Genomic DNA, 57,057 nt, shown 5'->3' on the forward strand with positions numbered 1-57,057 from the left:
AATGTGTCGTTGTACGAGATACTGTGTTTGACTGACAACGTGTCACTGTACGATAATGTGTTTGACAACGTGTCACTGTACAAGATGTGTTTGACTGACGCCGTGTCGCTGTACAAGATAATGTGTTTGATTAACGAGTTGCCGCCGTACAAGATGTGATTGACTGACGCTGTGTCGCTGTACAAGATATTGTGTTTGACTGACCATGTGTCACTGTACAAGATATTGTGTTTGACTGACAACATGTCACTGTACAAGATAATGTGTTTGATTAACGAGTTGCCGCTGTACAAGATGTGTTTGACTGACCATGTGTCACTGTACAAGATATTGTGTTTGACTTACAACGTGTCAGTGTACAAGATATTGTGTTTGACTGAGTCGCTGTACACGATTATGTGTTTGACTGAGTCGCTGTACACGATTATGTGTTTGACTATTGAGGTGTCGCTGTACATGAAAATATATAACATATTCATTCTATACCTGATATTGATAAACATTCTTATATAAACACACCAGCCTCTTCCGCTGCCGTGAAGTTACTGAAAGATTGCTAAAGGCGGAGTTCAACCTCACTCACTCACTCACTCACTCATTCACTCACTCACTCGCTCGTAAACAGGACGGAGTTTCCAACCTTATATCCAGATACTAATTGGGTTTTACTTCCGGTCATTGGTTATTTAAAAAACGCCAGATCATTTACCGACATTAGCGACCATTACGACAGTCACGCCGCGGATATGATCTACGTTAACATTCCATGTGCCCCTGCGACAAGACCAGGTGTCAAACGTCCGACTGGTATCTCCGCTCGGTGCACATTATCTTCATAATACGGCAGTAAATTGACGTGCTCCCTTTGAAGCTTCAATTGTCATTTCCTATAACAATAACCAGTGACATTTGTTTCTAACAACCACCACGAGATCAATATGATCTAAGCTTATCTAGGAAATGATATTTGTAGACGGCGGTACTAATGACAGCCTTTATCTGTTTGAAAAGTCTCCCGGATGACAGGATAGGCTGAATGAATACGTTTATTTTACGTGCGCTTCAGACATTGTGCACGTCTATGTAACCAGTTCGCATTGTCAATCACAGGATTGTCTGCAGTTTACATGAATGAGTAAGTGAGTTTGGTTTTAGGCCGCTTTAGCAAAATTCCAGCAACATCACAGCTGGGAACACCATAAATTGGCTTCACGCCATATGGGGAATCGAACCCGGGTCTTCGGCGTGACGAGTGAACGCTTTAACCACCAGACTACACCACCACCCTACTTGAGTGCGGATGTATACTGTATATATTAATAGTTATTGTAAAAGTGTTTGAAGCAGCAATCCAGTGGATGTTGATTCCACAATGATTCCACGATGCTGTCGTCCGAAGATACAGAAGCGTGCCCACGTGATGGGCGGTATGACAACAGAGCTTGCTGCCCTTTGATGTATATCAGTGAGTGAATTTGGTTTTTGAACAATATAACTTGGAGTGAGTGAGTGAGTTGAGTTTAACGCCGCTTTTAACAGTATTCCAGTTATATCACGGCGTGTCAGCTTAATGTGGGAGGAAAGCCCGAAGTGATGCAGGTCTCAGACGTTTACCACTTCGGTGAAACCCACGAGCACGGGTATGGTGCTGACAAACCTAAAAACATAATCGGGGCGAACCGGGATTCGAACCCACAATCATAGGTTTCTGGCGTGCCCAAGGGACGCAACTCTGCACAGCGAATCGCGGCGCCTTAGACGACTTGGCCACCCGTGCCCCCCTTTCTTGCAGGAAAGCCCGAAGTGATGCAGGTCTCAGACGTTTACAACTTTGGTGAAACCTACGAGCACGGGTATGGTGCTGACAGACTTAGAAACAATCAGGGTCAATCTAGGCACCGTTAATTACAATTTGGAGAAAGTTAGAAAGTTAAAGTTTTGACGCACGGCCATTTGTATGAGAGGTAAATCTCGAATTGCCCTGTCAATATATGGGTACCCGACAGTAAGCGTCGTATTTTTCCGCAGCTTCGGTGTCTCTTTCAACGAGCGAGTGGGGTATATATAACACTTCTATGACTTTCAGCGAATCAGTGTAAGTGCAGGATTAACAACATTTACAACTCCTCTGCTTTGATTGTGTTGCCATGGCGACGTGGATTGCGGAGGGGGATGTAATCATTGTGTGTGTGCTCCCAAGGGAGTAGAGTTCCCCGGACAACGCACGGTCAGGGTACATGCGTCTGGATCGGATTTCGACCAGATATGATCTGCTATTGAACCTGACACAACGCCAAAACCGACTCATGTATTTGCTTGTCCGTCTTTGACCTGCATTTTCAATAACCATATATGTTCATGACCGTTGTCTATGGAAGGGCTTTGGGACTGTCTAAAGCTAGACAGACTTAATATCGTCTAAGATATCAACGCCTTGTCCCACAACTACGGAAGCCTTTTAGGGCCATTTGTTTTTTTTCTTGAAATTTCAAGATACTTAGTTGAAATTTTGATATACTAAGTTGAAATTACAAGATACATACTAAGTTGAGACTTCAAGATAATGATCTTAATATATTTGATTTCAACTTATTATCTTGAAATTTCAACTTATGTGTTGAAATTTCAAGATCATTATATTGAAATTTCAACATATGTATCATGAAATTTCAACATAGCATCTTGAAATTGCAACTAAGTTTCTTGAAATTTCAAGATATTAAGTTGAAATTTCAAGTTATAATCTTCGGATTTCAACTTATTATCTTGAAATTTCAAGTTAGTATCTTGAAATTTCAACATAAACAAATGTCCCTAAAAGGCTTCCGTACACAACGCATGGACCGCACATTGTGAGGAGACCAAATGATGGTTATGAATACCAAGTTGTTCCATCGCATCTCATTGCCAACACGACCTCATGTGTACAGTTGTGTTTACTGTGGAACTCTAACAGTAACCACTGATCCCGTAAAGCGATACTAACAAGTTTCCTCGTCATGATTAAACCCGGCTATACAAGCAACTTAGAAGAGACAGGGGACAGTGAATGGGTTGTTGGGGCGGAGGGTAATCCACCCTGCCTCCATCAACACGGGGCGAGGATGTAACGGGTGGAAGGTGCTACCCTTTCATTGTGGATGTGCCTCTCGGTGCGTCTTTGTCTGTCTAAATATTATGGTAGAAACTCTGTATGTTAGGTCGCTGGTCTGTGTGTAATTACACGGGGGTTTGTGTAGTGTGAGGTGATAGAACATGACGGTCACAATGCATGTGGGTAAGAGAGGGCACCTTGCTGGCCTACATGTGTCAGGGAGTTACGGGTGGGGTGAGGGTATATGGGTGGGACGGGGAGTTAGTTGTATCAAGTTGACATGAGATGGTTAGGGGTAGGGTTAGGGAGGGCACCTTGTTGGCCTACATGTGTCAGGGAGTTACGGGTGGGGTGAGGGTATATGGGTGGGACGGGGAGTTAGTTGTATCAAGTTGACATGAGAGGGTTAGGGGTAGGGTAAGGGAGGTATAACGGTGGGAGAGATGATGGTGGTGAGAGATTGAAAGTGGATAAGAGAAAGTGGCGCAAACATAAGTACGACTCCAGACTCCAGAGAGAGAGAGCGAGATTGGGTGAGAGATTGAGAGTGGGTAAGAGAGAGTGACGCAGTGAGAGAGTGACGCAAACACAAGTACGACTCCAGACTCCAGACTCCAGAGAGAGAGAGAGAGAGAGAGAGAGAGAGAGAGAGAGAGAGAGAGAGAGAGAGAGAGAGAGATTGGGTGAGAGATTGAGAGTGGGTAAGAGAGAGTGACGCAGTGAGAGAGTGACGCAAACACAAGTACGACTCCAGACTCCAGACTCCAGAGAGAGAGAGAGAGAGAGAGAGAGAGAGAGAGAGAGAGAGAGAGAGATTGGGTGAGAGATTGAGAGTGGGTAAGAGAGAGTGACGCAGTGAGAGAGTGACGCAAACACAAGTACGACTCCAGACATCACGAGTATAAAGCGAATCTTACACAAGCGAGACGCACTGCCAGCATTGCCCTGTATGATCTGTCGCCGATATACGTTTCGGTTTCTTTTGAAGTTCTTTTTTATTTCCAACCCACTTTGACATCAAAAGCCCAAGTCAGATCAACAATTCGACGTTTACATTTTTAAGTGACCATGATTTATGTTGAATCAATACAATATGTGGTTAAGTTGTCTCGCTTTCTCTGTGCAGCTAGTCTTTGACGACAGTCTCGACACGCTGGTTAGGGTATTAGGTCAACCAGTAATGATTGGGTCTGTACCAAGACTGATGTAGACAGTAGACAGCCTCGACATTACATGGGGGATACGCTACCCTGTCGCCCCGTCTGTATGTACACAGACACAAACCCGCTCCCTACATTGAGGTCTCTTATGAATATTCATTCAGGTGTTTGGAGATGTGTTTATTGATTCGTGAATTAAGAACTCCCCCCTTCCTTTGGCGCAGGGTTATGCATGTTTGTTTTGTGCAGACAACAAATGCCTCATTGTTGTTGAATGGAGGATATAGTCGACTATGGGTATTTCTCAGTAAATTGCTTCAACGGCGATGCTTTGTTTGTTGTTTAACGCCGCACTCAGTAATAGTCCAGCTATATGACAGCGGTCTGTAAATAATCGTGTCTGGACCTGGCAATCCAGTGGTTGACATCATGAGCATCGATCTACGCAATTTGGATTCGATGACATGCATCAGCCAAGTCACCGATGATGATGATGATGATGATGATGATGATGATGATGATGATGATGATGATACTTTGGGTCCAACAATTTGTTTCAGATGATGATGATGATGATGATGACGACATTTTGGTCTAACAATCATATGTAAAGCTCTTAATACACCGTATGAAGTGTAGCGACGAAGACCTTCATGCACGAATAGAGTTTCTTCATAGATTTTTAACCAACCAAAGAAAATACATCTTTGTTTTTGAAAAATAGTCATGATAATGTGAATATTTTTCAATTGGTCATATATATATATCTCTTCGAAAATTGGTCCACTGTTAAACTCGATATATTTTTTATAAAGTAAGTGCATGGACAAATATCTGTCTGCGAGTTGATACTATCGTTAATACCTCTTGTTGGGGCAATACATAATACAACAAATCATAGTTTAAATACCATATACCCCACATGGAAATCTTGTCGCGACATTGGACGGCGCTGTCTCAACCTCCCCCTTGCCAATGTTGATAGAAGCGCTGACCAGTACACGAGTCCTTTCTGACAGACAATCCGGTATGGGTTACCTCCCCTTATACACAAGACGTGAAGTGATTCTTCTAAACATTCTTTAAGTTTATAATAATAGTCCTGTTGGGCACATTACTTCAAGACATTCGTTTATTTAAAAAGATGAAGTGAATTTTTTTTGTTGGGCACCAAAAACGCCCTTTTACAAAGACATCCTGTGAATAACTTATATTTCCATACTCCAAGGCCGAGCCTGTTATTGCAATGCATAAATAAACGTGTACGTTATATCGTTTCATGCTGCAGATAATTCATATTTATATTAAATTCAATATAGTGTATGTTACGGAAGATATGTACATATGAGTGTTTTATAATAAATGTCTGACTAGACAGAGAAAACATCCATTGACAAAAACTTGCATATTATAACTACATGTAGTCGTCGATATAATGCGCTGAGCTGTTCAAAGTCCAGTCCTATAAATATTAAACAGATAAATATACTGACATAATGTCATATTCTGTTTAAGAGCAGAGGCATCCTGCAACTGTTATGTCACCCTTTGCGCTCCACTTTGTGGAACCATACATATACTAGCGGAAAAAAGTAACTGTGCTTCAAATAAAGTGGTGCAAATGTAATGTTATTGAAAGTAACAACATAATATTTGGTCATACGTCTTTTTAATGTTTTCTTATAACAAATTCATCGACAACACCAATACTTGGTAACAGTAGACTAAGCGACACGTCCTTAAAAAGTGGTGAGGTGAGGTGAGGTGAAATGGGGTTTAACGCCGCGTCCAAGATTACTGCACCTACATAGCGATGTGCATGTACATATGTGTGTGGCTGTTTGCACTAGTCTGGATTGATGCCGATTTATAGTACTAGCCCACTGAGATACCCCACAGTATGCTGACTCTTGAGCCGACCAGTCCTTGTTTCAGACACTTAATGCTGAGCGCCTGACAAGGTAACAACAAGTACCATCTGCACGTTAACGTCTTTTGGTATGACGCGGCCGGGGATGGAACCCCGGACCTTCCGCTCTCCGGGCGGACGCTCTACCACTAGACCACGGAGGCAGTCTCTTAAAAGAGTGCCACGTGAAACAACAAACCAAAAACCATTTGCAAAGGGCGATGTCGAGTCAGGATCGGCAGAACACACTTATTATTAGATTTTTCATCCCAGCTCCCTCACTACCAAACACCTAGCTCGCATCATTTATTATCTACAGACTGCGTTCCGTTCTTCCTTTACGTTTTGGATCCGGGGTAGAATAGGTCTTCGGCAACCCATGCCTGCCGTAAAAGGCGACTATGCTTGTCGTAAGAGGCGACTAACGGGATTGGGTGGTCAGGCTCGCTGACTTGGTTGATGCATGTCATCGATCCCAATTGCGTGGATCGATGCTCAGGATATCAATCACTGGATTGTCTGGTCCAGACTCGATTATTTACAGACCGCCGTCATATAGCAGGAATAATGCTGAGTGCGGCGTTAAACAACAAACAAACAAAACAAAACTTCATGGAGGCTGCCATTCACAATATGTATTAAAATTGTCTTGCGATTATTACGCTAAACAACGACGAAGCTGATAAGTTGCTTGGTACTGCACATTTGTCTGACGATTGTAGTGGTTCTTCCACTTATAGGTAATAGCACATGACATGCATTTCAGTCAAAACCAGTGTACAGCAAAAAACCGTTTCCGATAAACTACAAAATGACAACAGTCTTTGACAAAAAATGACTTGATTGTCTGGTCCAGACTCGATTATTTACAGACCGCCGTCATATAGCAGGAATAATGCTGAGTGCGGCGTTAAACAACCAACCAAACCTTTACGTTTTGAAATACACTATGTACAAGTTCTACCAAACGTTCATCCTTCATATGAACACATCAGTCGACAGTCAATCGTGGTTCATACAGAACACTTAATTCAAAGCCCTGTCGAGGTTTTTACAATGCTTCAGTGTCATTTTCAAGGCTTTCTAAGTTTGGTTATTAGCCTCAGTCTGTCAATATATTTTTTTAAATCCAGCAAATTGTATATTAGTCGTAAAACCATACTATATACTAGTCGTAAGACCTAAAAAGCAGTATGAACATCACAAATCTTTCAAACAAGATTGATTTTCACAGCCAACAAATAAAAATATTAAATCTGTCCTGAATTCCTAGATGTTTGGCAAAGTGTCAAATCTATTTGTGTGATAAATTACACTTAAACATCCTTGGTACATAACTATTGGTTTTGTGTGTTTTAATACTTTTATTAAAAAGATTATGTCATTTTGTACAAATTCAAGGCTTTTCAAGCTATTTTAGTGATTTTCAAGGCTTTTCAAGGTTGACACTAAGAATCTAGGTTTTTCAAGAGGGACATTATAATTCAAGGCCTATTCAAGCCTGAATGAACCTTGTCAATATACACAGATGGCTTGAACACTTTATTAAAAAATAACATCTTCCCAGTTTTTGAAAATTTAGTTGAAAATCTCACGATTAATTACTTGTGGCCTAACAGGAACTCTGTAGCAGGCTTATGCACAGAAGGTAATACATATAGGGCCTTGCTCCCAATGTTTGTGTTTGGCATCTGGTGTTCCAAGTTATTTCAGCAATCCTAATGCTTCTGACAGTGTTGCTTTATGGCACAGTCAGCAATATTATAGCAGTATCACATCAACCAGTCTGGGTCAGGCTAATCAGTGGTCAAGGTCCAAGCATATTGTCAAGGTACATTGACATCCAATCTGCCAAGTTACACATTGTAACTGTGCCATGCTTATTTCAGTCAGAAAAGAGACCTTCTCCCTACAGCGTCCAACACAAGTTCACTTTGTCTTGATGCACTTGGTACACAGCTATTATTCAAATCAGATGAATGGCAAATTGCAATTATTTTTCACTATTTGTAGATCAAGCAACACAACTACAAGATACTTTTAATATACTGTTTGTCAATCCGCCTGGCGAGTCCAGTTAGAATTGGCCCTCAGCTTGAGGTATGAGGATCTTCAAGGATGATTTGATCGGACTCATCCGCCTAGTTGATGATGAGTCAGTTGGTTCCAGACAGTATGGGACATTTTTCATATTACTGATTAATTACAGGCCGCCATCATATGGCTGGAATATAGCTTAGTGCAGCATTAAACAACAAACAAACAAGCTGCCATGAGACCAATCATGAAAGTACTTCAATGATCATTGTGAAGTAATTGGACTTGTTTGCAACAAATGTTTAAGCAGAGGGTGTTCACAATCTTTGGACATATTTGATGTAGTTTGGAGAGTGAGAGTTTGATTTTACGCCGCTTTTAGCAATATACCAGCAATATCAGGGCAGGGGACACCAGAAATGGGCTTCACACATTGTACCCATGTCGGGAATCAAACCCCGGGTCTTCGGCGTGACGAGTGAACGCTTTAACCACTTGGCTACCTGGCCGCCCCTGTAGTTTGGTAAAACGGTAGGAAGTTCATGTCCATATGACAACTTTTGTTACAATTTGAATTATGCTTTTTTCCATTCTTGTGCTCACAGGCAAAACACAGAAGAGTATATATATTTATACATTATTTATTGATGACGTGTATCTGGTACATCTACAACATTTTCTAAGGGCAGTTTCCCCTAGATGATGTCAGACTTTTGAATTAATTCAGCTTCATGTTTGATAACAGGACGCAGGTCTATAGGAGAATGAATGTCACACTATTTTCATCTCTACCCTTCCAAAGTAGGGTTCAACATGATTTGCCTAATATAATAAAACCATTTTTAATAATAATATTAATAATAATACACATTGGTAACATGTAATAATAATGACATGAATATAACTGTATGTACCTTGATCACGTGGCTAGTTAAAAATCAGAATTATTTAGATTTTGTACATTGCAAAGAAACAACATAACCAACCAAACAAACGCATAACAAAGGACCTGTAATTAAGAAATACAGCCCGATGCATTCACAGTTCACAAATTGCATCGCTTGAAGCTCTGCACAGTTTAGTACTCAACAAAGCCGATTACTTACATATGTTTCAATTCTATAGATACATGCACAATATACATAGCCTACGATCTCCGTGACGACAGACTCCGGTAGGAACCTACAGTGGTGTCACTATGCAGTCGGTAGCCGCTTTACACCATGGAAACTGAATGCTAGACATTTGCCTCTAACTTTTACAGCTGCTTGCTTCCCCTGAACAGGCAGGAGGAGACAGGTATTCTAATTGCACAGAGTGACTATGACGTACATACGTATGCCCATATGCTAAATGGTTCATGGCACTACTCGACGTGGTAACTTCGCTCGCACTCGGCAGACACTCAGTGATCGACTGTTCCAACCATACAATACGAGGCAGTCCAATTAACAAGAACACACACGAATAGATTAACATCTAACTTCAATACTACCCAGTATTTGTCTAGAACCCTGACGTGTGGAAATATGCTTGAATGAAATCGGAAACAACTATGACCATCATCACGATGTAACAATAAATACTAATGGTTTCCAAGAGAGTGAATCAGGTCAGGAAAGAGTATCTTTAGGCAGCTCACATGGAGAGCCAAGGCTCCAAACAAATAGTAAAAAAAAAAGGAAAATTTGCAAACATCTGTATTTCATAAAGGAATGTGAATATGTTATGTATACAAGGGATTAAAATTTCATATCATTACACCAGTTGAGTTCTGATTCAGCTTATGACTTATGCTAGCAAGCCAGTAATCACATGATTCTAACGCTGATGCCTCCCTGTCGCAAGGATGGGTGGCGATACAGCCAAATGACACAAGTGCAGGCAGGTGGGAGCGTATATTACACTGCTCGACTCATGAGTGAATGGTGTGGTCCAGGGACTAGGCCAGACTGTCAGACAGGCAGTGATGAGGGCTGACTGACTGGCTGTCTACATGCTGTAGCCGAACGGCATTCCTGTTGGCATTGGTCCTGCACCGTATGCGCCACCGTAGCCAGGCTGGGGAGGAACAACACCAGGGGGGACAACTCCAGGGCCGGCTGTCAACATCAACTGAGGTTCAGCTGGAAGAGGATAAAAGCAGCATTGTAGACAGAACCTAGTTTTGTTGTCAGTAGGATCTTGTTTAATTGTGGAATGAATGTTACTTAACAGCGATCGGCAATATTCCTGCCATGTCATATCAGCGATAGAAAGTAACATTTTTAGTCCACTCGTCCTTATAATGATAACATATAGCTAACCCTTAAAAATGGCAAATTTCTACTAGCCCTTGTGATACCTGAACTATTGGGAAGTTGGCAAGGACTACAAGAATAGTGCCAATTTCTAATGCTGCATATCCAGACAGGAAACCTAATCGCTAAGACCATCTTAACTCCACACTTTAACAAACGTAAAATATTCTTAGCCCTTTTTTTACTTCGTAGTAAAGAGAGTGACAAGGGAGATAACTCACAGAACACAATGGGCCTCTCTTCAGCCTTCTGTTCCTCCTCACTCCTCACAGCCTCTGACTGCTCCAACTTGTCCACCTGAAACACAGAACACAGATGTCACCCACACACATCACAAGGCCTGCATGTCACACACACTCGGACACACACAGGTTATCATTCGGGAGCAGTTCAACAGCGTCATGTCGGATAAAAATCTTAATTCGTGTGTGTGGTGTGGTGTGGTGTGGTGTGGTATGGTGTGGTGTGTGTAGTTAACATGTCTGCAAATTTTCAATCAAAATCAACATTTTCTGGGGTTCTTCAGTTCTAAGTCAATAAAGAACACTTATGATGATATTTTTTACTAAAAAAAACCCCAAAATAAAAAAAACAATCCCTATTGTTGGAATAAGATTTCATACGAAAGGATGTCATTTGAAAAAACTTTATTGAATTGATCTACAGCTTGTGCTAACATGCAGTAGTACTATGATATGTATGTTTCCTGAAACCTCTTTGAGGATGTCATCCTTTAAAATGAAGTGTGTGGTGGGTTGTATCGCAAAACACAAGAATAAAGTTCTTCATCCGACATCAAACTTTAAAACTGCTCCAACATATATCCCACAATAAGGCTTCTTCCATCTCTGCCCTACATACACGAAGAAGATAGCCCTGACATAGTATCTCCAACTGTTGTGCCTGGGTAGAATTTAACATGGCAAGTCTCAACTTAGAAGTGAAAACACACAAACTATGAACTTCTAGTACCTCAAACAAGACCAATAAACCTACAAACAAAAAAGGCTTGTGGGTTTGGGGCTACTGCTATTTCTATCCAGTGCTGATTTCAATCACTGATGAAGTCGGGGGTGGATTTTATATAGGAGTGGGGCAGTCCATGCTCATATTGGTCTGGGCTCACATAGGGCTAGGCTAGGGTTAAAACGAATGTGGGTGGAGAGAACCTGCTGACTGGAAGGTACTCATATTTTGTCTCATCACACATTCCAACATTAAACTGTTTGTTACAGCATCAGATAGGACTTTTTATGATTATTACTTGTGAAAAATAATACAAAGAAAGCTTATTCAAACTGACCTCATATTTTGTATGTAACCGAAAACAAAAACAATGCTTTGTTTCATCTCAAATATGAACACTCTGTTCCAAATGTCTTGGTGAATTAATACAAATGTTTTTTTTAAAGATGTATTAGGAGTACACACAGCAAAAAGTGTCCATCAATTCCTAAATTTGTATGGCAACCAAACTTCAAATGTGTTGCATAAAAACCACTGCACAGACTTTGAAAAGTGGTGAAGCAAGAATTGGTGTAAGTATATGTTAGGATGACATAGAGCCAAGTAGATAAGCTATGCACTTTTGTTTAATATTCTTTTTCGTTTCTTGGGGTAGGGAGGGTTAGGCTACTTCACAAAAACTTTCAGATTGTAAAAACTATATAACAAAAAGCACTTTCTGCGCAATGACTGAATTCAGTCAAAATATTCTTTATCAAATTAACTATATATTGATAAGGTTCGAAAATAAACCCAGTGCAAAAGAGCTACACTAGAAGATTGAAAGGAGTTCAAAACTACTTAAGGCAAAACCTAGACTGACCACATATTATTTGAACTGTATTGTTGATCAGTGAAAAGAAAAATCCCTTTCAACACCCCATGCAAAACTGTCACCATCGTTCTCATAACTCAAGCTGTGTGCATTTCAGTTGTGGCAACAAAGGAGGATAAATGCACATTTAAGGTTAACTCAAATTCAACTAAAAAAAGCACAATCATTCCAATCGGCTAAAAAAATGCCACATATAGGGACAGTGAAAATGCATGGGGTGTGTCTGGGATCCCTACTACCACCAGCAGAAGAGGACTTGGGAACACCCTAATATTCTTCGCCCTTAGACTGAAAAAGATGTGACTTCCTTCACAAGAATTAAATACAATGTTCAGCCCGTCCAAAATAGGTGACAAGATAAAACTGCACTAGACAGCAGAGCCTTGAGCTGAAACAACTTCTTACCTTCACAACTAGACTGTTGACCTGAAAGCAGGGAGCAACTTCAACATGGGAAACAGGGGGACTTATGCTTGATGGCACCTAGCTTATTTGACATTCATTCTCATCTCTTTCAGATAAAATATGGAAAAACAAAATGCAATCCAATCTCAACTTGCTTTGGTCATGTTTTTCATATTTGCAAGTCCAAATAATTATTAAAGCTGAAATTTTTTCTCATGTAAAAAAACCCAAGAATATATCAATCATTTTGCAAACAATGTCTTGTGGATCTGGAACTAATTCAGAGTGAAATTGTCTAGATAAATGAGCATTGTTGTTTTGTGTAGAAAAACACAAGTTCCCCACAAAATGCCAAGAAGATGTTTCTGGATAAACACAGTCTAACCAGATCTCAGGGTACTCATACAGTGGGACAAAATTGAATCACATGTGATAAAAAACAATGGCCTAAACAAATATGTAATTTCAGAGGGTAAAACTAAAAACCAAAGAGTTCAGATTTGAAGAAAATAAGCATAGAAGTATGCAGTGTAGTTGAGATTGCATTGCTAGAATCCTATACTGTGTAGAAGTCGGTGTGCAGACCCACCTTGCCAATGTATTCTCTCATGACCTGGATCATGTATGGCATGGCGAAGTCCATGATGTTGTGTCGCCATGCAAGCTCCAGGATAACATCAGGCCGCAGAAGGTCATAGCACTGGAACAGACATGCAGCAAAGCACTCGTTGTTTTGACTCTCCAGAAACCAGGCGATCAGGTCCTCTGCGATATCCACTTGTCTTGACTCTCCTGCATACATCATAGCATCCTGAAACAAGGGAACAGTTTGGTCACCAAGTCACATCTATGCCTGTCAATAATGTAAGGGAAATATCTGAAGATTGTAGTCTGTCAGTAATCAAGTCTTGATACACAAGCTTATGGTTTGCAACTATCCATAAGCAGGGAACAATGGCAAACCAGTAACAAGAGAAAGTTGGTCTTGATGACAACCCTCTATTTGTACTGGTCATTGCTTAAACTGACTTTCATTCAGTTGCCCTTATAACATTGGGTACCAGTAAGCAATGTAACCTGGCTTTCACGTTGGCATGTGAGCACTGACACAAACTTGTCTGAAGCTGAGCCTGGTTTACAGTCAAGCCATATCTTAACCACTGGACTATTCTTCCTCAAATTTATTCAAACTGTCAGTGTCTAGGACTTCATAGCCCTTATGGCAACCCCGCACCAGTAAAATTGAGGAAGGCATGATTACATGTACAAACAAAAATGAACGTCTAGTCATGAAGAGTGTTGTATTTATATCTCTAGTCAGCACTATTCAAGCTACACAAATCGTTCTGTAAATAAATAAATCTGGACCAGGCACACCAGTGAATAGCAACAAATGCAAAGATCCATGCTGTCTGTGTACGAAGACGAACTATCAGCAAGTACAAACAAGCTGCGGACCTGATTGTAGTCAGACAAGCATGGGGTGCTTGCCACCCATGGCCTTGGAATCCTCATCGAACTGTTTCAATCAGCAAGTGAGCGAGGCTACCGTGGCTTCCATAAACTTAAAGTCTGATATCTTACCTTGAACAGTTTATCCTTTTTGCAAAGATCAACAGACTGCTTCCACCTGTTGTTGCCTTTGTACAAATAGGCTGCTATTCTCCTGAATTCAATCAACTCATGCTTCTCTAGACGCTGGGCCAGCGAGATGTTGTCAAAGTTTTCATACGCATCAATAGATGCCCGAAGTCCCTGGTAGTCCTCCTCCTCAATAAACAGGTTGTTGAGTGCCTCGTTAATGGCCTTGTTGTTATTTTTCTGAACAGACCGCAGGTAAGGCTTGACGAGCGGGATCTGGTTAGCCTTGGCGAAGAAGTTGACTGACCGTGTGTGGTCAAGTCTGGGTGTTAGAACCAGGAGCAGGTCATTAAGCAACATTGGTTTATAGTCCAGGTAGAACTGAATAGCTTTGTAATACAGCTCTATGTTTGCAACTTTGGTGACAATATCCTTGAACTGACTTTCTCTCCAGGCTTCTGTAGGATGGGCCATCATTGTTAGGATTGCATTGTCAAACTCTTCATACTTGTCATACAGGAACACCAACTCGGACCACAAATGAGCCTGCTCAGCTGCTCGCAAAACCTGTAATCAACATCACATGAATAAAGCATACTTCTAAATAAATTATAAATTACACTCTCCAGGCACATGGTCTACCATTAGAGCACGGAGGCGGTCCCGTACAATGGAGAGTGAGTGAGTGAGTGAGTATGGTTTTACGCCGCTTTTAGCAATATTCCAGCAACATCACGGCGGGGGACACCAGAAATGGGCTTCACACATTGTACCCATGTCGGGAATCGAACCTGGGTCTTCGGCGTGACGAGCTAACGCTTTAACCACTAGGCTACCCGACCGCCCCCGTACAATGGAGAAGTCCCATGTTTCAATGTTACAGCCAGAACAATTGAACTGACCTCTTTGACTCAAACCAAATGATAAAACTATTGTGACACTTAGTTTGAAAACCCTGAGAACATGGATGATACTGTTTCCAATGCAATCGTATGGATTGAAAGTGCCAGATTAATGAAACAAGGATTTAGAGTAATGTTTCTTCAAACAAACTTTAGATACATCCAACAAAATCATCCCAATAATATGGTTTGTCGACTAACAGGGTCATGATTTCTTATCACTCAAGTAACACTATTGTTCATTCGATATTATTTTTATATATGCACATACTGTATATGCCAACTTACTTCTATATAGCTAAAGTCAAATACATCTTTCAATATTTGTATATCATACAGCTTCATACTTTTCCACAGACTTCTCTATATGTTAACTGTATTTGTCAAGTAGTCATATCTAAGTATCCTCACCTTTGGAATGTTGACCCTGGACCAGAAGAGCTCTAGATGTTCTCTCATCTTCTCAGGCTTATACTTGGAATACAATATTGCTAACTCTGTGAACATACCCATGTGTGCTCTCTCCAAACCTGCAAACATAAACACTTCCTCTTAGAATAACATAGAAAATCAGCAGTGTGCATGTTGAGATTTGTTTCTATTTCAGGCTATTATTTCTTTCAAATTATATATAACATAGGCAGGCTAATTGTGCATATCAAGAGGATGGACAAGCATGAGCATGTGAATCTTGTTTAAGCCTTGGGATATGTTATTTCACTTATATCACAACTGGCTGAAAATAACAGACTGGCCAGACAGTCTACCAGTTCACTGCATGAGCTACGACCCAGAGATAGGGGTACCATGAACACAATGGAACTACCCTGGTAACCCAATCCTGATGTTACTTGGTAGTTACAACACATAAATTGTACTGAGGACCTATTCTGCAGAACAATCCCAAGGTTTCAAGCCAACGGATATGTTAAGGCCAATGATTTTGTTAGTCTGTGGTTCAACGCAGTACACAGCAATATTCCAGCTATATGATGGTGACTTGTAAATAACCAAGTCTGGGACAGACAATTCAGTGATTGATATAGAGCAACTGACAATTTCGATTCATATGGTTGCCTCTTGTCTGACTTATTCTAATGTGGAATCCCCACAGGGTTCAAGGTCAATGAAGGGCAAGGACTTACCTAAAGCTGCCTCTAAGAGGGAAATAAGTTCTTCAAAGTATCCTCTGTCTTGGTAATAGTTGATAAGTTCTTCTAATTCATCTGCATGTACAACTATGTGCAGTCCACACATCTGAGCTAACCTAAACTCCTCATTGTCTACACAAGCAAAGCACACCTGGAAAACAAGACACATAAACAGTTTATGGATATATTGCTGCTAAACATGCTAGTACGAATTAACCATTCAGTTAGAACTGTCAATGTCAAAAATCAGTGATTCAACATCCACAGATTGATTACAATTTGATGGGGTGAAAGAAAGTCAAAATATTTAGGGGCTCTTTAGTCTTGTGTAAATCCACTTGCCAAAAATATATTACCTCAATTTTAAAGATACCAGCTTTAGTATTTGAACCAAAGGACACACACACACACACACACACAAATATCAAATTTAACTTGACAAGGGTCCTTTGACATTCATTAATAATTTCATTTCTTAATTTTGAACACTGACTTTGGCGTTTGGGGCATCTGTAATACTTTAACCCATTTTGGGAAAATTAGTTCGCAACAAGAGTGTTAACCAACCTCCTTCCATGTTTTCGTGCTGTTGGCTTTCCTAGCCCCGTCAACAGCTCCTTGGTATTCTCCCAAGTGGACGAGAGTGATGGCCAGTCGGGCATAGTTGGACACATTGTTGTATAATAATTTAGCAGCTTCGTACATCTTGTCATCAAAGCATCGGTCTGCAACCTAATTAGAGAAAAGGGATTCAATGCAAATTCTTTCTCCTAGCACATCCAAAATGAGTTGGAAGCAAGGAAATTTTACTACTATGACCAAAGGTCATTTTGGAAGAAAACCTGGGATTCCAAGCCCATTACAAGCAGCAGTCTGTGCCAAAATTTTGAGTCTTCTAGCCCAAACTTGTATTTTGGTATTATCTCCAGTACATAATAGTCTTAGTATATGGACTAGTCCTAGTTGATCTTACTTAAAGAGGTTTTACTAAACAGGTGCAGATCCTGGGTTTGGGATGCAATTACGTACAATTGAGACTCCTTACTGGGCCCTTTTATAATGTATTTTGATACTATTTTCTTACCTGAGTGACATTAGCATGGTTGGGTCCAGAGATGAACTCTTCCATGTCTGCAAACCTGTTGGTCTTGGCGAAAGCATATACTAGCTCTGTTTCTACGTATGTTTCTCTGGCCTTCTTGCGGGCCATTTGAAGGAATTTAACCAGGTCCTCCCAGTTGTCTGAAAAGATCAAAATGTCATAAGCACCGGAAATATCTTGAAAATCCATGAAACAACTTCAACACATCAATGTAGCATAAGCACAAAGACAAAATTCTCAAAATGATTTGAAGGAAAGAGTGAATCGTGTAACTGAGTAAATAGGGTCTAGAGCTTAAACAGCAAACATCACCACATGTCAGCTTAGCGTACGAAGAAAGCGCAAGATGGTTACTTTATTATTATGGTATTATACATTTATAAACTCCAGGTATCCAGATACCAGTAGCTGCTCAAATGCGGTTTTATTTGTTCCACGACCAGTGGATCATGCTCAACCCCCCTTGGAGTATACAACACAAGCTGCCTACGGGTGCCAATTGGCTTTTACATAAACCTCACATATCGAGTACCCATTCCCTGCTGGGTGAACAGAGGCTTATTTGAAGTAGGTCACATGACTTTGGTTAGTAAATAAAAAATCAGAGTGAATCACAGGATCCTGGCACACCCAAGGGACACAACTCCAGAATAGAAAATTATGGAGCCTCAGACAACTTGGCCTCCCAGCTTCCCGAGGTATTAAATGAAAGTAGAGTGTTACTCACTGCTCTGACTGGCCACTTGTACCACCTCCATGTATTGTGAGGGGTCATCAGCCTTGATGAAGGAGTCAATTGCTTCCTTCACCATGCCTTTGTTCAGCTGGGCGCGACCCAGTTGGGTCCACACAGCAGGGTCGTTACATCGCTCAGCAAATTCATATGCCCGGTCAAGGTTGTTCACATTGTCTATCAAGACCTGCAAATCAATATGTAGATTCTTAATTCTCTTGTCAACTTAAACATTTGATGCAGCTATGGCATAACAGATTAACCATATAGAAATATGAAAGAATCAGGTGTTCTTTAACTTCTTTTGAGTAGTATATAAAAAGTCAAAGTTTACACAGTTCAAGTTTGACACTTCACTTCACAGCAATATATCCAATATTTTTTAAATCAAACACTGCCATCTTGTTCCACTATATTATCTCACTACATGGTATATGAAAGTGATTGCATCTGGGGTAAAGCTGCTTTGAATAGTATTTCAGATATATCACAGCATTTCAGCTTGAAGTGGGAGGAAAGCCCGATGTGACACAGGTCTTAGACATTTACCACTTAAGTGAAACAAACAAGCATGGGTTGGTGCTGTCAAACCCAGTAACATCATCAGAGCAAATCTTGTATTCAAACCTACATGCATGGTCTGTCACACCAAAGGGATGCAATTGGACACAGCAAATTGCAGTGCCTCAGACGACCAGGCCACCCATGCTCCCACACAGTAGACACTGAGGTTACTACAAATGTTGGTACGATGAGGAGACAACTTACAGAGATGGCTGATGTGTTGACTTCAAACTTTTTGAAAATGGCGAAAGCTTCTTCATATAACTCATTACTTATGGCGATATTGGCAATGTCTGGTGCATCATAGTTATCAAGACGGTTGATGTACTCCATCACACGAGTACGGTCAGCTTTGATTGCGGTCAGAATCAGCAAATTTTGTAGGTTCCTGAAAAATCAGAGATTACAGTAAGTAATCATTCACGTTTAACATATGGCATCATGTGCTGATTCAGCAAAGTAACTATATCAACTGTCATTTATTATGTATGTACTAGTCTTACAAAGAGTACAATACAAAGGTCAAACTGTCAGTAATTACAAGGGATAGACATAAGAGAAGAGAAGCCTGTGTTTGTAATCACTGTTATCATGTACACCTTACAAACCCTGGTTATGTTGTGAACAAATCAGACACTATCATCTCATTTTTTCATATTTTGTTGAATATGAAGCATATTAACTAACACAGATGTACACATTATTCTGGACCTTTTGTGTGTGTTTCCTTTATTCCGGCAGTATAAATTCGACATATAATCTGCAGCTAAGGTGTATACATCCCCAGAAAGGCAAATATCAGTATAGTGTTAAGTTTTTCAAGCAACATTATAGTCGGACTTCACAAACTACTCATGTGGGTAATCCAAATTTTCCTTCCGTTGTATGACTGAACCATTATCTTTTCAATCTGACTAACCCCAACAAAATACTAAGAGAGCGGTGTTTGAATTTATGGGAGATCCTTAGGTTTGCTCTTGTAGTATTTGAGTCTGGGAATTCTCAAAACTTTGAACTTTTGGCATTAGGGTTATGACAAGGACCTCTTGACTTATAAGCTCAATTTGAACACTGAACAGCCAAACTATTTCTCAACACAAACATGCTAGCACCTACCTGTGGTCACTGAACACTGAGCTCTCCAGCACGATCTTCTCCAGTAGTTCAATGAGTTCATTGGGCAGGTCAGCGGTCATGAAGGCCTTGACAGTGATGGAGATCTCCTCTGGGTCCTGTGTCTCAGACAGTGCAGTCTGCACCACCTGGTCAATGAGTTGGCGCCGGTACTCATTGGTCTCCTGTAGTACCTCAGCCCACAACTCAACATCCTTTCTCCTAACAAGGTATCTTGCCTCACTCTTGAACAGCGAGTTCTCGTTGCACACCTAGAAAATAAACTTCTTGTTAGCACCTACATGTCTAAAGAAGCTTACATCATTGTCAGATTTTGATCAGACTTTATTGAATACTGTCAGCTAACGGTACAAGACAAATTCAATAAGACGAACTTATTAAACTTACATCCTATTCCTATATAAAGAGGTGAATAACAATGTAACAGCAAAGCCTGAACTTGTATATCAAAGACTGACTTGAATTAACCACCTTCCTGAAAATTTCCTGTTTCGACTCAAATACTACCATGAACTTGTATGTCTCAGTTTGAAGCAGTTTGAACAAGTTTATGCATGTGTTGGGTTCTTATGATTAATTCCAAAGATATGAAGGTTTATATAAGGGTGAGCTTTACAGAAGAACCCTGATGATGCAGATATGAAATACGGATGGACAGACAGACCAGATGATGACTTTATTCCCCTGCATAATATGCCGGGGGTATAACAATTACCGAATTTCAAGATTTACAAAGCATGGTTACAGTGTCGTCCCTGATTTGTCTGGAAATCGCGTTCCAACTTAATTAGGTGTGGACTAAGTGGGTATAGCAAGTACAGCAAGCAAGAATAGATACCTTGATGAGTTCCTGATCACACTGTCCCCTCTCGTATGCAACACAGGCCAAGTGAGGATCTCTCTTCTCACAGTACTTTCCTACGACAACACTGTCATAGAACTGGTTCTCTCTGTAAGTAAACACTCTCATTACAATGGATCACCAATGTGTCATCAATGCATGTCTTGAGAATCCCTGGTCAAAATTGCTTCTCTTTAGCATTTTTTAAACAGCTTAACATACATAAGATATGGGGGTGTGCACATCAAATATGCATATCACAATATGACACTGAACATACTTGCACATATTAATCTCTATCAGTTTTCAAACTTATATTTCATACTTTTGCGAAAATGACAACTTGGGCTAACTTTACTTTACCATCATCAAAAAGCATAGCACTAAATCTGACTAAACTATGTAAGCCAGGAGTACACATACCTGAGGAACCTCTCTGGGTTATTATTGCTATCAATGTAGATTTTAGCTAGAGCATTATGTGTTGCAGGCTCGTTCACTCCCTCGTGTACTCTTGTTTCTAGCCATGGCAGCAGCAACTTCAATCTGAAGGAGAACACTGCAGATAAGTAACAAGTCATACCAAACACATTTTTCTTTCATAATCATTAGTTAAGGCTATAAATAAAATAGTCTTGGTTCTCAGGCACCGCGAGCATCATCATAAAGTTTGGCACACTTTCCGTTTTTATTTCCAGGAAAGTACTGTAGTCCAGTATTTTACTCATCAAGGAGTACATTTATGTAGGGAGGCCCTTTCCCAAGCTGATTGTACACAACTGTTTATTTGGTTACATACCATTTTGAAGAAGAGAAGAGAAGAGAAGGAAAAAAAGAAAAAGAAGAAAATAATCACCGTCCACCCCATATTTTCAAAAGCCACTGCCTGAGAACCACTTCTTTTAAATATTTTTTAAGCCACACAGGCACAAAACATCCATCTTAACAATTAAAGTGTTAGAAATGCTGGATAGAAGAAAGGCTGCTTCTCTTTTCTGTAATGTTATAAATAGAGGATTTGAGTCCTCAGATCCACACACAATTGCCAGAAGCTTTTGGGATCTCTGCCTAATGATGGACTCAAAAAGCATCAATATGCACATGTTATTATGAACAAAGATCCATTCCATCGGGGTACGATAACACACAATCAACCAAGTCCTTGAACCTGATCACCCGATCCATTTAGCCACATCATATGACAAGCATGCTCACGGGGACCAATTCTAACTTGGAATCCCATGTGGGTCTTCTTGGTTAAATAATCATGGAATACATTTATTTGATAATAGTTCTGTTCTAAGTGTCATGAGGCAAAAATCGCTCAATCAACAGTTTTAAATTCTATCCTATGGCAAGCCTTACCTGTTTCTGTTTTCCACCTCAGCCACAAGCTCATCAGTGGAGAACTGCCCCTTGACCACCATGATAAGTTGTTTGATGACATCCTCGCCACAGTCTACGTCCAGCAGACCTCCCACCACGACAGGGAGTCGAGCTGGGTTCACCTAGAGAGAGACATCACAGTGATGAAATATTAAATTCATGTTTAAGGAAGGGTAAATGCATCTGAAAATTATACAAGAAAGGAAATAAATTCTTATTTTCCCAGAATGATGCTGATCTGCATACCTTGTTATATTCATGACTAAATCAATAACAGATTGCAATCACACTGAAACCTTATTTACTAAAACATGTGGGCATTGAAACATGAAAAATGAAAATTCTGCTTGTCCCATAATCTGCTTGTTCTTGTTGTTTGTTTAACACCACACTCAGCAATATTCCAGCTACATGACAGTCTGTAAATAATCAAGTCCAGACCAGACAATCCAGTGATTGACATGACCATCGACCTACACATACAGGATAAGATGACATGCATCAACCAAGTCAGTTAGCCTGATCACCTACAACAAGTATTGGCTGTTAAAGACCAATTTTAACCAAGATCTTCTCCAGGTGCTTGCCCTCTAAAGCTACATGGTCTTACATGACATATATACATAGCTAAAGGAGTTAATGACGCTTCACTGTACATGTTCAACATCTGGAAGGTCATAGCTTCCATAATTAATCTGAAGGCATATAAATAATAACACAAAAGTTGGGAGTAAAAGATTCATCACAATACAATACATCCATGCAAACTAAATCTATTTTGCTTTCAATCAAATTAAACACTCAGCAATTGGCCTTGGAATCTACTTCTTTATCACAAAACTGTATGTTGCATGTGTTTCTGCAAGGCTCACCTTCTGTACATAGATTTCAATATACTTCTGTAAGCTGTTTCTGTACAGGTAGAGAACCAGGTCATGTACAAAGTCGAACCTGTCACACACAATGATCAGTGGCAGTTGATCAGTCAGCTTGGCCTCCTGGAAACAACAATGATAGGTCAGTAACAGGCTCTCCTAATTCTGTGTACTAGACAGGTTTTACTTGTTTTATTTCCAGTCATCATTGACAAACACCTAAAACTTATTCCAATGACCCTATGGGATTCTATGTGTCTAGACCCATCATAAATAATCGTCATCCATTATAAATTTAAGCATGCTGAAACATTTCACTGGAACAATGAAGTTCACCATCACTGCAATGACTCTAAAGGTGAAAAATGTTATCATACAGGCTTGGTTCTCATTGGTTTGTCATACCAAGATGTTTTTGAGGTTTCTGAGAGGTTTACTGCTGTAGACCCCCAGTTGAGGTAGCAACATCATCAAGCTTCCTTCACCACGCATTCAGCCTTACCTTAAGGAAGTTTTTGACCCGCTCAGGGTCATAGCAGTTGCTCTCCCTACAAATTCTCTCCACTTCTTTGATTTGCCCGGTCTTGCAGGCAGCCTGGATGTATTTAAAGTGAACATCAGCATCCTGGCTGAAGTTCACGATGGATCCCAGGAAGTAGAAAAGTCCTGCAAACACAAGAAAATAGTTGTTAAATCAATGACACTTACAGTAACAGGTAGTCAACAAGTGGAACAGTAACAGCTTGACAACTAGTAGAACAGTTCCATTAATTCCTTTCTTAGATTAGAGCTACCATTCTGCACATTTCAGATAAAAATATTCAATTATGCAGTGTGTAGGATCTCGAATGAAACATTTTGCCTATGGAAACAAAAGTCTGTCTGAGATGTCATTATTCTAGGAGTCACAGATGTCCTTCAAATAACAATTTGCGGGACACAAGTCTGCAGTTCCAGAATATCAGTTTCCTTCACATTCGAAAACATTCCTTTATACATTCAAAACTGTATCATTTATTCAAAGTCAGTAACATTTCCAGAATTCCAGGATCAAAAGAACTTTGTGAATGACATCAAACTTGGTCCATAACTAGAAAATTAGACAATTCATTGTACCTTTACAGGGGTAGATACTAACATTTTCAGTCCACTAGTCCTTACAATGATAACATATAGCAAAACCCTTAAAAATAGCAAATTTCTACTAGTGCTTATGATACCTTAACTATTTGCCAGTTTGTCAAGGACTACAGGACTAGTGCCAATTTCTAACGCTGTCTTTAGATCAAATACTCTTTTCAAAGTTTTTAAACAACACTGACATATTTCAGTTAGGTTATCTGCTAATGTAAAGTGTAGGATCTCGAATGAAACATTTTGCCTATGGAAGCAAAAGTCTGTCTGAGGTCTCATTCCTCTAGGAGTCACAGATGTCCTTCAAACAACAATTTGCAGGACACAAATCTGCAATTCCAGATAATCAGGTTCCTTCACATTTGTAAACATTCACTGACTTCATGATATTGACCCTGACAACAGTAGTTCAATGACTTTCAGACAACACCTGACTGATCCCTCTGGCTTGTGCAAACCCTGTACACCTCTCAACTCAAAACTGTAGGTGTCATACAGGAATAACAGCTCAACTCTTAAACAATAAACACTTAAGTTCTGAGTATTTAGTTACCAATAACAAGTACAGTACAAGGACTTACCTTCGAAACTTTTGTAAGACTCGAAGACTTCAATAAGACTTTGTGTGCTAAGCTGCTCATGATACTTGGATGCGATCTGGACACAGACCTGCAGGTTCTGCCGGATGTTGGCTGTCAGCATGGCCTTGATACACTCAAGCGAATCCTCCACAGACAGTGAGCCGAAGTAGTTCACCAGCCACTGCAGAACAGTACACGTATTAATACAGGAACACTGCAATCTCATACAATGAAAGTCACTGTTATATTTCCTAATTCTAACACTGACCACCTGATTCAACACTTAACGACAAGCAATAGATACGGACCAATTGTAACCCAAGTCCATTGACATATGACAGTTTGTGAGTAAGGTAACAGTGGATCGATATTGTTTTCCCTAGCAGCATCAAGCATAGTCAATAGAACAAGAACGAACTTCTTAGCAGCTGTTCTTACACTACAAAATAACACGGTATGATTTTCACAAAACGTGTAACAATATTCCAACCATGTTATAAGTAGAAGGCATCAAGAAAGGGCTTTACACATTGTACCAATGTGGGGAATAGAACAAAGTTCTTCAGCATGACAAGCATGATAAACCACATATGTCACCCTCCTAATTGGAATCTAGATGGATACGCAGCTATACAGTAAGTCTTACCTCAGGGTTGAGAAGATGGGTGTGTACAACAGCTCTCTTGATGTCATACAAGTCTGTGTAGTGCTCCAGGGCCTGCAGACAAAACATCAACACTATCATTATACACAAACTGGGGTATGTTTCTGTGAAGACATTATAATGTGATGTATAAAAATCTCACCCGGGTGTCTTTGGATATCAAAACACAAATCGATAAAAGTTTAAAACTCTCATCTCAGCCAAGCGATACCTCCTATGGCACCTCCAATGGATGACATATTTTTATTCGAAATTACTGTATTATTCCATGGAACACTCACCCGCTGCAGGAGACCTGCTTTCTCACAGAGCTGGGCGATGTGTGCTTTGTCGTAGTGTGTGAACATCTGGTTACCTAGGATGGCATCAGCAACCTGCAAAATATGCAAAACAGGACTAACTGTCAGCTCTTAGACCTATCCAGACAAGGCAAAAAGTGAACAGGGTTCATTTATACCCCTAACTTTGATTCCAACAAATTTCTAAGTGAAAAAGGCAATATCTTCTAAGAAAATCCACCTCTACTATTGGCATAGAAACTGCAGCCCCAATTTCAAAAGGATCCATGAAGTAGGTTTTAAGTTATAGGTTGCACAAATGTTGAAACAAAATCTTATCAGTTCAAAACATGAAAAAAATCTTCTTTTTTTCAGAAATACACACATCAAATTAAACTTTGCAATGAACCTCTTCTATTACTATGTAAACTGTTCCCTAAATTTGAAAGAATCCATGCAGTAGTTTTTAAATTATAGGTCACACAAATGTATAAGTAAAACAATTCTAAGTAAAAATAAAAACAAAAAAAACCTATATTTTATCAGAAAATCCAAACAATGAAATCAAACTTTGCACTGTATTAAGGTATAAAAAGTGTTTACCAAGTTTGAAAAGAATCTATGTAGTTGTTTTCAAGTCATAGGTCGAACAAAAAAATGTCCTCGCTCGGAAGGATGGACAGAATTCCTTAGTATAACTCAAGGCACTCAACAGAGGAGATACCAAACTAAAATAAAATGAAGAACAATATCAGCATAAAGAATTAACACTAGCCCTGTGGTTTAAATAAAATTATCAATGGTTAAGGATCTATAGAACTACACCAAAAAATAAGTGTCCTATACATCAAAGAACTAGACTGCAATAGGTTTGCTATAAGTACCTGTGGTGCAGACATTAGGTTCATCTCCAGCAGCCTGGTCTGTAGGGGACCTTCCGATGGCCGGTTGTTCTTGAGGGCGTCAAGCAGGAAGGATGTACATTGCTGGATCAGGTTGAACTCCATGAATACATCCACGATCTGAAACATATAGTGTAATGTTGCAGCACAAGAAAGTGATAAGTTCTCACATGTAGAACCTTCTCTGTATGTTTCCTAAATAATCAGGAATCCACATTTAATTATCATCTGCAGTGAAGAGCGAGTGAGTGAAAATCAAAAATGATTTTGGCATTATTTCAGACATATAGTGAGTTTAGTGATGAAATGTCTTCGGTTTTGAAAAATGTGTCAGAAGTTAACAAGCTCAACATGGAGTTAATGATACGCTGTGACATTATTACATATTTAACCAACCATTAATGGTATTTGCATCATATCAACAAAGCCAGGACCAGTGATATTGTTACACCGATGGAAAGTTCTTAAAGAGTGTCATTTCTGTGTTCTTACTTGATTGAGGTCAGCAAGGGGTTCGTCATCCTGCACCATCATCTGTGCAAACTGCAGGCCCTGCTCGGGGTTGATGCGCATGATGTTACGCAGGAGGAAGATGTAGTCGGGTGTGAAGTTCACCTTCTTCGAGTACAAGATGATCTTCTGGAACTGACCGGTCTCCGCAAAACATTGTATCACCTGGAAGCAACCAACACCATGAACCAAGGTACATCCTGAGTACTTTATACTTAAACATAAATTCACATTAATATTTATGGGTTAAGTGAAAACGACGGCCAGAAGGCAGAAAATAAAGCACCAGGTGTGCCTATATTACTCAGAAAAGGAGGATCACTTGTTTTTATCTACAGTCAATCGCCTGTGTCTCTGGTTATTTGAAATATTGCTTTATTGAACATTTACCGGAAACAAACAACTGAAAGATGTTCTTTTATCATTATTTTGTGTCATGAATGTGATAATGTCCTCACAAACCTTGTTTGGAACATTGGCTCTCAGGTAGACAGACAGGGCAAGTGTTGGGTCAGCCTGCTTCACCAGATCACCAAGCTCCTCGCTGCTCTCAAGCTGGAAACAGAACACTTATTTTACATTGACATCAGACAGGCAGTTGCTCATTATTCAGATCGGACTAGTCGTCATCCAATAATGCCTTTTCCAAGCTACTATGTGCAAATTATTGATATACTTTCCAGGGAGATATTTTAGTAGGTTGGAGATGGTATCTTCCTCACGAGTGAGGGCATGAGGAAGGCTATTTGTTTTCTCATTTTGAGTGAATTTTAGTTAATGGTGCAGTTCATGCTGTATTATGACCTGTAAATAATTTGGACCAGACGAACAAGAGGTTGATAACATGTACAATGATCTACAAGGTCCACAACAAGCAATCTGCCAACATACATTGTTTATATGTTGTTTAAGGCTGCACTCAGCAATATTTCAATATAATAAATGTAATCGAGTCCGGACCGGACACTACAGTGATCAATAATGTGAGTAACAATCCATGCCATCAACCAAGTCACTGAGTCTGACCATCCTATTCTTATGACCAGCATACTCCTGAGGTCCTATTCTAACCCAGAATTCCCACAGGGGCAAATAAATATTAAAAAGCTAAAGCTGTACGCACCTTCTCCTCTTTGAGCCATTTCTCCAGGAGTTGTTTGCGTCCCTGCTGCAGCACAGGTCTACACAGTTCCAGAGACTCGTACTTGTTGAGCTGCCCCTTGTCCAGCAGGATACCGAAGTACTGCAGGAGAGGGGAGGTGGCGCCAGGCTGAGAGGGAACCTGCTGGAAACGCTGGATTGTCTGGGGTGTTCGCAGGATGCCCTAGATAGAAACAAGTACAGTCAGTTTCTGGTAGACAACTTTTGTCAATTACTTTTACCAGAAAAGAGACAGGAAATGAAGACAGGTAAAAATTAACATGCACATTGAAACCCATTTTCTCTGGATTATACAGCTCACAGTAAAACCTTTAAAAAATATATTTAGGGACTACCAAATCAAAATAATAACACATTTGTAAAACCTATCTGTTTAAATAATCTATAGACAAAACAAAGCTTCAATTACCTTGGGTGCACTAGCAGCAACTTTAGCAGCTTCTGAGTACTGTGCATTCTGAAAGAGGTTGTTGAATTTCCTGACAAACAAGTCCTCGGCTCCGGGCAGGTTGCTGCGCGATGACACCTTGAGAGCCAGGTCTGGGTTCTGCAGGGTGGTGTTGATGTACTGCACGATGTTGTCCTCCTCCACACTGACCGACAGCACCTGACACCAAACACATCACAGTTACACAACCATGTGAGACACATCTTAGTGCAATACATAGCGACCAATTCTGCCCCTAATGAAAAAATTCATTTGAGAATGTTTACTGATCTAGACATAATTATGTCGCAGCTTAGCTTAATTGAGTGTGTGTTTATTGTTTAACGACACACTTAGCAATATGCCAGCTTTATGATGGCATCTTTAAATAACTGAGTCAGGACCAGACGATCCAGTGATTGATATTGTGATCAATGATCAACGTGATCGGGGTACGAAAACACTAAGTCAATTTGGTTGCTTCTCACCTAAGCTTTGTCACAAGCTGTATAAAATCACTTAAAGTACACCAAATTGTCCATGAATACAAAGGAGAATGGACCACTACCATGCAGTATGACACCCGATGCTCTCTTTCCTAGGGTATTCGAATGGGCTTAAAGGGAAAGTGTACACGCAAAAATCACTTTCTTTCTTTTTCTAAACAAAACGCAATTTTAGAATGAATTAGTATCTGTGTTTGAAAATATACACTAATTTTTTTTCACAGTGAAAGTAGGAAGCTCACAATAGTGTTAAAATGATATGCCGTTATGAGGCCTTCGTTTTACGAGCGAAATAGGCCTGAGTTATCCCCCTTAGATTATGACGTAATTGGTGCCAATTCAACTGGGTCCCTGTCTATTCTCAACGCAAAAGATATCAAGGACCAGTTTGCGGTGAAACAACATGGTCTACGACACACTCCGGCGCAGTAGTGACTCAGCATAACACAATTCTGGCTGGCATCTGAGATGCTAGAATCACAAAACTGTACCTACACCACGTGAAGCGGCTCTAACAAAGCATGATGACGTCATAATGTTTATCAATTGGCACCAATGACGTCATATTGCAAGGGGCATAAGCCATGGTGTTTTTGTTATGGAAATAGAACACTTGGTAAATGTGAAAAATATAAATCGTTTTAATGCAAAAAATATGTTAATTAAATATGATGTTTTTATATTTTTGTCTATGACACTTCTATGTTAACACTTTTAATGTGGAAAAAGTACAAGAAAAATTGGTTCATTTCCGTGTGAACTTGCCCTTTAACTGTTACTATAGAAAGTAACTAACCTGTCCTTTCCTGTTGACTCCAATGATGCCGCTGGTGGCCTCATGTGGTGCGGTGACGAAGATGGTGTCACTGCTGATGCGGTTCATGTAGATGCAGGTTCCAGTCTCGATATCATACATGTGGATATAGCCATACTTGGTGATGAGGAAAGCCATGCCATGCTTCTGGCTTGTCTGTAAACAAACAAGTACATTTATATCTCAGATTAATTGCAAAATAATACTAATTCATAAATAAATTCTGTCAAAAAAATTATCCAATCAATTCTAATGTAACAGAATAACTGAAACAAGACACTTGTCACTCTTAACTGTCTCTGTGACAGTGAAGTTGTGAGCAAGTTGTTTTTTATGCTGCTTTGAACAGTATTTCAGTTATACACATCCTGTCAGCTTAATGTGGGAAAACCTGAAGTGACACTGAACTAGCCAACAGTGGCTGTAGGTAGCCACTAGCCCTTCAAAATCTTACTATCCCAATTTAGAAGCGTAGTTTTAATATCTGACCTGGCACAGAACTATCAATGATGAATATCAAACATACTTTCTTAAACGGATATCAAATGTTCAAAACATGCAAGTGTTTCACTTGTCAACAGTAAGATGTCATGCTAGTTTTTGCTTGTCAGCTAGTTGTTACCTGCATAGCAACTGGGAAATCATTCTGAGCCTCGACTGGGAAGAAGACATCAACTGCCTTCTTGGGGAATGGCTGGTTTCCTTGAGGTGGTTGACCAACTTCAATCACATGCAACTGAAAGTAAACAAGAACCATTTAAAAAAGATCAAAGATATGCCGTATATTTCACTGACCATTGCACTGAAAATGTCAGATGAACGTTTTGAACAGTGGTTTAGATTTCACGGGGCTTATGTCGATGACCACTGAAAAACCCAAATAACCCTCTAGTTTAAGAACTACAGGTTCTCTTCCTAATACTTCTGAAACCTAGCTCATCAGTTTTAGTCCATTAGTCCTTATAATGATGACACAGCAAAACCCTTAAAAAGGGCAAATTTCTGCTAGTCCTTAGAATACCTTAATAGTAGCTTAGCATGGACTATAGGACTTGTGCTAATTGAAGTCCTTGTGCTAATTTATAACGCTGTGTTACCATGGTTGCAGGTAATGAGTCATGTGACAAAGTATTCACATCAATACCACACTCTGTCAGCAAAATTACAGCATAAAGCAGTTCCATGGATGCCATTTTTAATAATATCATTTCCCCAGCCGAAGTTGATAGATTGTATTGCAGGTAAATCTTGACAGCCATGATTACTTTTTTCTAAAGATATGTTTTCTGAAAGCTGAAGAAAGAGGACTTTTTACCTTTCCTCCTTGGGGTCCCCTGACGCTGAAGATGAAGAGTGTTGATGGCTGAGGGTTTCCTTCCATCTTGAATTGCACAAACGCTGCGGCATGTCCCTCGATGGGCTGACTGACTTTACGCTCCACAGAGTACAGCTGCATGGCTCCAACGACACGGTTTTGCTGAATGAAACGTTAAGTTGGACAATAAATAGATGATGTAATCATGATAAATACTTGTACATGAAAAACGTGATTACTTCTATTACATCTGATGTCGTTATTTTTTTAAGGAAACTAAAACATTTACTCAGTCAATTAGACCAAATGAGACTTAATCCATGAGATAAACATGTTGAGAAAATGAAAGGAAAGGGCTTTTTTCAGCACTGCCGAAATAATGATAATGTATAGGCAAGCTATTAAAGATAAGAAATTACCTTCATTACCGAAAGATATTTTAAGATTGGGTAGATTGCTTTGGTTGAGTGCCTAATATTTTCCTCTTTTCTTTTTCAAAGAAAGGATTACAATGTGTTCAATTATAAAATTCTCCATTTAGTTTTTACAAGACACAATGTGGCACGAAAGATTTCCCTAATCAGATTCTCCGAACATTGGAATGTTGCATCTGCACCAACTCAGAAACCTGTCATATGATCCCTCACAACATCCAAGCCTGGCAAAGTGTCAAATCAACTCATCAGCTCAGTGTTGTATTTGTATAGAGATTTATACAGCTTGAGCCAAGCAATGACGTACAAGTCTACATCAGGGAGGCTAAGCATACAGAACCAGGTCAGGGGGGTCAATTTCCTATCCCCACCAGTTATGAATGGAGCAGCATTGCCCACATAATGACATAATCTGTACCAAATGTGTATGTGGCAGTAATCCAGGTCAGCCTTGTAACAAAGTCGATAAGGTCCACGATACATAGCAGTCTTGCACTCAGAAGTTGTTCTTAGCTTGTCAAACATGTTTATCTCATGGAATACCTTACAAAAAGGGTTTCACAAGATGTGCCGTTGTCATTATTTTTATCAACAGAACCCTTAAGTTCATAAAATCCAATTTACATTGTCAAAACATTCATACAAACTTACATTGTCAAACATAATATTCACACGTAATGACATGACAGAATAGATATTTTCAGAAGTATTCATTGATCAAACTACAAAGCTACATGCTCATTTGTTAGAAACAATAACATGTTAGTTTAAACAACAACAAATGTGTCAGTGCTGTATTGGTTTACCTCCACCAATGAAAGTGTGTTAAAAAAAACTACCTACCATTAGAGGAGTGATGACAACTCACTTCCCTTGTCTAGCCTATCAATAACAATTCTACTTGTCTTTTAAAATATATTTCACAAGATGCATACTGATCAGCAAATTATTGATCAGATAACATTTTTACCAATAATGTTTATCAAAACATGAATTGTTATTTTTCAAACCATGATTTTTTTCTGATTTTAATGCAAACTGTCTCTTTTGAAATAATTTTTCTTCTGAAGTAATTTTTGAAAATTTTGTTTTCTGATCTTATTTGGAAATATATATTTTGGGCATTTTATTTCTGTACTACAAGATTATTTTTTATCATCATCACTCCCCTGTGTAACTGACAGCATAAACCTAACACAAACCTCATTTGGACTGACCTGAGCTGAAATGCCCACGACTAACAGCCACTGTTGTTTAGGATCCGTTCTGTAGTTGATGATCTGGCAGCCTGCCAAGTTACTGTGGCGGTCAAACATCTTCTGTGGCTGAGAGTCCCCTGCAACAACATCCCACATTGACATAGTGTTCTGCACATCTACCTGATTATCCCCCTTGAAAACATCACTCTCCATAGTTGATGTTGATTCAAAGTTTTCATCCAACTTCAATCTTAACAAGTGGGTGTACATGAGCTGGCTTAACACAGCTTAGGACAGTATTTCAGTAATATCATAGAGTGTCAGTTTGATGTGGGAGGAAAGCCTGAAGTGATGCAGGTCTTTAGATGCTTACGACTTTGGTGAAACCAACAAGCATGGCAGTCTGCAAAATAATCTACTAGTCTAGTGAAAATCTGATCAGTCTAGTAAGATAAGCTAATAACAGTCCATATAACACTAAAATCTACTGAAAATGGTGTAAAGAACCAAGTTCAGACTAGTAAAACTCAAAAGTCTTTTGCACAGACTGGCATGGCATGGTGCTACCCAACCTCAAACAATCACGATGAATCAGGGATCAAAATCCACGATAATAGGGACCAAACTCTGCAGATGACTGGGCCAGACCTGACTCTTCAATCTTCCCGAGGGCCAGTTTCTCCACTACAGTAGTCTATGATTCAACATGTTTGTTGAGAGAAAAAGTGAAGGGATTCAAATATTGATACTATCTTTTCCACTATTTCGATGCCAAAGTTCAAGCAACTGAATGATTAATGTTGACAAATAACTTGGTTAGCCACTTTTAAAAGCTGTTCAAATGATAACAATGATGGGAAATCTAGTTTGTGTTTTGGATTTAATGATTTTGACTTATAGAATAATAGATCTAGTAGACCATCTGACATTTTAGATAAAAGTTTGACAATGCCATAAATAAATTAAAAAATTAAACCCTTTCGTACATCGCCAGTAACAGCAATTAGTAATGGAATACAAGACAAAAAATGAGCGTCTTTCAATTGACAATGAACATGTGAAGATGAAATCAATATTTATGAAATTTTCATTTTATTTATGCATTTTCAGTTGCAGTTTTATTGCCTGAATGTATCAACAGATGCATGGTCACAAGTCTACTGAAACTTTCAATGCCAGTCACCAGAAGTACGAAATTTCCTGTAAATTGCACATTTACAACTGTCATCAATCAAAGCTGGTGATAAATCAGGAAACTAATGTCTCTGAAGTGAAGTTCTTGTGCTAAATCGTGTTCTTCATCAATCTCATTAATATTAGATGTTAGTGCTCTCTACAACTACACAAAGATCTGAGGACATCCCATTAGATCATGTCAGAACGACCTTTCGTGAACTTCAACCAACCAATGAAATTACTAACAAGAAGTCGACATTAGCCAATCAAAATAGCAGTATTCTCAAGAAATATGGCACAAGTTTCATAATGGTGATTTCCATTCCAGACTACACTATGAAAATTATTTTGACAAAGTTCTCGATTCAAAATTTGAAAACTGATCAAAAGAACACTCAGGAATGTCCTATAGATGGCAGCGATTGTATGAACTTTCCACGGGCTATTGAAAGCCTCTTCAGTTTTAAATGTTTGTCACATTAAAGCGAGAGATAGACGATGATTTTGATGTAATCAGACTTATAGCCCGTAACTGTTGTTTGGAATATCCCATGCTAACCTTTTTGAGGTTACATGATTAGAAAACAAACTGTCACTTTCCGGATCTGGTAACCGACTCTGGTTGGTTGGATTAGACGTCGTTCTGATGTGACCAATAATGGGATGACCTTAGATCTTTGCTTGATGAGAAATAAGCTCTGAATTTTATTAGATAGTGTGATTCATCTGACCATTGAAGTGAAGTTATTGTGCTAATTCTTGTTATAAAATCTGGCAAATAAAGTGAAGTTCTTGTGCTAATTCTAGTGCTAAGTCTGGCCATTGAAGTGAAGTTACTCTGCTAATTCCTGTGACAAATCTGGCCAATAAAGTGCAGTTTCTGTGATAATTCTTGCGATAAATCAGTTTTAATTAGTAATGGCCTTTTTCTGTTAATGAACAAATCTCAAACCCTGTGTCAGCATGACAAACACTAAGCCCAAGTACACGATTATTATCTCTGCAGAATTGATTGTAATTTAACCATTATGCAAACTAAAATCCTGACTGCAAACACGAATAGAGCGAACAGCTGCTCTGTAGAAAAAGAAACAAGTAGGGCTGACAACCACCAATTGTCCATGATTGCCTTGACAGTCAATGAGTATTCAGCTACTTGCTCTCAAAGAAATATTCATGCATATCAAGTTTTACAACTGGTGCCAAATGTTAACAGTGTAGATCATTGCCTGACTGTTCAATGTTGGAAAATGAGGGGGTCCTTTGGTCCTTCAGGTTTGTTGCTGTAGAACTTATATTGAGGAGTAATGATCACCACCTTGTAAATCCTCATCTAATTTTAAACATTAGTGTCATGGCAACGACTTAAACTTTCTTCATAATTGTAAAAATTCACAGAATGCATCTATAAACAACTACAAATAACACCAAGGTCTCATGCATATTGGGGACGTGTAGGACAAAATCTCCATTAATGTTAAACATTAGTAAGTAACTTCAGCTCTACTGACTGATATTTTTCAAATGGTTACAATGTAATCAGCAAAATACCTAATGTCAGGAGTGAAATACAAGTATGGACTTAACTTTCATAAAACTATAACATTTCTTGTTGGTCAGTTTAGTCCACATGAAACTTCAATCTTTGTTCAGGCATCATGCCTGTTGCCAACACAGTATGAACAAGTATTTGTCACAGAGTGACGAAATATCCCCCGCCATATACACCATAGTACCAAATATGAAGACAATCCAGCGATTAGTTCTTGAGATATTGTGGCAACACCGTTTTCCAACTCCAAAAACAGATTTGCCTGCTGTGACCTTGAAAATGGGATCAAGGTCACCAAAACCGACTGGTGTCTGCGGTGTCTGTATATACACCATAGTTCCAAATATGAAGACAATCCAGTGTTTAGTTCTTGAGATATCGCGGCAACACCGTTTTCCAACTCTAAAAGCAGATTTGTCTGCTGTGACCTTGAAAATGGGATCAAGGTCACCAAAACCGACTGGTGTCTGCGGAGTCTGTATATACACCATAGTTCCAAATATGAAGACAATCCAGTGTTTAGTTCTTGAGATATCGCGGCAACACCGTTTTCCAACTCTAAAAGCAGATTTGTCTGCTGTGACCTTGAAAATGGGATCAAGGTCACCAAAACCGACTGGTGTCTGCGGAGTCTGTATATACACCATAGTTCCAAATATGAAGACAATCCAGTGTTTAGTTCTTGAGATATCGCGGCAACAAACAGGTGGGACGTACGGACGTACGGACGGTCGTGAATACTATATCCCCCGCTTCGCGCTTTCGCGCGGCGGGGGATAATAAATCAAATTCTAACGTAATTTGGAAAATACTATATTCTGCTTGGTCGAACACTGGTTTCAAATCACTAACAATCTGATTAAAACAGACAAATTTTAGCCCTGTCAAATCTACTGGTCACATAACTCTATGTTGAAAAAAAAAGTATGTTTAGCTCTGAAATAAATACTTATTAAATTGCTTGCAAGAATAATAAGGAAGTTAAGAACGCAACTTTCTCCTCCCTGTTTTCTATGTCCTGAGAGATTCCCAGAAGTTCTAATATATCTAAATATGTTCAGAGGCCATTATGTGTCTCTTCACAGAATCTTGCAAAGAGCTTTTGAAATTCCCCCATTGTGTCATCTGCCACAGAATAGTGCTAATGCATTCTGCAGAGTTCCCAACTCAAACATTGATCAATACTTGTCAGTGACATGCTATGTTCTTGTTACACCTAGCTGAACAAAGTACGGATTTAAAGTAAGAAACCATAGCCTATGTGGACTCAGCTGTTCTAGAATAACAAACTGGATCTTTTCATCTGATGTAATGATTGTAGCCACACATCAGTCCTGTAATGTAGTTAATTTAGCGTGAGTGAGTGTGTATGGTTGACATCATCAGCAAATTTCCAGCAATATAACAGTACAGGACAGCAAGAAGGGCTCCAAAACTAGTCCCTGTGCTAGTTTTATTTGTGAGAATTGATCAAATCAAATCATTTTGAGAGAGAGAAAGCACATGTGACTAATATAATACATTCATTTTGTTCATCTATTGCGAGCCAACAGACTAAGAAATAAATAATGTAACACTGCCATGCTCTCAAGCCCTGTGCCAATCATAGATGGTGATCGCCTTGTTTGAGCGAAATCAAATCAACTAAGCGATCGAGTAAAGAAATTAGGTAAAGAAATGTCTGGACTTTGGACTACTTATCAGAATAGAAATGTGCACAACGTAACCTGCATGCAACATTCAAATGAGTTAATGACAGCCATAGCTTTGTGTATCCCATAGGACATGTAAGCATTCCGAATTTATGTGTGTGCAGGCCACATTATTTTCATCAGGTAAAACCTGCATAACTCATAACCAATATTGTAATAAAGACACACATCTTAAGAAATGCTGTCAGCCTGAATTATTGTTCATAGTATATGTTCAATAATACTTTGGAGACTAATATTTTTTCGGGTTGGTTTACGGATCCACCCACATGAAACTTAGCAAAAAATAAAACAGTTTTTAAGATATTTGTTTAAAAATACCACAGATTCTATATTTAATAATATAAAAAATATATAAATGAAACGAATGAAAAGAAATATCTCTCAAATTAGTTTGTGTTGAAAAGATGATTCAATGCGAAATGTGACATTGCGAAATACAAAATACAGAGTGAAGTTTTACTACAAAGTTTGAAATAATGTAGACACTTTGGGTGACAATGTATTTCAACCACTGACACATTTCATTTGAAGACAATGTTTTTTTCGACCACTGACATTGTAAGAACAAAACAAACATCTGCAATTTAAAAAAATGAATTGCCTCATTGGCATATCATGTCATATTGTCATAGTTATAATATTGTTTTCAATTTTCCTATGCCACAACACTCTGCTTTCGGTGTTACAGTTTCTGTTCAATAATCCATGCACAAACAAAACAGGTTCGTCAACTTCGTGATAGTTACATATTAAAAGATGTTTTTGGTGATGAAACAATTTACCCAGCTCAGCAGAATTTATTACAAATGAACTAGGGTCATGGAGTTGTTTTGGAAGTGGGTGAAGACAATTTAGAAACCAATAATAGTCAACAGTTGGCAATAACTACCAGTTCAATAGTTCCCTAAGCCTAATAAACAAGGGCATGTTGGTGGACTGACGCTGATATCAAAGGATCAAAGTGTATCAGTATAGTTTCAATCAAAGCTGATTATGTATCTTGATCAAAGTGGGCCACAGCAGGCAGGAGTTTGACTCTACAACTTCTATATCTGTCTGATAAATGTGACTCACTCTTCCCTAAGATAAACTAATCTTCCTGACATCTGTTAAGATCTAAGATAAGCCACAAGTACATGGAGATACCTATGTCCAGCCATCAAGAGTGATCATAAGACACTTGTTACACAAGGCATGAAAGGCTGACATTCTTAAGAAGTGCTAGCAACTGGTGAAAATTTCAATATGAGTTACAGTTTTGAAAACCAATATTAATCAATTAATTGAAACAAAACTATTTTGAGACAAGAGCATTACAAGCATTACGCTGCACTGGAAAAAAAAGCTCAGTCCTGAGTACTAACATAGAGAGACAATGTCAAAATTAAGAATAATCCACTTGCACAAAGGAGACAATTAACAGCTGATGACTTTTGGGGGCAAATTTGAAAGATTGATCATCATCATCATCAGCTTGAAAAAGCAATCAATGACAAATTCATTGTCGTTCATGAATGAAAATCGAAAAATCATACAAATAGCATTTCTTTCTAGGTATCCTGAATGTAAACAACAGCGTTAGAAATTGGCACTAGTCCTTTCGTCCAAACTCTACAATAGATTAGGCATCATAAAGACTAGTTGAAATTTGTCCTTTTTAAGGGTTTTGCTATGATATCATTATAAGGACTAGTGGACTAAAATTTTACAGTTATTTTCTAATGCAGAAATACTAGATAAACTAGATGATACTTGTCAAAACTCTGCAACACGAACATATCTACTGAGAAGCACTGCAACATCAACAGGCCTTGGAATCTGGTATTCATCATCCTCTCATTATCCCCCACAAATACATGAAATGAACTTACAAAACTGGATATATTTCTTGGCAGTTGTGTTTTAAATCTCCTTTCTATTATCATAAATACCCTGTACCCATTCCTTTTATTAATAAAGAGGATCTACTGACACTTATTGGTATCATATATTCGTATGTGCTTGACATTTATTCCTGTAAGGATTTTTGACAGAATGGACAATTTACAAGATAGTGGATAAGTTAGAGGGATGCAACAACCACTTTAGTTTGGACGAGTTGGCACTAATGAACACAGCACAAAGTTCCAATTAATCAAAAGGCTTTAGTTTTCAATTTAGGAATCGATCATGAAACCAAGATCACATCACAAGATACTGACCTTCCATGCTCCAGTGGTAGATGGCATTGTCTGTGACGAGACCGATGGTGTTAACACTGATCCACTTCCAGAAAGTCACTTCATCTGTCATTGTGTGGGCCTTCATTTTGCTCTTCATCTCAATGTTGAAGATCTGAAGGGTCTTGCCAGCTGTACAGGAAAATACATACAAAATACAGAATTCCTGTCGTGGTTGAAACAATAGTATGAAATGTCACTGATGTAATAATCCTAACACAATATGTGAAGGATGCCCACATGTCTACAATGACAGCACAAGACCTTTTCTCTTTTGCTAAGAGAGCACTTTTTCAAATATTACCAAGTCAATAACTATAGAGCTATTTTTGCACTTTATTCCTACGTTATTTCCCAACAAACCAAATACACACTTTACTACAGAAACATGTACGCCAATCTATACCTATGCCGCATACTGTCTGAGACAATAGCTACTAGGCAGAAACTCATGTCAAGAAAAGTTTATCTTGGTCTGTCAATACTACTAAACAATTCATTAAAATACAGATCATCCAAAACCGACACTAAAGAACAGATACAATCCTTCAGACTTGAGTGGTAAGTGCACAGACTACACATGTATCAATCAGAATCATTAATAATTCATCACTCCTGTTCTTGATAAAAGTGTAAAATGTCAGTCGTACCTTTCAGTGCAATAACTTTGCTTGTGGGGTTCATGATGGCGGAGTCAGCCGAGATGGGTCTCCGGATGGGGTTGGCCGTGTCATTCATGTCGATGATGACAACTTGTGCCGTTTCCCCCACCTTCTCCCGTACACAGATGTACTTGTCAGACTCCATGGTGAGGGTGCTGAAACCAATGTTGGCGGCGTTGATGCCAACATTTTGGAGCTACAAAACAAAGAAGCAGTGTCAGACTATGAAGCTGAATAAGTGTCTTACAACAAGCAAGGAGTTTTAAGACTTCTGGGAACTTATTCCACTCCCTTCAGGGTCCTAAATCTAATGCAACTTAACCGGACAGAGGACAAAACATTTACTAGACAGAATAGCATTAACATGTAAGAACACCCAACAAAATCCTGAAATTCTACTAGCCCTTGGAATAACCTTAACCTTAAACAACATGACTCAGACCAGTGGGCTAGAGCCAAGTTGCATCCCTGTTAATAGATTTCTTGCTTAGACAACAAACAAAACATACTTGTGTTCAAGATTATTTATGATTCAAATGTTTTTCTCACAGCTGGAAACAGTGGTAAAAAAAAACACATTTAACATTTGGAGAAAAATGGTATCATTCCACAATTTGTGTTGCCGTAGCTATTTTGGCCTACAAATTCGAGAACATCAGTCCTTAACAAGCCATCTGTGTAAATAATTGTATATTATATCAAATATACAAATATATAAAAGAATCCTAGTTACCACCACATACTGGGTACATATTGCCTGAAACACAACTATGTATTGGATAGCCTCAGCTGCAATGTAACAGTCTGTATGAGTGAGTCAAGACATTATTGATGACACTATTCTAGGCAGCAAGAATAAACATTTGCCCTGCGAATAAATACTCCACTCATGAAGGCTTTTCAAATAAAAATTATTATTTATAGAGAGCATCAAAGCTTCTACCAATGTTTTTAACCAAACTGTGATACTGACACAAAAACCTGAATTCCACTGGCCTACAACAATGACCTACAAGAACATAACTAGCTTAGTCATACAGAAAACTTTCAGCTGTTATCATGTGTATGATTAACAGCAATTACAGCCATTCTCTGGAGAATGTCAATGTTTGGATATCAGTACAACTGTCTGCACTATTACATGGACTGCATACATTCAAACATAAAAAATTAGGCGTCATAAAATTGTTCATTCAATGTGTATGATAAATGATAGCAGATGACTCAAGACATTATTCTGGGACGCTGGGTGGGCATGGAAAATTATAAATTGACCTTGAAAGTCATGATCTACCTGCCTGAATATTATAAAAAATGTAAGTTCCCAAAATGCTCAAATTCTTAAGCCCATCATGATATCTAAACATATTGTAGTCTAATTAAATGCCCTACTCCACCAACCTACACCAAGACCAATCAAGTAATCTATATAAGCTCTCATTACTAGATAAAAAATGTACATGAAAATTCTTATTTTCTTGTATATATAACACATATTTTACAGAAAACAGCAGTGCAGTAAATCATTGCCTTGCAATTATCGAAAGGTTTTTCATTTCATCAGCATTTGAACTAAGTTTGTTCTCTAAAAACATTAATCTCTTTTTGTATTGTTTTAATGAGCAACCCCTTCATCAATTTTACTGTCAACTTATTAGGCAGAATACAGTAATCAAACTTGCAGCCAAGTTAAATTCTATCTCAGGTCAGTTTATTTTTCCTGGACAATCAAGATTTATTGGAGAGAAAAATTAGAACATAGCTGATCAAAATCAACGGCACATTGTGTTTCCACAAGTTGAATCAAATGGACATTTCTAAAATTAGGTGGGCAAATGTCTCTCATGCACTCTCTACACTCAAACACAGCATAATGATTTATACAGGGCTCAAGACTCTTTTTTGAGCCAGTGACATTTTACTCACATGTTCACATTCACATTGGGTATTGATAGTTTGTTGGGGCTATGCAGAATATCTTTACTCCATTTGGTATAGTCTATTGGTTATTTTGAAACCAATGAGAATTGCCTAAAATGCTGCTGCAGGAGATTGTTCATATTGCATCTGTTCATATGCTGCCCCAAGTTTGTCACATGTTGTATCAGCTCACATCAGCGATATACGCCTGAGTTAAAATGAGTGACACATTGCGTTTTTATGCATCAGTTAATGTAAAGATATACAGGTTTGCAAGCTGCATAGACTGCACTGGGCAATTATGCACGGTTGTTATCCTATTGTTCTTTTTATAGTTTTCATAGGTCCTGCGACTGTGGAATGTATATTTTCTAGGTATTTGTTTTTACTTAAAGCCTAGGAGTCTAGTTTGCTTGATTCCACACAGCAGAAGAGAAAAGGTTCTTTCAAAGAAAAATAATAATTATTATTTTCATGACATGTTTTCATTGACTAAGTGTTAGTCTAAGTTTTCATGGGTATTTGTATGTAAGCAACTTATAATTAGTTTGGTAATGGTGATATATTTTTCAGCTTATTTGGAGTTCTGTTTATACAAATCTTGTAGTGGGTCAAAGTATTCTGTGAGATAATAGCAGCTCTGAACTTGTGATCAGGAGAATGCAAGCTTACCAGAACAGAAGAATATCTACTAATCACAACCTGTCCTAAACACCTCTCAAATGCCATCAGGATTCTGTTTTAATGATTTTACTGTCATTCTGGGACAGAAATTAACACACAATAAGAATACGAGACCAAATAGTGAAAACATATAGAAGACATACCAAAGTGTCCAAAACTCTACTAGCCCTTAGGATATATTTAACATAAATGAACTGACTTGGCCGAATTTCTATCTGTGATTGCTCTATCACCAGTATGGGACCTTGCTTTTAAGAACCTACGAACAGCACCAGACAACCTGCACAGTAAAATATATGCCTTTAATTGTCTTTAAGAATGGTTTCCGATCTAAAAGTGACTATAGGCTATTTATAAAATTGAAATACCAGTACGGGCTGATAAAGAGCCTCGCTGCTGGCTGATTGATTAGAAGAAGCAGGTCGGAGTGGGACAAGATTCCTGCAGCCCTGCACAAATCAATTCCGCCCTCAACTCACAGAACAATGTGCTGCGTCAGTTCTGGTCAGTGGGAGCATCAGGAAGAAGTATTCAATCAAAGACTTCACTTATAAATCAGTTTGGTGTGGACAAATAACCAATACCACAAGATTCAACATGTCAAAGGGATAGAGAAACAAATCTTAAAAATGTCTTTATAGCAGGCATGGAGAATACACCTTGAAATTGTCTGAGAGTAAATATTAAACATGTCAAGTGCAACTGCATTTCATTTACATGCACTTACCATTTTCTACGTGCAAATCACATTGTGCAATTCTGGCATAGCGTTAATACACTGAAATCATTAGCACTTTTGTTTTTGCTCTATTGAAATAAAAAATATAACTTCTGAATACAAAACTATGTCACACTGAAAAGCCAACAGTATTTGGTCTTACATTACTCATGCATGTAGTTAGGTTTCTAAAACTTAAAGAAATCAATACAGTTTAATACTTAGTTTATTTTCATTAAGTGTTACAGAAGACCTTGACAGGACATCATCAATATTACTTCTGAATGCACCATGACATCTGTGATTTGTGCCAAAGTCAAATGACAACCTTATTCCTTCATATATCATGCACGAAAAAAGTTCAACATCTATTACTCATGAAAATTACTGTGCGAGACAAGACAAAAAGATGGTAAAATGCCCTTTGATGTAGATTTATGTGCCTTCCTGTTGACATATTCACAAGATTTATAACAAGTTGATCAAAACTGTTTAATAACTTAAGACATATCGGTCACACGATACAACGCTGATGATCTAGAAGTTACGAATTTGCATTCAGAAGTTCTTAGCTAATAAAATATACTGTCCATGACCTAGTAAACATCCAGTACTTGTTTTTTCTTCAAATTCACAAATGTGTGCCTAACTAACCGCAAACACTCCATGACTTACATTAATGGGTTAAGATGGGGTAAAACATTGCTACATGCCGCTGGCTTACATTAATCATAATATGTTTTCTCCCACTAATGAAAAGAGCAAAACATTATGATGAATATCCCACATGGAAATGGATAATCTCTGACAACATCCAAGCCGTAAAAATCCATTAAAAACATCTGTAAAATATCACTCATAAATCAAATTTTACTACTTCTGACCAGCTATATTACGAGACCAGTGTTCCCAAAATATTGTCAAGATTTGTCAGGCATGTTATATTTCCGATGGAACATGCCAGTTGCAAGATGGCTGATTGATCCAATTTCCATGTCATAAAGCATGACTTACTGATGTGCTAATGTCGGCCATTATAACTAATAGTGCCATGCCCGGACCAGCCAGTAGTACGCAGAAATAACGTACTACTCAAGTTATCAGGCCATGCTCATTATGTGGGTGTAGAATGGATTTCTATCACGGCCTGGAATGGCTGAGACTGGTGGAATAACTATTCATGTAGCTATTGATCTCCCTACACTCGACTTGACCCAAAATCTCCTCACTGTGCGATTAATCATACATTATTCCTCAATAGTCCTTAATCAATACATTGACATTCTAAAACTGACAAGCTCACTGTCTTTTACTTGTGTCTGTATCCATGTTGTGTAAGCCTCACTGATGAGGATGGACATGTGATGGGAGGAGCCCATCTTCACTCACCACACATAATCAGAAATAGGAGTTATCACAGCTCTTTTCACAACAGACTGGGAAACAGAAATGATAAACTATTTTACATGCAAAATTTGACCAAACCAACCACCATTACGAATGAAATCAATAAATATGATAAATTACAATCTATTAACCACTATCAAAAATCGAATAATCGATTGATATTTGCAATCCATCTTATTCCACATACATTATGCATCATTTAATGAATACATAACACTGTTGATAATAATCATCACTGATCCCTTTTCTGTGCACTGGCATGAATTCCAAGCTTTTGACAATAGCCAAATTTTGTGATGAACATTTCACTCAGATCATATAAAGTAAATATATTCAATAATGCTTGAACATGTTGAAACACTGATGTGTTCTTTTAGCAGTTTACTGTTTTCAGCACTTCAAAACATCTTTTTAGATAATATGAAGATGCATTCATTATGCATAGAAGTCCTCCACATCAAACAACACTTCTCCTTCTCTAAATGATCAACAAAGACATTCCCTCTAGGACAAGCTATGCTTCAACTATCTCGCCTGAGGATTGCTCAATTCTCAAAGATGATGAAGCAACAAAGTCCAAAGAATCCATGTTGGGTTTACATTTGTTGTCTTATGCGGGAGTGCCACTGAATTAACATTGACTTCATCTATGGTTAGGCATCCTGGACATTTTACCACATAATGAAGTAGATTAAGGTTTGCATCTTCTGCAAAGGAATCCTTTTGAACAAAGGATGTATAAAATCAAGTCAGACCAATTGGTAATAAAAATACAGTTATGGTTCTGATTACACTGAATATCAAAATAGGGTAGGTAGGTAGGATAGTTTTATAAATTTTAAATTAAGAACTTGCCATGCAGTAAGTATGTGAAATTCACTTAGACCTTTCAGCCTGGTGAGCCATATCAGTTGTCTTGACTGCATAATGACATCCGTCAACATTTTCTGTCATCTGGGCAACTTGACACTCAGGGTTAAAAATTAACCTTGAACAAAAGTCTGAAGAATATGTTGGGTTGTTTGTTGCTTAGTAGCGCACTCAGCAATATTCCAGCTATATGATGGCATTCTGTAAATAATTGAGTCTGGACCAGATAATCAAATGATTGCAATCATGAGCACTTTTCCACGCAATTGAGCTACAATGACATAGCCATTAACCAAGTCAGTGATTCTGACCACACAATCCATTCAGCGTAAGAAATTGACACTAGTCCTGTAGTCCTTGCCAAACTGTTCAATAGCTTAGGTATCATAAGGACTAGTAGAAATTTGCCCTTTTTAAATGTGTTGCTATATGTTATCATTTTAAGGAGTAGTAGACTAAAACTGTTAGTTTCTATCGCTGCCATTTTGTAGCTTCTCACAAGCATAGGTTGCGAGGGACCTATAGTATTGAACAATAACATATATATAGGAACATCCCTAAACCATGTAAAAAAAGCCTTTTGTTGGGGGATACCTAAAGGTATTGGGACATTGCTAAAGCTGATTTACTTGTGATAATATTGATTGGTTGCTTGTCTGATTACACATGAAATATTTAAACTCCAGATATAATGCATATCGTGCAAAACGCTAGCTTAAAATATGTGTCCAAGGGTTTATGAGGCAGGAAACTCTTCAATGAATAACCATCAATGAACAAGATTAAAGTGTTTCCTTATACCAACAGTCAATGATTATATTGATTATTACATCAATGAATGAGAGTAATGAACAGATTTTCAAATAAACAATAAATCAATGACTAGAACGATAATAAAAGAGAAAGTGAATGAGTATGGATTTACACCACTTAAGCAGCATTCCAGCAGTACCATAGCAGGGGACACCACACAGACACAAATTGAACCCATGTGGGGGAATTGAAACCAGAAAATAGGCTTGACGAGCTAATGCTTTAACCAAGAGGCTTCCTACCACCTGATAATCAATTGTGTCACATAACATAATAGACAGGTTAACATGAACATCCTTATACATACCACACTGATACGCAAAGGGTTTTGGGCTTCAAATACAATCTTAACAGGTCATCACTATATGTTGACCTCTACAAACACAGATATATCTTTCAACCATATCATAATGAGGAAAAATCAGATGCACATATTTTGTCTGTTCAAAACTTGACCTCCTGCTGTTGGTCTATTATCTTTTGACATTATCACAAATAGCCATGTTAGTTGAGTTACATTTAGTATACAGATTAATAACTAGACATCCAAAATCATGTTCAAGTGACAAAACTATATATAAATAAGGGGTATTAACAGTTCATTGAGTTTATATTGACCACACACTAGTTACCAATCAAAAACTTTCAAGATTCACATATTTGACAGATTGGAAAAATTCAAAAAGATTCAACAATACAAACAGTATTCATGATTACTGAATTATATTAAAACCATTTTGTTACAAATAATGCAAGGAAATTAAACACATTCACAGACACATCTGTTACTGAAGCCATCATGACTTCAATTTGATAGATCACTATTACTAAAAGCCTAATGCCATCCTAAAAAGCTACATCAGAATATTGTGGCTTCCAAGGACAATACTATGTGTATAAGTTTTCCATAAATCTCCTAAATTACATACACCAAAGAAGAAGTTAATGCATAACAATTAGCAATGGGTCAAGGTACATTGTAAAGGGGGTGGAGTTGGATGTCATTGACACCAATAGGCTATAGCTGAGATGAAAACTTCTATGTATGAAAATGCATGCAGACAGCCTAACACTGGCCAGACATAGCAAGGCACCTTATCAACAACCCTAGACTAAAAACACAGAGGTAATTTTGGTAATTGACAAAAATAACTAATGACTCACGCCCCTTAACTAACACGTCTGCTGCATTTAAGAACAATATTCCTATGTGAAATTCACAAGGAGAAAGGGGGCGTAAACATCTATTTTAATATAGCAATCTACATTTTCTGGCGTCAATATTCACCGTCCTTGTTAAACAGAAAAGGTGCATGTGGCAGTATGTGCGTAAAAATATGTGTGGTTGAATCATAAAATCGTCTTCCGGTTTCTGGTTTGGAATCACACGACTGCCAAGTCATCAACACGAGAGTCGATTTTACCCGATCGTAGCGAAGAGGGAACCGATAAGAAAGCCACTATACACCAGAGCTAGATGCATTAGTGATTACATACATGATCCAACATCATCATAAAAGAGTTGACAATACGATTATGAACAATTATAACCTAGACAGTATGTGTATTTGCACCTGGCTGCCATCATTAGGGGCGTGTAACGCTGAGACATCACCACCGGTATGACAGACTCACCTGTAGATGCTCCTGAAATCGGATGGGAAGCAGCTGCGTCATTGCGCTTCAGCAGATGCTCGGTGTCTGGGTGTGCACCAGGTGCTGAGATGTGTTTTGTGTTGCCAAATATCGCCCTAACCGTTGATGACCGGTGCCTTCTACCGCTGACCGTCTTCACTTATCTACAAAGATGGCTGCCGCCGTGGAGAGGTTCTGCGCAAGTAGTTCCGGGAATAGCCATAATAGTGATTTCCTTGAAACTATTTCTCAATGACAAATTACACAAGACGTCTGTTGGTACCCGGCAAACGGGAGTGCCCTTTGCAAATAAGTAATTTATCATGCTGTTTAAAAACAAGTTTGAGTTATTATATGAAATAAATGAAATTTACATAAGCAAAAAAATCCATTTCAATTACAGTATTACATTCTGTAGATTATGTTCTTCCTTTATTGTGTTGAGAAAGCTTACAAGGATAAATAAACAATTTACACACCACACAGTAGTGTTAAACCGAATAAACGTTTAAGAAAAACTGCGCGCTGCCGGCATTAACAGCTGGTGTTGTGATAACTGCAGGAGGTGCACAGCCACCAATTAAGCTGATTAATTAATCCCTGAATGGTTACATAATCCTATCCTGGTGTTTACTTAGCTAAAGCGTTTATTGAATCAACACGATAAGGCATTTAGGTTTAGGAATTTGTGTTTAATACGAACTAGTTATTTCTTCTTTACCTTTGTCTTCCGCCCTGTAAACCACAACTGTTTTACCTATTAATTATCGACTCGGGAAATAAAAAGAATGGGACGGTATATTTGCATTGCCAGGGATAAAATCAATGCCTCATATTCCGAAAAGTACACAGTTTTGCCGTTAAATGAATATATATTTGTAACAATATTTGTTATGATGCCTCTAATACTTTCTCCGTTTTATTATTGACTTACTAATATGAACTAGTCGTTTTGTAGAAATTAAAACTCATAACCATACATGAAGAGAAAGACTACAAAATCTCTCCAAGGAATCTGTCGATGCGATATTATAAATATTATCTTATAAATGCAATTAGGTAGAATTCTTGTATCTGTTCTTATTAAGTTGCTCCATTGCGATATATAATATGTTTCCAATTCAAACACACAACAAAAGCGCAACAATACAGACACACGTAGTCACCCTTGAGAAATTACTTCCGCGTCGTCCGAGAGAAGTCCCCGTGAGAGATATAAGTTGTTAGGTAAATATTACCATTCTTATTTTCTACCAAATTAGGATGATAATTCATTTTTTATTCGAAAAGTAGACAAATGACTGTGTCATTGCCCCACTGCAAGTACTTTTCATTATTGTTAACCCGATAAATGAAAAAACTGTACTTTCAACGACACCGGTAAGCGAAAAGGGTACTAGTTCCATAATAAGAATATATCGTATCACTCCGCCATTGATGGCGTCATCGAGGTTATCCGAGTCTCGCAACCAATCAGAAGCCGAGTTCACTAACAAGAGCTGGACACGCAAATACACCCACTTGTCTCTGTCATTCGACATAGGGATCTTTTCCGTACCAATGTGGAACATTGGTATTATTTTTAGAATACTGCGGTCGATAACAGATTACCAAATACAAAGCACATATCGAAACGCATTGTCGGATACGAGACACGTGTTAAAAAAAAGGTTTGCCGGAAGCGGATCCCAAATTATTTTGCAAGTACATACGAATATTATCACAAAGAAGAACATGCATGCCTGCAATGTGTTATAAACAGTAACGCTTAAAACATAAATTCAAGACTCGTGGTTGTTGTTCGTATACCTTTCTGCTGTTTGGATATATATTTATCTTTGAAATCTAATTTGTTAACCCATATTATATATAAAACACTGTCAAGATACACTTGAAGTAGTCAGAACGAAGTACATCCGTAGTATATTAGTATACTCAGGACAGTGACGTAATCGTTGATCTCGGGTCAAACTTCAAAGAAGTATTTCTGTACGGATAAAAGTTTGTAACAGTTCATCGTATTACTGATAACCCAATAGGACAGAACATTAACAAATACTGTAGTATATGCTGTATACATATTGATGAAAGTACATGAACCGTTGCATGTATACACCCGTGAAGATCCGGGGTAGAAAAGGGCTTCTGCAACCGATGCTTGCCGTAAAAGGCGACCCTGCTTGTCGTAAGAGGCGACTAACGGGATCGGGTGGTCGGGCTCGCTGACTTGGTTGATGCCTGTCATCGGATCGATGCTCATGATGCCAATCATTGCATGATTGTCTGGTCCAGACTCGATTATTTACAGACCACCGTCATATAGCTGGAATATTAGTGAGTGCGGCGTAAAACAACAAACAAACCGTTGCATGTAATCTAGATATATATACGAAGCATACTAACTGTGTGTTTGTGTTTTACGGGGATTTATTTACCGAACATTATGTTAGTGTGTTCGTTTAGGATAATTTTCTGTTTTGTACTTTCGCAACAAAGTATGTTTAAAATATCAAACTATTTAAAATGTTTGTCGACCCGTGAAGGTCTTCAGCAACCCATGCTTGCCGTAAAAGGAGACTGTCGTAAGAGGCGACTAACGTGATCGGGTGGTCAGGCTCGCTGACTTTGTTGATGCATGTCATCGTATCCCAATTGCGTGGATCGATGCTCATGATGTCAACCACTTGGTTGTCTGGTCCGGACTCGATTATTTACAGGCCGCCGTCACATAGCCGGAATATTGTTGAGTGCGGCGTTAAACAACAAACAAACAAAAAATAAAATGTATGTCAACATGGCCTATCATGCAACACCTGTTGGCAATTCAGAAACGAAAGGAAAAGTGTACGGTTACAGTAAATCGTCATATTTATAGATGTTTATGAAAATCAATACTTCTAAAGTCACCTTAAGTAAACAGTCATATCAAATCAAGAATTTTGAAACGTGACACCCTCACGACGATAATTCCTGGACGTAATGTGAAAGACGAGCAGCTGTGTTTCGAGCGCTCACATGGGCGGAACTGGGAAACCGTCTCAATGTCCTCTCGCTGACGGCCTGTCAATACACGAACGTGTATACTTGCATAATTATACATGGACGCGTTTGTAAAGTGATTCACCGTGTAGCAAAAGGTGACCTAGATTGCTTCAGCGATGCGTCAACTATAGAGACGAAAGCGGATTCAGATATAATAAATGTTGTTATATAAATGTGTAAACACATACATCCGTAATTTGAATTTAAAGTAAGATAGTATATGTCTCAAATTACCGACATTCAAGGCTTTTAAAGAAAGGACGACGTAACATAAATTCTCGTCACAAAATTGCAACCTTTACAGGATCACTGACCGTAAATAAATGGGAGTGGCGTACATAAAAAAATGAATTCAGCGTTTTCATGTACTTTTATTAGAAATACGTGAACGGCTTATTTGATAAGGGGATTATGCGATTGGTATGAAATATATATGCCGTGAAGAAAGTAGGAGTTTATACGAATCATTTAGATTTGTTTGTTGTTTAACGCCACACTCAGCAATATTCCAGCTATATATCACAGGGGTCGGTAAATGATCGAGTGTGGACCAGACAATCCAGTGACTGACATCATGAGCATTGATCTACGCATGTGGGATACGATGACATGTATCAACCGAGTTAGCGAGCCTGACCACCCGATCCCGTTAGTCACTTATACTTCAAGCATGGATTGCAGAATACTAATTCAAGCCCGGACTTTGCGGGAGCTTATAGATAATTATTTATAAAATTACCGTATATGATGTGGTCAAGTTAAACAATTTCCCAGGTTGAATTAAATGGGATCTGGAGTAGTCAGTCGTTGGAAAGAGTGAGTGAGTGAGTTGGTTTTAACGCCGCTTTTAACAGTATTCCAGTTATATCGCGGCGTGTCAGCTTAACGTGGGAGGAAAGCCCGAAGTGATGCAGGTCTCAGACGTTTACCACTTCGGTGAAACCCACAAGCACGGGTATGGTGCTGACAAACCTAGAAACATATTCGGGGCGAACCGGGATTCGAACTCACAATCATAGGTTTCTGGCGTGCCCAAGGGACGCAACTCTGCACAGCGAATCGCGGCGCCTTAGACGACTGGGCCACCCGTGCCCCCCGTTGGAAAGAACCTGTCCATAATGCAGTTTTAACCGATTTAATTGCAGAATGTGTGTACTGCGCCCAGTGTCTGAAACTCAACCTAGTAAACAGAGAGCCTTAAGGTCCAGCCCATTTAAAAAAAAATTATGCCAAGTGGAAAAAACCTGAGGCCTTTACATTTTAGCTGAAGCAGGGAGACAGATTCTTGCAGTATAAATTACAAAACACATCCAGTCAACCAGAAGCTTTTACTATCACACCGAGTTCCCAGAGACTTGGTGGTGATAAATAATGCCTACATTTATCAGGAAATTATCGACTTGAAAAACATCTTTGCGACTACATGTCATACACTATATGAAAGGTCTAATCCAAGTGTTTATAAATATGAAAGTTATGTTTATAGCGTTACTTAAATAATGCTTAATAAATAACTACTTAGATAACCTGCAAGCGTAAGGCCCTGCTGAAATTTGAACCTATCAGCCCGAGAACAAATTTCAGGCCTCGGGCCTACGGGCCTTTGTCTATTTCGAACACTGACTGCGCCACAAAAATCAACTTTCCAATGTCTTTGGGTCTCAGTTTAATTAGGTCAAATTCTCATTTTACATATATCTTTCCATGTTTCTTAGACATACTGAACTTTACAGGATAGTCATACCCAAAAACGTCAGTGGTTGCGTAATTTTTTACCTTAAGTATACCTTCAACATATATAGGTCATTGGCAGATATAATAAGGGTGGTATACGTCATAGTTATATTATGTATACGTCAGCAATAAGCCCGGGTGTCTAAAGGTTAAACAATAACCTGACTGCCTGTAGAGGCCCACATTCTACCTTCAATACTATAAGCGTATATATGCTATACTCGCTGTCAAGTTGCACACAATACGCGCCCGCCCCTTCCTGTGTTTCCTGCATGAGCAGTACAGACACTTGTGAAGCACAAACAGCCAGCCGTGCCAGTGTCATGTATATCCAGCATATTCATACATGTGACCCGTGAAGATCCGGGGTAGAATAGGTCTTCACAAACCCATGCTTGCCGTGAAAGGCGACTATGCTTGTAAGAGGCGACTAAGGGATCGGGTGGTCAGGCTCCCTGACTTGGTTGATGCATGTCACCGTAAGAGGTGACTAAAGGGATCGGGTGGTCAGGCTTGCTGACTTGGTTGATGCATGTCATCGTATTCCAATTGCGTGGATCGATGCTCATGATGTCAATCACTGGATTGTCTGGTCCAGACTCGATTATTTACGGACCGCCGTCATATAGCTGGAATACTGCTGAGTGTGACGTTAAACAACAAAACAAAACATGTAATTGTTGTACATACGTTTAAACTTCGGTTCTAAGCGGTTAATCACGAATAATTAACGCTAATCGCTTTGAAGAGCTATACGCGCATGTCTTTAGATTATCGCCTCTAGAAATCTTCCTTCTGTGGGACAGAATTCCCAGCCGTCCATACGGCGACAGATTTCACCGTGTTGGGTTGCGTCCCTTAGTCGTTTCAGGATTCGTAAAGATCACGGTCGTGGGTTTCACTATGCAAGGTGGTATACAATTCCACGGCCTGTGTCACTTCGGGCTCTCCCATACTGAGTTGAGTCACATTACTGAAATAATGCTTACATTGGAGTAAAACCAACTAGAACTCATGTTATCAAACATACATCCACAAGGTACATGTTGTTTGCTCCCATTTCACGTGCTACATTACAATACAGAACAGATGCGCATTCCTTAAGAGTATTATTCATATAGCCAATTCCATACAACTCTCAGTTATTAAGTCCGTTTAAAACAGATTTTCCTGATCTAACGTTATTCTATTCGAACATCATACCTTCTTGTGGAAAAGTAGATTCCTTAAACAGAATTGGTACTACATTAAAGTACGTTTATAACGAACACGCTTATAACGAACTGACGGATATAAGGAACTGATTTTTGGTCCCGACTATTTGCTATAGTTATGCTGTATATATGCTTATAACAAACTACGGTTATAACAAACTAAAGTTAGTGGCCCCTTTGAGTTCGTTATAACCGTAGTTTACTGTACTCTTATATCTAGAAACGGGCCTAACTGTTGGGTACCTGTATGGGACTCCGGTAAATCACGGTGAAAAATAATATGTTTGCGTATATCGTAAATGCATAGCGTCTGAATTTATATACTGACGTCCCTTTCGGTGACTGCCATACGGGATGTTGTTTTACGGCGCAGCCAGAATAATCCATTTATATGACGAAGGCCTGATACATTCGTGGTTGCCGTAGTCTTACGAGCTCCGTGAGGATTTCTAGTTACAATAGATCCGCGCACACATTAATATTCCAGCCATAAATGTCTTTCGCCAATGATACGATTCCAATTGACAGTCATTACGTGAGGAACACGGTTACAGAATAGTATAACGGATCGGATGGTCAGAATCGCTGACTTGGTTGATGCATGTCATCGTATCCCAAGTGCGTAGGCCTTGAAGATAGGGTAGAACGGGTCTTCACCAACCCATGCTTGCCGGAAATCGGGTGGGCAGGCTGGTTTTACTGACTTGGTTAGTGCATGTCATCGTATCCCAATTGCGTGGATCGATGGTCATGTTTTCATTCACTGGATTGCTTGGTCAATACTCGATTACTTACAGACCGCCGTCATGTAGCTGGAATATTCCTGAGTGCGGCGTTAAACAACAAACACACACAGGTTGCTGGGGACATTTAACCTGGAAGGTTATCATTTAAGGTGAAGAGACAGTAAAACGTCATGCAGTGTTGAATATTAATGCATGTAACAGTACATTCCATCTTTACCACTGATAACTCTACGTGTCCTAATAACATAATAATACATAAACATTGACGGGTAAGCATTGAACATAGTTTCTAAATATTACTAACAGTTAATCAACCGGTCAATCATGTCTAGTTAAGCCAATATGTACACGACTGGTTCCCTGCCCAACTAATTATCGCATGGATAAACCACAGCAATGTATCCACTTAACTGTTGATCCATTACGACCCCTGTAAGCAAGGTACCGCTAAATCCAAGCCTGTTTTCTTAAAGCTTATTCGGTTTATAGGCCACTTAGCCATAATCCAGGGGTATCCAAGGTTGGAATTGTAAACTGCCCAGGACTAAACGTTCAGCTCAACAATCAGGGTGTGAGTTAGACTCACACCTTGTCTATGAAATGAACATATGTTATTGGAAAAGACAGTTGTTAAATTATCTTTTTTAAATATAATAAAAAGGAGACCATAGATGCTTCATTTTCAGAAACTGCAGTAATCTAGACTTGCCCACTATTATAGACTTGCCTGGGCTGTATTGGATAATTTGTTTCAAGGTCTGCATGGCAGACAAGGTGATTGGTCTGGGTTGAATTGAACCTGGCAGAAACGTACCAGCTGTGACGTCTGCCAGTGTATACTACTCGAAAGTTAAAGAACATCCACAGTTGGAGTGAGTGAGTATGGTTTTACGCCGCTTTTAGCAATATTCCAGCAATGTCACGGTGGGGAACAACAGAAATGGGCTTCACACATTGTACCCATGTCGGGAATCGAACCCGGGTCTTCGGCGTGACTAGCGAACGCTTTAACAAAAAGGCTACCCGACCGCCCCTCCACAATTGGAAGGCTGTGTTGCAATAAATAGCAACCATGACAGATTAACTATAGTCGAATGAAAAATGTGAGCTTTCTTGAACTTCTTTTGAGTAGTATATATTCTTTATATAACAGTTTTCTGTAGGTAGGTAGGTAGGTAGGTAGGTATAGGTATTCATATTCTTTAAAAGAACTTGCTGTATGTTCACTTAGACCTTTAAACCTGGTGAGCCTTATCAGTTATCTTGACTGCATAATGACATCAGTCGGTTTTCAGTAAATAACTGGGTGTGGTCCAGAGCATCCAGTGATTGATAAGAGCAATGGCCGACACCAGAATATAATGACAGGCAAAGGAAGACACGGAGCCTGACCTCCCGATCCATTTAGCCGCCTCTATGACCAGCATAGATTATTGGGGACCAACTCTAACCCACACTCCCTGCAGTGTCTTTCAGCTGGGTCACACACTGTGACCATCTGATGATTCATCAAGCATATGTTCATGTAAATCACAACCAGTGAAGCCTGAAAAACATGGGTCTGGACAATCATGCTGATTTCAACAGGTTATTACATGTAGGTCAGAGTTCTTAATGTATTGATTTATAGGGACACATTTGGTCCGTAGGTTGATTTTAAAAAAAAATTCATTATACGGATTTTTGCAATAATCTTAGTATGATTTGCATCAGTGGGTGATAAATAAGAAAGAAGAATTGGCCTGGTATTGGTGCTTATGAATATTATAAATGTAAATTTGAGGGGGGGGGGGGGGGGGGGGGGGGGGCATTTCATTGTAATTTTTACTGTCAAAGCGATCTTTACCTTGGGCAGTATAAAAAAACCAACTCTTTCCTGTATTTTTCTATTTATAAGGTTGGTAGATCAGTAAGCCAAAACAATCCCACAAACCCGTAAGGCCTCACATAAATTTAAAATGGGGAACTATTCCCAAACCAGTTATTTGCAGGCTATTTCTCTAGAGGAATT

General features: G+C 38.9%; 1 protein-coding gene across 3 annotated transcripts; it reads right to left on the reverse strand.

The window, feature by feature from the left end:
* Positions 1–8,825: 8,825 nt before the first annotated feature.
* Positions 8,826–48,517, reverse strand: LOC124137795 (clathrin heavy chain 1). Of its 3 annotated transcripts, none has more exons than XM_046504237.2 (31): positions 48,311–48,517; positions 40,252–40,459; positions 39,584–39,733; positions 32,958–33,076; positions 31,307–31,468; positions 30,614–30,727; positions 29,974–30,147; positions 28,654–28,851; positions 28,207–28,407; positions 27,546–27,638; positions 27,066–27,248; positions 26,556–26,693; positions 25,675–25,767; positions 25,376–25,447; positions 24,730–24,910; positions 23,517–23,680; positions 23,012–23,137; positions 22,119–22,261; positions 21,177–21,299; positions 20,751–20,862; positions 19,895–20,163; positions 18,983–19,166; positions 18,209–18,401; positions 17,464–17,621; positions 16,947–17,111; positions 16,374–16,530; positions 15,640–15,758; positions 14,330–14,893; positions 13,335–13,556; positions 10,722–10,797; positions 8,826–10,326 (listed from the first exon to the last, which is right to left on the reverse strand). In XM_046504237.2, exons 1-31 carry the CDS (start codon positions 48,350–48,352, stop codon positions 10,193–10,195), a joined length of 5,037 nt encoding a protein of 1,678 aa, XP_046360193.1. In that variant the 5' UTR covers positions 48,353–48,517; the 3' UTR covers positions 8,826–10,192. The 3 variants fall into 3 exon arrangements, with proteins under 3 accessions (XP_046360193.1, XP_046360192.1, XP_048241321.1); XM_046504236.2 differs by having other exon boundaries at positions 32,943–33,076; XM_048385364.1 differs by lacking the exons at positions 8,826–10,326; positions 10,722–10,797 and adding an exon at positions 12,644–12,766 and having other exon boundaries at positions 32,943–33,076.
* Positions 48,518–57,057: the final 8,540 nt, after the last annotated feature.

The sequence above is a fragment of the Haliotis rufescens genome, unplaced genomic scaffold, assembly GCF_023055435.1.
Source record: "Haliotis rufescens isolate VD_foot unplaced genomic scaffold, xgHalRufe1.0.p SCAF_57, whole genome shotgun sequence".
Classification (NCBI taxonomy): Eukaryota; Metazoa; Mollusca; class Gastropoda; order Lepetellida; family Haliotidae; genus Haliotis; species Haliotis rufescens.

What these genes read in the sequence shown, in the direction of transcription:
- LOC124137795 (XM_046504236.2), bottom strand. Translation starts at nt 48,352, where the DNA reads ATGACGCAGCTGCTTCCCATCCGATTTCAGGAGCATCTACAG. An exon ending in GATTTCAGGAGCATCTACAG is followed by an intron (nt 40,460 to 48,310) that starts GTGAGTCTGTCA and finishes TTTGTTTTGTAG; the next exon opens with CTCCAAAATGTTGGCATCAA. An exon ending in ACAAGTGGCCAGTCAGAGCA is followed by an intron (nt 17,622 to 18,208) that starts GTGAGTAACACT and finishes TGATCTTTTCAG; the next exon opens with ACAACTGGGAGGACCTGGTT.